The 72,089-nt window shown below is 35.6% G+C and overlaps 1 non-coding gene and 2 pseudogenes across 1 annotated transcript; 2 read left to right on the forward strand and 1 right to left on the reverse strand.

The window, feature by feature from the left end:
- Window positions 1–33,715: 33,715 nt before the first annotated feature.
- LOC132270296 (cytochrome P450 704C1-like) lies at window positions 33,716–36,495 on the forward strand (annotated as a pseudogene).
- Window positions 36,496–41,805: 5,310 nt separating this feature from the next.
- LOC132272286 (small nucleolar RNA snoR100) lies at window positions 41,806–41,912 on the forward strand (annotated as a pseudogene).
- A 10,431-nt stretch (window positions 41,913–52,343) lies between these two features.
- Window positions 52,344–52,449, reverse strand: LOC132272206 (small nucleolar RNA R71). Its single transcript, XR_009469988.1, has one exon. It is a non-coding gene; the product is annotated as a small nucleolar RNA R71 (small nucleolar RNA).
- Window positions 52,450–72,089: the final 19,640 nt, after the last annotated feature.

The raw sequence follows: 72,089 nt of genomic DNA on the forward strand, positions 1-72,089 counted from the left end.
ATTTATTATGGTTATGTTCAAAAAAACCCTTTTACATTTTTCAAATTGAGCAAATAAGGACAATTTTTCTTCATAAAATCATATCTTTCGCCAAAAAAAAAAAAAAAGAAAAAAAAAAAAACACATCTTTAAAATCAAAAGTTTCCTAAAATTCATTTTTCTTGAAACAAAGCTTTCCTAAAAGCTCAAACGATGTTCCTCTAATGTTAAACGTTTTCCTAAATGCTAATTTCCTTTAAAACAAAGCTTTCCTGAAAGGCAATTTTTCTTAAAATAAAATTCTCTTAATTAAAACATTTTTTTTCTTAAAAATAAAACTTTAATTATGAAATTTAAATTAGGACTTAATTATGATATTTAAATTATCATATTTTATAGGAATCATATTTGTTAAAGGAAAGTCATTCTTCCTAAGATGTTTAAAATTTCATTGGTATATTTTGATATAGAATTGTTGATATGTATTTATTGAAATAAATTATATATTTCTTTCCCTAATTAGATTTCGTTTTACTGAATTTAAATATTTCATGCTACTATATTATTATTATTAGTATTTATCATCTAATTAGATTTCCTTTTATTGAATTAAATAAATATATATTTTTTCAATATTATATATTTCCTTCTCTGATTAATATTTTTTTTATTGCATTTTAGTAATTCAGTTTTAAAATATTTTATATTTTCTTATGTAATTAGATTTCCTACTACTACTATTATTATTAGTATTTTCTATTACTATATTATTTGATAAATCAAAAAATACTTATATTTTCTTTTCTAACTACATTTTTATTATTGAATTTTAGTATTTCCTACTACTATATTATTATTAGTATTGTATTCTCTAGTTAATTATATTTTCCTGTATTGAATTAAATAAATCAATTTTTTAATATTTTAAATTTTCTTATTGAATTCGATTTTCTCTGATTGAATTTTAGTACATAGTTTAATTTTTTAAAATTATATGTTTCTTTCTCTAATGAGATTTATATATTAGAAACTTATTTATATATTATTTATTAAATTAGAAAAGATGTGGAAACTAAATAGATTAAGTTATTTATATATTTTCTTGTCTAATTAGAAAGACTAAATTATTTATTTTTTATAGAAACTTTTTGAAAGACTAAATTATTTATTTTCTTTATATATTTTCTTGTCTTAAATATTATATATTAAAATGTTTCATTTTCTAATTAGAATTTTGTTTTTTCTAATTCTAATTAGATATTTTGTGATAGAGTTTTATAGAATATATATATATTTTTAAAAAATTTCATTTGAACTCTTTTAAAAACTCTACTAAAACGTTTATATTTCTTTTACATATTTTCTTGTCTAATTAGAGAGACTAAATTATTTATTTTCCTTAATTGAACTTTACAATAGGAATTTAATTTTTGATAAGTGTATTTTCAAACTTCTTAAATAATATCAAAATCAAGACTATTTTTTTATTACAATTTACTAATATTTTAATTATTTATATATTAGAAACTTATTTATATATTATTTATTAAACTAAAAAAGATGTGGAGACTAAATAGATTAAATTATTTATATATTTTCTTATATAATTAGAAAGAATAAATTATTTATTTTCTTTATATATTTTCTTGTGTAATTAGAAATATTTAATTATTAGTTTTCTTTATATATTTTTTTATCTAATTAAATTTATTATTAAAAAAATAATGTATTGAAACACACTAATGTACTAAAACTCTTTCAACGATTAGGGTTTTGTTTTCAAATAATTTTTCACTTTATTATTAATTTTTAATTATTTTTAATTTCCACAGCATATTACTTATACTTTAAATAATATTAAAGTGTTTCCTTTTCTATTAGGATTGTACGAAATTTCCGTCTGATTCCTTGCTGGTTAGGAAAAGATTACATCTTTATATATATATAGATCACATTTATATTTGACGCCTGCTCCTAATTCATCCAATTGCAAAGCAAAACCCTAGTGTGGGTTGAAGATTGATGTGGAAAACAATGCTGGGACTCGTGCTAATGCAAAAATACCGGAAAAAGGCGTCGATGGGGAAGAAGGCGGCGGCGTCGTCGATGGTTGCTAAAGGAAAAGGTTTTAATCGCAAACACCGTGGTATTTCTGGATCTTCGTGGTCGGAAAAGGAGGAGGAGGTGGTCGAGAAAACCGTCTATCTTTGTTCGGATACCTATGCCAAAAGTACACGCGTGACGGATTGGTACGTAATTAGATTGTCAAGCAAAGATTGCAATCTGAGGAAAAGGAAGAGAGGATGTGGATATGGATGTGGATATGTATGTGTATGTGGAGGAGGAGGAGGAGGAGCGGAAAAAGAGATTTACATCGAACCGATTCTGAGCAAGTCATCCATTACGTGGTTTAGCTGCTGCGTAGCTCTGGGCTCCACTATATACTGCATTGCTTCTACCCCAATCGTCTCTAATCATGTCCTTGCCTGCGACACTGCTAAGATGTCCATGGAATGGCTACCTGTTGCTGCAATGAACCTTAAGAGGGAAGCCCGTTTTACTCGGGCAGTCACTGCTGATGGTAAGATTTTTGTCTTTGGTGGCATTGACACCAGGTTTAATGCTGAACCCATTGATAAAAAATTTCTGTGCGAGGTTTTCGACCCCGCCAAGAATATATGGGAGGCAATTGAACCACCACCTCTAGAATTTCCAGTTCTGGTTAGATATCCCCTTTTTGCAGTGTATGATGACACTTCAAGGAGGACAATTTTCGGTTAGCTTATAGGTGGTTTTTTACTTGCCTATGACCTGACAAGTGCTTATTGGGATACCCTAACCCCAATGTTTCCCTCTGAAAATATTCGTACTACCCTTACCTGCAGCCCTGTATTGATTGATAAAACTCTTTACTGGATTAAGATTGTGGAAGGCAAGATTTTTGCGAGCGGCTTATACGCTTACAATTTGAATCTCAAAACCCTCTTGTACGGGCCTATTGTGGGTCTAACAAATCATGTCTTTTGGGATATCTAAGGTTCATTGGAACTTCTTCATTTCCGTGGTGACGAGTTCTACTTGATTTGGCACGACTGTCCTTATAGGGTTCGGTGTGACAGATTGCAAATTTCCAAAAAAGAAGGTGACATGGAGAAACAAGAAGGTAGTCTGACATGTTATGTCCTTTCCACCAAACCTTATGTATTTGGCGACAGAAAACCATCTAGCACTTGGCGACAGAAAACCATCTAGCATCAGTGCTGTGATGCTGTAAGTAAGTAATTCTCTGACTTCTCCATAATTTCATTGTTAATAAATATACTATGCCATTTTGATCTCATACAATTAAAAGCCTTCTGATTCCTCACGTGGTTTATACATCCTTGATAACCATTGCCCTGTAACATATTATCATATGTTTGTGTGTATTATGAAATTGAATTCAATTCAGGTAATACTCATATTGTTTTGTTTAGTCAGTTTTGCTCTCTTGCTTCTCAAGAAGAAGAAGGGGGGTGAGTGACTCTGTCACTGGTCTAAAGAATCATTGTTACAATGACTTTTCTTCCCCTTTGTACTACCCCTGGGGAAAAACAAATGGATTCTTTCCCCGCTTTCTTTTGACTTAAAAATGGTGCCTTGACAATAAGGATCACCTTGGAACTCTAGGAGAATTGGTTCTTTTAGGAAAAGAACCCAAGCCTCTTGAAACAGTTCCCTGTCTTGTGGACGTAAATCTGGGCTTCCTTCCCTTACCCATATCAGAAAAGGCTTCTATTTTGGCCGATAAAAACTGGATCACTAGGTTTACAAAAATTAGCCCCATTTCCTGCAACTTTGAATTGGGATGCTTCCCTCGGCCCAACCAAGTATCTGAACAACCAGCAGTGTCACTAGCCTTCAATTTTGAAATTCTGAATTGATGCCAGATGCAATCCATGCACAACCCAAGTCATTTTCCCACCGCACATGCCACACGTGGGAAGCGAATTTTTTTTTTTTCAACCGTCCTTGCTTGCATCTGACCAGCCGCGATAGGCCTGTAATCTGGATAGAAAGATTGACAGTATAGTAGGCTGTAGGCCTTTTGTTTATTTATTCTTTGGGCCTGCTTCCCTTTTGAATGCTTCTTAATTGAGACAGTACTTCTTAAAAAAACCTGAGAGAACCTGAGAGAGAAGACACAATTTCGGATAATTGATATCATTAGACCGCTCAAAGCAACAAGCATTGAAATAAAAAGGTATGTTAAAGTCATTAGGTTTAAGTCATTAGGTTAATTGATAATTATTAAACTGGACAAATTTACAAGCAATGAAAGTAAAAGAAAAAGAAAAAAAAAAAAAAACAAGAAAAACCAAATATAAGACAATTGGGCAAGGAGTTTGTTTAACTATGTTAATATTAATGTTTGCCCGGGCTCGGTGATTCTGCTATGAAGTTCCTGGAACCTTAGGGTTATTAGAAAGCCACTGGATTGTGTAGGAGCTTCTTCTTGTCCATCTTGAGTTCTTGATGGCAATTACCAACATTGGTTTAATAAACCGAGGAGGAGCATAATTTTGTAGTTGTACTACATGTGAGTCATGAATATTGGATGGAAATAATTAATTAGATTGGATAATTTTTTAGTTGACTCAACCTTCCAATTCCTTTCTGTGAGTAATATTGAAATTTTTTCCATAATATGCAAGGACACAATTCATGATGCTACAATGTAAAAAGGGGCTGATATTTTCTGTTCTTGAATATTTACTTTCCTCTGGATTACCATATGTGTGAAATAGGAATTCAGGTCACGAGAACCTTGTGAATTGATATATATTATGGTATGCTTCTCTGAGGAGAGTGGCATGGCCAAACATCATCCCATAAAGGAAATCACAGTTTGCTATTGCCCAACCAAAGTCTAGCCTAAGTTTCTGAGAATATAGAAAGTCAGGTTTTAGTTTGAAATCTCCAAAAATAGGCGGGTGAATTGCAATGATATCCCATGAAATTGGCTAGGGAAGACGACACTCAAAGGGGGATTGTTTCTTACTATCAGCAATTGTACAGGGAATCTAGTAGTTGGAGACCCCTGCTTGGGGAGGAGGTAGTTGAGGCTTTAAGCAGTTGCGACGGGAATAATGCCCAGGGGCCGGATGGTTACACAGTGGCCATTGTCTAGTAGAATTGGGAGGTGATCAAGACAAAGGTGACGGAGGCTTTCAGGAACTTTCTTTCAGAGGAGCAGTTTGAGAATAGTCTCACTGCATCATTCATTGTTCTAATCCCGAAGAAAGGTGGAGTTATTGAGGCCAAGGACTTGAGAAGATAAGTTTAGTGGGTGCCATTTACAAGATTTTCAAATGTACTCACAACAGAAGAGCAATGACGCACGCACGTGCGCTTGCGCACACTCACTCTCACACTCACACTCACACACACACACACACACAGGGGGAGAGGAAATGATTTATTATATGTATTATTGTATTATGATTATATGGTTCTTATTTTTGCAACATAAGAGCAGTCGCACGCACATGCGCACACTCACAGAGAGGGAGGGAGAGGAAATGATTTATTATATGTATAATTGTATTATGACTATATGGATCTGATTTTTGTTACTATGATTCTATTATTTATTCTTTTAAATGAAAGTGAAAACTGATAAAGCACCTAAACTATAAGTTAGAAGTGCCTCTCTAGACCTAATCACCAGAAAAGTGGGTGTTGATTTGGTGACTCGAAAGGACTACTGGATAACACTGTTTCTATGATGTTGTTTGTCCCAAGTCACTTGGTGATTCTGCTACTAGGTTCCCGGGGCAAAGAACTTTGGAGATACAACAATGCTAGCAAGTGAAGAAAAGTAGTGGAGATCACATTAAGGAAATTCTTATATAGAAAATATAACGGACGTTAAATTCATATACATCTAATTATATAATAGATTAATTACCGAAAAAATATATATATATAATAGATTAGATTATGGGTTGTTCGTGTTAGACATCCAGATTAACTATTACCTATATATATTATAATATATAGTCGGTATCTCGTCAACTCCGATATATATATTTTTAATTGATTGTACTAATAATGTATATTTAGATGAGATGAATTGAGGTAATGTATGGTCATTTTTTTGGGTTATGATTTTGTTGGACTGCAAATTTAGGCCATGCTTGGATTAGAACTATGAAAACAGTTACAAAAAACTGTAAACTGCGAAATAGTTCTGCTTGGATTTGTATTTAGAGCACTCATTGTATCAATTTTTAGGAAACAACTTTTTGTTGTTTTGGAAAATTTTGAGAACAGGGAGATGATAAAAAGGAAAACACGGAGGACAAAAGCCCACTTAAAAAAAGACGCAACCCCAATCTCGTTTATAAGCTTTATGCGCAAGCCCTTTTTGCATTCTCTTTCTTTCTTCAACGCTCTCTCTCTCTCAGATTTCTTCACCTCTCCCTCTTCAAGTTCTCTTGCAGTTTTTGAATACGAAAGTCGATCCGTGTTCTTTTCTATGATTGTTTCTATCTGTTCAGGTAAAATTCTCCCTTAATTTCTCTTTGTTAGATTTATGAATTTTTTGTTGTTGTTCACACTTCTGATTTGGGTTGAGGGTTGATTATTTGCTTTGGTGGGGTTGGATTTGGTTGTGTTGGATGTGGTTGTTCAAACATCTAATTCTGTGCTTTGGTTGAGGGTTGATAATTTGCCCGGTTTAATTTGGTTGTTTTGGTTTGAAGGTTAATTTATTTGATTTGGTTGTTCGCACTTCCAATTTGGCTTGGTTGTGTTAGATTTTCATATGATTTCATGGACAATAGCAGCTAGGTTATCTTTTGGTTTTGTTAGAATGGAAGGTAAGGTCAAAGATATGTGCATTTTTGGTGGCAAAAGAAAGGAAGGTAACTGAATTCACTGCTATTATTTATTATTTTGGATATCAATTGGTATTTAATTTAGGCAAAGATAATGGAAAGGTCCATCTTACTTTAATCATTTTCACTGTATGTTGTTAGCATCATCTAATTATTTGTTCACAACAGAATGCTTAAATAATTTGACGGTGTTAATTGCCTTGGAATAATTTGACGGTTTTAATTGCCTTGGAATAATCTGATTGATTAAATTGGACTTTTCTAAGCACGTAAGCAGAATAAGGGATTGTCCCTGATATTTCTTTTTAGTTCATGGCAATTCTAAGCACATAGCCATGCATAGATGCTATAACTAGGGATATTGAAACTGGGGGATGACAACAAAGAAGTGGTTAGTGTCATCTTTGAATGCTTGTATTCAATTGAATAAGATTAAATTAAATTGATTAAATACAGTATTGCTCTTACTCTTATTGTCATTACTCAAATCATTCACAATCCACTCATTATACATTCACAATTTAGCATTTACATTATGTCTTGTGTTCTTTATATTTGGACAGATCCATTGGGTTTTATTCTTAAACTTTATTTGTCCATCTAATTTTTTTACATTTCTTTTTTCTGAATTTAAAAAGAAAAATTGAATCTTTTTTTATCTGTGTGTGATTGCACAGTTGTTAGGATAATTTGGAAGATGAGTTCTCTGAAGATATGATATTGGTTATAAACTAAGTCCCACAATCCTTCTTAACGGATTTCATTCTCACACTCCGAACATGTTCTCGTTCTCACGCTTCCCACACGCTCTCCCTCAAATTATCACTACTTGTGACTTAATTTTGTCGTTTTCATACTCCCGCTCTCGAATTTGCTCACTCTCCTACCGCTCTCGAATTTGCTCACTCTCACTTTATGCGACTTGGGTTATAAATCTATTCCTTAAAATCTTCTTTACAACCCAGTGCTGATGGCTGGTCTCCTATCTCCAACTACTGATGGCTGGTTTAAATTGAATATTGATGTTGTTCTTGTCACTGGTGCTAGAAGTGTCTCTGCTTTGTCTACAACATGGTATAAACTTGCAACTTAAATGGACTTCTAAAGCTCACAATACAGTGGAACATAAGTCAAGTCAATGGGCTCATGTGATTCTGATATTGATGTATGGCCTTCATGGCTTGTAATTGTAATCAACTCTGATGGTATGGCTTTTGTTTTTGAATAATAATATTATTAGTATTGATTTGTGGTGAAAAAATAATAATAAAAAAGAAATTTTGTGACGATTTTTCTGTCTTCTTTTCAACTAGTCTAATCTTATGTCCCATTAAAATTTTCTTGTAGTCAATGAAGGACTTTTGTGAATAATAATGAAATAATATTTACATAGTGCAATCCTCAAATTTTCTTCTTCTCTGAAAATTTTTCTTGTTGCCTGTAATGTCTTTTTTTTTCATTTTAGTGCAATTTTTGTTAATTTAAAAATATTTAAGAGTAATCCATGTCTAATATTTATAATAAATTTAAGAAATAAATAAATGAGTGATATGCATTATTCTTTATTTTCAAAAAACTATTTACAACTAAGCAGTTTTATGAGTTTTTATTTTTTCAAAATTATTTTGTAATTTTTCCAACCAAATAGGTTGAAAACCTGAAAAAATTGAAAACTGTTTTCTGGAAAAAATTTGAAAACTGTTTTCTGTTTCGATTATTTGAAAAAGAAGATGACTTCATATTATGAACATTATATAAAATATATTAAGTAATCATATCGATCATTGTTTTAATCAGCTAAATTGTGTATCATGAATCAAAATCAATATAAAATCCCATATATATTTAATACTAACATACTTTTAACTTTAATCTAAATTTACATTTAATCTCACCGAAAGTGAAAATGATATTATTGACTACTTTAATATCCTCCCTGATTTAAAACTAAGAAATATAAAATATGATGTGGTTATTTTAAAATTTCAACTTAAATAAGTATCATTATTACTCTTGTTTGTTTCCATAAAATACGTTTTTTTTTTTTTTGTTCTTATTTTTCAGTTTTTCATAACGCCTTCCTTATCTTTTTAGTTTTTCCATTTATGGTTGTATCTTTTTATTTATTTATTTATTTATTTGATATTATTGACCACTTTAATACTTTGACTTAAAACTAACAAATATAAAATATGATATGGTTATTCTAAAATTTTAACTTAAATAAGTATCATTATTTCTCTTGTTTGTTTTCCATAAAATACGGTTTTCTTTTTTTTTTTTTTTTTTTTTTCAAAAATTTAATGGTACTCAAAGATAAGTATTTGATTTGTACAAAATCTACAACAAAAATTACAATATTTTTTTTACAATTTTTCAATACTTTAATATATATAATAGATACACAATTTGATATACATGATGATTTAAGTTTTATCTACCAACAAAGATATTAGATTAAGATGAAAGCTAAAAAAGGGATTGAAACTTTAAAAAAGGGATTGAAACTTTCTAAATAGAATTATGTTATACTTTAAAAATGTCCATCATATTTTATACATGGATAATCACATAGACTTGATAAAATAGTAGATTTTTATTTGTCTGGCTAAATAGCAAGACTCCACCAAAAGTTGGGTTGATATATGAATATTTTATAAAGGAAAGTTGACATTGGTGGATTGAGAGAACAAACAATATAAAACTTTTGTATGTTAAAAAAATAAATAAATAAATAAAAATAAACACTAACCCATTATTTTCAAATTAATATAAAAGACCCATCCACGCCAGCTCCAGTAATCCATTCAGTAGACGGAATATTTTATAACTTAAAGGTAACTTAGCTTTTTGTCCCTACCCAGAATTACTGCAGGATTATATATATATATATATTCATAATATTAATTAATTTCATAATAATTTTATTAGATTAATTTAAAGAAGAAATTAGGAACTAAATTAAATTAAAAACACTAGATGTTGTTTTTTTGAATTTGTCATGAGATGCTCAATCACGAGTGTATTTCAGATTCTTGCACATATTTATATCTAAGTTAATTTAGACTGATATTTATGTCCAAATTAAAATGACTTAAATTGGAAAAGAGTAGTTTAGACATTATGTTTTTTAAATTAGTTGACTTTTGACTTTTGACTTTTCTAACAATCAACAAACGGAAGGAGATGCCAGGACAAAGTCAACCAAACCCGAAGAGAGCTTCTTTATTTATTTATTATTATTTTTTTTTCACTTGTATTTGTGAGCGGTTTTGTAATGATCTGTCATTTTCTGTAATGTCTTTCATTTTCCCGATTTTCCTAGTATATTTCGCATTCATGTATTTGTTTATTTTATTGCCAGGTTTCACGTTATTATTATTAGTTTTGTAATGTAATTGATTGTGTTGTATATCATTGTTTCATTTCTTGAGGGTGGTATGGTCTTTTGTTGTGGTCATGGTATAGAAGTGATTTATTAGTGTAAAGAGGGCATTTTAGTATTTGTGTATGGTCCACCCTTTGACAACAATTGGGCTTGACACATGTATAGACACATGACATACTCATTACATGCAGTAGCTGAGCACTTTCGTGTAACAACAATTCTTTTTTTCATATTCTTCTTCTTCCTTATTTTCTTTTCTTCCTTCTTCATCAAAACCCATTTCCTGCTTCCATTGTTGCCATTGTTGAAGCTTGATTTTGGGGGCTATAGAGAGGGATTTTGGGGCTACCATAGGAAAGAAGAAAAAAAAAAATGACCTTCAAAGAGAGACCTTTCTAGTGATGTAGAAATTGGACGCATTTCTTCAAATCTAAAAGTCAAAAATCCCCTTAGAAGTGGAATTTTGGTTGTGCTCTTTGAGAGGATTTTGTTCCTCTTGCCTTCCTCATTTCATCAGTGGTTTTAAACCTTCATTTGGTGAGCTTAGACCTACGAATTTGGGAGTAGTCCTTGTGTGGCTTTGCTTGTTAAGGTAGGGGTTGTTCTAACCCTCACACCCTTTGTTTCCTTGTGAATTAAATCCTTTAAATTGAACCATTATATGACTTGAATTAGGCTTTCTTTACAAACATGTTGCGTAATTAAAATTTGAAATTTTATAGCTTAGACAAAAATAATGTGTTATATGTTTTACATATGGAAGTTAAAATGTTGTTGGTGTTATGTGCCTAAAACTGAACTTTTAGTAATCACAATGGTTGTATTGTTATTGTTTGACAAGCTGGAAAGTATATATTTAGTTCACTTCAATTATGGGCTATTTTGTTATAAGTTTAGTGTTGTAATAGTGTTCAAAAATTGAATAATACATTGTCCTTGAAACATGCTACCATGATAAATTTGCTGCCAAAGTATGTCCATAGAATTTCTATATGTTTTCTATGTCTAATATAACTTTTATGTTGTATAGATTAGATAACAACATGCTTGTGTTGATTTCTTGCAATTGGATTTTGATGTGAGATGATGTGGTATTATAATATTGTGAAGCATGTATCAATCATGCATTACATTGGGAAGCAATGGGATAAAACTGATTTATTAAGGAGGAGTTTTAAATTGAAAGTAAACTGAATTTTTTTGGGAAATGATTTGAACTAAAGTTTGTGAAAACTGGGCGGCATGGAGTTACCTTGTGTCCGTGTCGTTAATGGGACCTAGAGAGGACATAAGGAATTGCTTTTTTGCGTGATTGAGTTACTAGGCCCCAAATGACTTTAAGGGGTTACCTTAGGTCAGGGATAGTAGCCTATCCTCCTCTCGTGGCGCCGGGGAGTTACCTCGGGCCGGGTTACATTAACGATTTGACAAATTGAGGCGTTAGATGGGAATTTTGCAAAACGGGGAGTGACATTGCATTGCCTTTCATTGCACTGTATTTAATTACATTTTTAATTATTTTTCTTGGGTAAGCATGACCCCTTTACTTATAGCTATTCTTTGTGTGGATTCACGGAAATATTAAGAAGTACGGCTTAGGTAACTTCTACAGAGTCGTTGTGCTCACTCCATTATTAGTATAATTTTTTTTAGGACATGGAAAAGAGGTTGTCGAGGACCTCCCTCCACAAGCCTAGATTGACTCGGATTAGCTTTCGTGACATTTTCTGTTTTGTATCAATGTATATGTTGTAGTCATGTAAAAGTTATGTGAATTATAAACTTGTATTTTTAGTACACTTTCCTCTACGGCATGTAATTAATGGACTAAGGACTTATGTTTTGGGATGTATATATTCGGGGAAAATTATGAATGGTTGTTTATAGCTTTTCAATTTCATTATTCATCCTATTGTATGTACAATGTGATTACATGAAGGTAGGCTGTGAAATGTATGTTGGGACAGGTATGGAAGACTTGGGATAGACTAGTAGCCAATGGGATATGTTAGCCTTTCCTGTTCATTGGTATGTTTACAGTCGGGACTCAGGTTTGGGGTTTTACAAATTTGGTATCAGAGTGACGGTTCGAAAACCCTTAAGACGACGGGTAGAGGCCCACATAGGGTTGTGTCGAAAGTTATTTGTATATCTATGTGGCTAGTTGCTAAAGTGTTTTGTTATTTGACAAGTATGCTTAACTATTTCCTTGCTTATGTGCTTATGTGTTTATGCCAATGTGCTTAATTGTTTAATGATGTGCAAACATGCCTACTTGTTTATGTGGCTACGTGTTTATTTGTTGAATGTAGCATTACTTATGCATGCTACGTGTTTAACGTCTTTTCTTTAGTCATTTTTAGACAGTAAATAGTGTCACTGTTTCTTGATCCGTGTTTTTATCTTATAGTGTGACGCCACCACGAAAGGAATTAAAAGAAGTTGGCTCTAGGCGGACAAGGGGTGACATTGGTGACAGCTTTAGCTCCAATCTGGCAGAGCAAAATGAAGAAGATACACTTCTTAGGGATTTGATTACCCTAAGAGGTGTTTTTACCAGAAGGGATGATATTGAAGCACCCGTTAAGGAGGGTGAAGGTTCGACGGGATTAGCATTGAACCATTTGTTGCAGAATGCCTTGAGGGCAACAGTTGTTACGCTTCCGCAACCGGTAGTTCAGGTGGAGGAGACACCAATGCAGAAACGTCTCAAGTTGATTTCTGTGTTTTCTAAGTTGATGCCAATGATGTTTGAATGTGGTGCACATCCTATTATAGCGGATGACTACATGGATCAAGTAGAAACTCAATTGACCTCTGTGGATGTGACGGATGATTATGTGAAAATCATCCTAGCCACTTACAAGTTTTCTAAGGACGCCAAGCTTTGGTGGAAATCACCAACCGGTATAAAGTGGAAGAGATGAGTTGGGAGAAATTTAAAGAGTTGTTTTATGAAAAGTATTTTCTGATTACCAAGAGGTGGGAGTTAAGGGAGCAGTTTAATGGCCTTATCCAAGGCAATATGTCGGTGACGGAGTACAAAAACAAGTTCACCCCTCTCTCTCTCTCTCGCTTTGCTCTTGAGTTAGTAAGCAATACGGTTAACATGACAAGGAAGTTTGTTTCTGGCCTTCCTTGCCAAATGACTTCAATTATGGGCTATTTTGTTATAAGTTTGGTGTTGTAATAGTGTTCAAAAACAGAATGATACATTGTCCTTGAAACATGCTGCCATGATAAATTTGCTGCCAAAGTGTGTCCATAGAATTTATATATGTTTTCTATGTCAAATATAACTTCTATGCTATATAGATTAGATGACAACATGCTTGTGTTGATTTCTTGCAATTGGATTTTGATGTAAGATGATGTGGTATTATAATATTGCGAAGCATGTGTCAATCATGCATTATATTAGGAAACAATGGGACAAAATTGGTTTGTTAACGAGGAGTTTTGAATTGAAAGCAAACTAAATTTTTTTGGGAAATGTTTTGAACTAAAGTTTGTGAAAACCGGGCGGTAAGGAGTTACCTTGTGTCCGTGTCGTTAATAGGACCTAGAGAGGACGTAGGGAATTGCTTTGCGCGTGGTTGAGTTACTAAGCCCCAAATGACTCTAAGGGGTTACATTAGGTCAGGGATAGTAGCCAATCCTCCTCTCGTGGCACTGGGGAGTTACCTCGGGCCGGGTTACATTAACGGTTTGACAAATTGAGGCATTGGATGGGAATTTTGCAAAATGGGGAGTGACATTGCATTGCCTTTCATTGCACTGTATTTAATTACATTTTTAATTATTTTTCCCGGGCAAGCATGACCCCTTTACTTATAGCTATTCTTTGTGTGGATTCATGGAAATATTAAGGAGTGCGGCTTAGGTAACTTCTACTGAGCCGTTGTGCTCACTCCATCATTATTATAATTTTTTTTCAGGACACGGAAAAGAGGCTGTCGAAGACCTCCCTCCATAAGCCTAGATTGACTCGGACTAGCTTTCATGACATCTTTTGCTTTGTAACAATGTATATGTTGTAATTATGTAAAAGTCATGTGAATTGTAAACTTGTATTTTGAGTACACTTTCCTCTATGGCATGTAATTAATGGACTAAAGACTTATGTTTTGGGATGTATATATTCGAGGAAAATTATAAATGGTCGTTTATAGCTGTTCAGTTTCATTATTCATCCTATTATATGTACAATGTGATTACATGAAGGTAGGCTGTGAAATGTATATAGGCGTGGAAGACTTAGGATAGACTAGTAGCTAATGGGATATGTTAGCCTTTCCTGTTCATTGGTATGTTCACAGCCGGGACTCAGGTTTGGGGTGTTACATTTTCCTTCCTTTCTTTTTTCACCATTTTTACGGATTACTTTTTTTCGTTGAAATTTCCTTTTGCATAACCTCACTCTTCGTGCTCGGAGTTAGTTTTTGACTTCACGTACTTTTATTCTAGTTGGTTTCTTTAAAATGCGTAGCTTTACATTTAGAGAATAGCTCGCTGGTTATTTCTTTTTCCCGTAGGGGCGTGGATGAAGAGATTCATCAAAAACATTTTTGTTTCTTTGGGTTTTTTTCATAAATATATTTTAAAGATATTTTGATTTGGGGGTTTTTTAAAAAATATCTTTTGGAAGATATTTTCATTTGGGCCACTTGCGCAATTATCCTTTTGTGTAGGGGCCTTTGTGCAATTAATAAAAGTTAATTGCTAAGTATCCCCTTGGGGCTTGAATCCTCTTACAGGATTCATTTTCACATTTTATTGAGTTTTGTACTCTTAGAATTGTCTTGCGGTCGAGCCCTGCAGTTTTTGGGTTTTCGGCCCTAGTTAGCGCCAAACTTGTTTGTAGCATATCTCTCTGCTCGGGGTTCAGTTTTTGACGTCATTCCTTCTGTTATTCATTTTTTCTCATTTCTGTTCTTTTTCATTCACGAAGTTTTGCCGTTTAAGCGCGTCTATTCAAATTTCACTTTTCTGGACTCGGCGGGGCCCGTTCGGGACACTTTTTTGAGTTTTTCTATAAATATGGGGTCTAAAATGAAAAAGTCAGATTTCTTCATCTCTCTCCCCTCTCTTGGTCGAATTCCATGGCAGCCCAAGGGGCTGCCACCTTATCTCTCCTCCTTTGAACCCCCTCCCATTAGTAAAACGCTATAGTGCCTTAATGTTTAATGTTCGCCTTTGCGAGGCCTTTGATTCCAATATATTGGAATCCTGTTTTGGCTATTTTTTGAGTTTAGGTTTGAAGCCAAGTTAGGATTTTGGTATGACTCCTTTGGGGTTTAATGATCACCTTGTTGTCCCAAATAAAACCCCGAAGTTTTGTCGGATTCGGAGCGGTTTCATTTTAGTGACTTTTTGAGATTTTCATCTCAAATTGAGGTAGAGGATGTCATAGGTTTATATTAGAGTTGTATTGACTATTTTGTAGGCTTGTACAACTTGTATGCATGCTTTGGTTTAAGTTCTAAAATTTAATTTAATTATTTTCTATGTCTAAGATTTAATTCTCATGATGGTATATAACTTAGAATTAAATTGTGTCATGCTAGTAAATTAGGTCTTGGTATGTTTATCAACATATATTAAATTGGGATTATTTGAATAAGAATTACAACTTTTATTTAATAATTATCTTTTGTGAAAGTTTAATTCACATAGTTATAACAAGCACGAAATCGTCTTGTAATGTGATATTAATATACGCCTTGGTATGTTCTTTAATCTATGTTAATTAGAAAGCATTTGGATAAGTTTAGAAATCTAAAGATTTTGAATTAAATGAGTTAATTAAAATCTAATTAATGGTTCCATTGACTTGAATGAGTTTTTAACTTGATAATGGTAATGACTAGGGCTTGTTCACTAGTATATATCAATTTGGGGCCATTTAGAGTGGCTTTAGAATCTAGAGATTTAATTGCCGTATTTTGATTAAACTCTATTTTGTTGTTTCAATGACCTAATTTAGTTTTTGAGTTGGTTTATATAATGACCATACTATGTTGCTTAACGTATATTAATTAGGGATTGTTTGGAAGAGATTGTGTTTTCAATATTGAAATGATACTGTCATAGCGTATAACGAATCGTACATTAAAGATTCGACATTGTGAAGGTCATTGTAGACTTAAACTCTAGGACATGGTTTGTGTGGATTCAACCTTACTTGTGCATGGAAGATAGTTTTTATGTTTTATTTTATTTTGTATAAGTTTGGTCTAACTTATTAATTTTTGTATAAGTTTTGAAATAATTGATTTTGGAAGGCTTATAAGAAAAATGTACATGTGATGGCTAGAGTTTGGCTCTAGTATGGCGACAAGAGTTTCCTTAGTTGCATAGAGTGCGCACTAGGTAGTACCTTATGGGTTGTAATTGCCCAGAATCACTTATACACTTGCGCACTAGGTAGCACATTGATGGTCGTAATTGCCTATAATAACTTGTACATTGTGGGTCGTAATTGCCCATAATAACTTGCTTGGTCAGAAACTAAGTATCCTAGTCCTTCCACTATTTGACTTGATTTCGCATTCTATTCCAAGTTGTTAATTATGGATTACTTGTAACTTGTGAACTGATACTTGCCTTATGCAGTTAGATCTCATTTAGTATACTTGAAATTGTATACTTGCCTCGTGTGTTTAGATCTTTTTTGGTGTATTTGAACTTGTAGACTCACTCTGTGTGTATAAATTTCATTTAGTATACTTGTATCGTGTATATTTGTCTTATGCGCAATTCATTTAGCTTAGTATACTTGTGCTTGTATACTTGATTTAGGAGTTTCAATTAAGGTTAGTAGGTCGAGTGATCAAATAAATGGTTGGTTGGTTGATTAAACTAGAGAGCAAATTAAACTAAATAATTAAATTCAATAAAGAATAAGTAAGAGAGAGAGAGTTTTTGGGGTTTAGAGGTCACCGCCAAACAATGCTTCTCTACACCCTTAATAAGTGACTAATGAGGGAAATGTGTGTTGCAATATTGATGTGTGTGTGTGTTTGGTTGATTCAATTAGCAAGGGTGACCAATTAAGCATACATTGTTTAATTAACATGTGAAAAGCATAATATATCTAACAATTAAGTATATATTGTCTAAATAGCATGTGAAAAGCACAATATATCTAGCAAGTCATTAATCATTTCATTAAGCTCACAAGCCAAATACACCACAAGGTTAGAGACATATGCTACTTGCATTCAAAAGTATGGAACATCAAACAACAAGCATGGATTGTCCTCCCATCTAACAACTATGCTACCACTACACTACAATTAAGCTAATGACATGAAATTAAACTAATTAAGCTAAGTGAGAGGCACAATCCATCAAGAAATGAGCATGAACCATCTAAAAAATTACAAGAGCATTCCTTTAAGCACTATGTTTTGACAATCTCTAGATTTATGACATTAATACACATAGACATGCATCAATAACACAAGAAATAGAGACAAATACATGAACATCTATTATAACATACATAGACATATGGATAGAATGAAATGATCAATTGGAAACATAAAACCACATAGATCATTGAATAAACAAGATCTATATATATAAAAATGCTAAAACATATATTACAATACTAATCCCTTAATAATACACAAAATCAAGATGTAGAAAGCATGCTTGGGGCTAACTCTAACCCCAAGAGGATGTCTAGCCCCTCATGGTAATACTTCTCCAACCCTCAAGGGCTAACTCGATGGTAGAGATTTGCTTCTTGGTTGATGAAGAGTCTCCAATAGTGTCTCTAGCCTCCTCCTCCTCTAGGCTTGCTCTCCAAGAGTTCTTACAAGGTATGAGATGATATGATATGATATTAGGTGATATATTGTGTTATGATGTAAAAAGTAATCCTTATCCTTATATAGGTAGGCTAAATGACAAACAAAATGAGCTGGGGTCGTGCACAAAATATTCCCCAATTTAGGATAAAGGACAACTTTTTGTGAGTTGGAGATTTAACTTTTTCGCACTGGAGGGAGTTCGATTGATTGAACCTTAGACTTGGATCAATCGAACATGGCTGAGATCTATCGGACTTAGGCTGGATCGATCTTCAATGGTTTTTGGATAAAGACAAATCTGAGATATTTTGAAGATATTTTTGGGAAAAGGACAAAAGTGGTTGGTAGGATGGTACAACTAGATAAGATCAATCATTTAGATAAGGACAAGATAGTTCGATCGATCGAAGAATGATGTTGGATCGGTCAAACTTTTGAGATCTCTAAAAATGTCATCATGGCTCTGATCCACCTTGAAGTGCTGAGATCGATCATGTTGGATCGATCGAACTTTAATCTAAGATCGATCGAAGATGTTGATTTCCAACTTTTTCTTCTTTTTGCTTCCACTTGGCTCATTTCTTTGATTTATCCCAGAATTGCTTCATTTCTGCTCTTATTTGGCTGAGTTAGCTTATTTTTGGGAAAAGTGCCTGAAAATGGAAATAATACGAAATCAATCCAAAACGGTAAAGTAAGATAGATAAAGGTACTAAAATGCTTAAGCTTAAGGGGTTTAAATTCGCACTTTTTAGCGCTCATCACACCCCCAAACTTAAATATTGCTAGTCCCTAGCAATGAACTAAAAAGTAAAGGAATGAAATGAACAACTATACAACTATGAACTAGAAAGCAATAAATGGATAACGCCACTTTCGTAGGGAACACGATTGCACTTAGCACATGCAACAAGCCTTTTAAACCCCTAGGTTACCCCTAGTGGATGAGTGAAGTCTCGTGAGGGTTTCCAGAAATGATACTCACAAACATTAACCTCATTCTTTCTAAAGAGGCACCAATATTGCAAACAAGTATTGGGAGAAAATTAACTCAAGTATGCAATTTTTCAAACATTTCCGAGCAATCTCCCAAAATCTCAACATCTAGCAAGCAAGTATGGTCATCCACACATCAAGAAAATGATCATGCAAATCAAAACAACTCTAGAATCCTTTTTGAGTGGACCGGTATCAAATATGTTGCTATCTTAGCCAACTAAAGAAATGATCACATCCTTACCCTCAAACTAGCACATAAATCTAGTATCTATCATCAAGACAAAAAGTGGACCTTTTATTAAAGCTTTATTATTCTAGGTACGCTTATTCTTTTCACTCATATATTTTATTTATTTATTTATTTATTTATTATTATTTTTTTTATAGGATCAAAGATGGAAGCATGGTGCAATGTGTTGATCTATTAAGCTTTCTAGCGATTCATGAGATCGAGCGTTAGGTCAATGACTCTCAAACTAGATGGCTTTAGGGCATTAGGCGTTCAAACACCCCTACAGATTTACAAGCTCAAATCAACTAGGTTACAAATCAAGATAATCTCCATCTAATCATTCCCACTTCTCACCTTTTGGGAGAAGTCCTCACTTTTTATTGCTTTTACAACTTCTTTTTTTTTTTTTTTTTTTTTTTTTTTTTTTTTTTTTTTTTTTGATCATATTCAATTATTAACCTAGAGTTTGGCCCTCCACCTTTCGGCGCAAGAAGTTTAGTGCTTGATGAGGCTAGAATCCCGGCTACTTAGTGAAAATGGGTTGTTATCCACCTTTATCAAGAATGAAAGCTTTCAATGCACTATTAGCTCAATTGGGATATAACCAATTCAATAGTCAACAAAGCATGTACCCCACAAATGAATGCTAGTGTGCACTGGTGCTAGTGTAGAATTCTAAAGTGAATCTCAAAACAATCACAAAATCAAGATGATGTGGACCACAAGTGCAAGCAAGATATCAATCTTTCAAAAAATTTACTCCTAAATGGCATCCAAAAGGCATACAAGGAGTATTGGATTCTCAAGTCAAGCAAATTTAAATTTTAAGCAATATAGTCCTCACAAGATCAAAATCATAGCTAGATATGGACTAATCATAGAAAATCTCTCAAATACATAAGTCATGCTCAAAATTTGAATTTAAAAGCAAACACTGTAACATACACTGTTACCCCCAAACTTAAACGGTACAATGTCCTCAATGTGCAAAGTGAACAAAATGAAAGAGTATACTGGTGTAATTAAGGCATAGAATGATCAGGACTGAAGTATCAGAAGTAGGTGGCATGGACCCCCAAACTTGGGATTAACTGTGGTCCTGAAATTTGGTTCTCGGATAAACTGATCAGATAACAAAAAGGGATAATCAGTGCACAGTGGACATGCAAGTGTAAATGAAATAAAACAGTGAGAGAGGTATAAGGGTGGTCCTGAAATCGGGTAGCACTCTCTCACTGAAGTCACTGTGATGCACCTGATGGAGTCAAACAGACAGATATAAGAATATAACACATGACATCCATAACAAAAGCATATATAAAGAAAATAAAGTACTGGATACATCAAAAGATCAAAGTCGACAGACCGGCTACAAATAATATACAGTGATAAAAATGAAGTATAGAGCGCAGAGGTATAATATGAAAAGATAGAAGAACTGGAAATCTTAGGTGGACGAGGCAGGTCGGGTAGGGCGAGCTCCGCGGATATCGCGAGATAAGTCTCGGAGTGCAGTCATGACATCCGTGCGGAATGCAGCAAAATTAGCTCAATGGGCTACAGCATCGGCTCGAATGACAGTAGTATCAGCTCTGATAGCAACCACTGCATCCTCAAGAGCCTGAAGATGCTCTCCAAAGCCAAGGGTCTGACTAGGAGCCTCAGGTATGGATGAATCTGAAGAAAGATCCTGAGTCTGCTCCTGCTCATGTACTAGCGACCCAGCTGGAAAGTGTTGCTCTACGTCATCTGCAGGTCGCTCTAAATCAATGTCTATATGCTCAGTAACTAGACCTATTGGTACATCGTCCGCAGCGGGATCTACTGCTGCTGCCTCAGCTACTGCCTCATATACTGCCTCTGCCTCCTCAGCCTCAAGCTCCTCTGCAGCCACTACTGCGTGGTCCTGCAGTCTAGTGATGATAACATTAAAGCTCTTGTCCCAGTCCTTCTTCAAGAAGTGACAGGAACCTCTTTCAGGGTGCTCCCGAGGATAGAAAGGGTAGTGCTGGTCAATCAATATCTGGGTGATGAGGTGGCCAAAAGGAAGAGACTTAGCCTTTCCGGGCTTCTCCTTACTGATATACTCATCGAAGAGCTTCCTCATCACGCTCCAGATGAGTGCAGGGATAGATACCCAGTGGCTTGTATAAAATGCGTAGAGGGCTGTCTAATAGTCTTATTGCCGCTGAATCTTGTGCCCGGCCATATATATGTTCCGAAAGAGAACGAAATCAAAGAACCATAGGTCATCTGGAAGAAAGGTGCGGGTGGCGAAAGTCTCGCCATCGGCATGGTGACCTGTAAGAAATACTGCCATGTCGGCATAAGAAGGCTTGTATAGCCTCGGATATAGCTCATGTAGCTCCGGAGGGCATCGGTGTGGACAATGGCATGAGCGGGCTAGCGTGTCCACAGTAATAGTAATCTAATGGCCATCTATAGTAGTGACCAGTTCTGCCGTGGTACGCAGGGACGGTCGGAGGTTCTGAAAGAACATCTGTACTAGTCGCGGGTAGACTGGCTCAGTAACTGGGGCAAGAATAGCTGCAAGACCCCTCTGGATAATATCATGGTAAGCTGATCGGGTCAGCACAGATTTGGAGAAGAAACCTGTGTCGAACACTGACTCATGGTCCACTGCCATATGCGCATATCTAGGTGCGGGCCTATCACGCTCTCGAGTTGGCTGAGCTGGCTGGTGTGGTGGAGATGGTAATGGTGAATACTTAGCTCTAGCATGTGATGGAGATGGGGACGGTGTAAACGCAGGCTGAGCTGCAGAAGTAGATGGAACATGATCATCCTTAGCCTCATGAACAGGTGACTGAGGTGGAGTAGGCTGTAATGGCTCCTCCTGTACATGAGAGGGCTTTGCTGGCTCCTCTATCCTCGATCGGATATGTCTCTGAGGCCCATGTTGCCTCTTGGCAATAGTTTTGCGTTTAGTCATGGCCTAAAAAATAATTTAAAAACTTGCAAGGGGAGTCAGTGCCAGAATTAGGAATTGAAAGCGCAAAATAGAAATATACATGTCAAATAAGATAGATAAAACATATAGATGACATGAATCTATGCAAGTGACAGGATATAAAGCATGCTAAACAACGTAAGTATGAAATGCATCCAATGTGGAATATCACAGGCATTGGGCATATATGGGATAGCATGAATATAATACATGATGAATGAAGTGTGTGTATAAGATCTGTGAAGTTCGATCTATCACAAAAAGGTTTGAGATCAATCTTAAAACTTCGATCGATCTGAGAAATTTGAAAAACTGAGTTTGATCAACCTCTCAAGATCGATCTGAGATAGAAGTTCGATCGATCGAACTGTGCGAAGGTGAAAACTGAAAAGTCACAGATCTGTGACTTTGGAAGCACAGGGACCACACAAACAAGGTCATAGGCCCATCAACATAACAATTCAATCAATCCTAGTCACTTAGCATGGCCCATACTCCTATAATCAATTCAAAACTCAAAAATATATAACCATATATACATATCTAGATACATATATACACAACATGCTTCAAGCTCATCAATGGTGGATTTCATCAACAATATATCATGGATTCAACATTTAAAACATGTATTGAACAAGTTTAGGCTTGAAATCACAAGGTGTAGCTCGGATCTTACCTCAAGTCGCGAGAGAAAATGAGAGGAAGATAGAGATAAAAATCCGAGAGGAGAGAGAGAGAATCAAAGTATGGATCTCGCTGGAGGTTCGCCGGAGAAGATGATGATGATGGGTGAGTACAACGGCGATGAAGGATGAGGTACGAGGGTTTGGATGGTTGGATCGATCTAACAAATCGATCTTGAGACCCTCCAGGTCTATTTTTAAAAACTTTTCCCGATTAGTTCGATCGATTGAACTAAGATTTCAGATCAATCGAATTTTGATGGTCTCTCTTCAAAGTGTTTTTGGAATTTTTGAAATTTTTGAAAAATTAAAAACTAAAATCACAAATTAAAAATTAAAATAAAAATATTTTTGGATTTTTGAAAAATAAAAATATTTTTGGATTTTTGAAAAATAAAAATATTTTTTGGATTTTTGAAATAAATAAAGTAAAATCCCCTTTTTTTTTTGAAAAATTAAATAAATAAAAGAAAATAAAAGAAAATCTTTTTTTTTTTTAGGTGAAATAAAATAAATATTTTTGGATTTTTTTTTTTTGGAAATTAAAGAAAATCAAATAAAGTCAAATAAAAGTCAAAATAGAGAATTGAAGAACTGAGATCGATCTAAACAAATTGTTCGATCGATCAAACAGAGAGCAAAAATATGCAGGTTTTTGGTTCAAAAATTTGGCTAAGTGTTGGAACTTGCAGATCGATCGAACTTTGAAGTTGGATCGATCGAAGAACTTCAGATCGATCTTGAAATATTTTCGATCGATGAGACAGAGAGCTGAAATATGCAGGTTGATGCAGGCTCAAAATTTTCTAAGTGTTGAATCATAAGATCGATCGAACTTTGAAGTTGGATCGATCTAAGGTCTTCTGATCAATCTGAGATAAGTTCGAACGATGGGACAGAGATGTGATTTGGATGTAGGTGGATGCAAGTAGAAAATTTTTCTAAGTGTTGGATGCAAATGGAAGTTCGATCAATCGAACTCTCATTTGAGATCGATCAAACTTATGCAGAATGCTCAATCACAATATAAAAATTCATGCAATCCTAATCACAGTTCCTAGCAATGCATATGAACCCAAAGCCAATATCTAGACTTCGCAAGAAATGAAATTTAAGATAGAATTGAGGGAGGAATAAGGTTTGGACACCCTACGAAATGATTTTCTAGTCTTTAACGTCTCTAGCAAGACATTGGGCTCTTTTAGCCCGGATCAAAGATCTTGTAATGCATCCCCTCCTTGTTGGGGTGATAGATGTTTTGAACTCCACCCAACAAATGGTTCTTTGAAGAACTTGTTGGATTAAGCTCAAAAGAAATTTTTGATCCCTTGTCAATGCAATCACAACCTTTGGACTTCCATGCCCTTTCAAGGCAAGAATTTGAAACAACACTTTGAGAATACAAGGTTAAAGATGATCTCTTTGAAGTTTTGGTCTTACACAAAAGCTCACTTCCTTGATATTGAAGATCATGACATTTATCTACAACATTAACCTCTCCTTCATATTTTTCAAATGAATTGGGTGTGGGATTGAAGATATTCAACTTCACTTTCATGTGGCCAAATGAGATCTTTATTATCCTCGTCCTACAATTGATGTTGGAATTAGCGGTTGCTAAAAAAGGATGGCCAAGGATAACGGGAATTTGGCTTTTAGGATTGGGGACCGGTTCTGTGTCAATGACAATGAAATCAACGGGGAAGAAGAATTTATCAATCTTAATCAATACATCCTCAATTATACCCCTAGGCTTCTTAATGGATCGGTTGGCAAGTTGTAAAACTACCGACGTCGGTTTCAATTCACCTAGGCCCAATTTGACATAAACCGAGTATGGAAGAAGGTTAACACTTACTCCTAAGTCAAGAAGTGCTCGATTAATGATATGATCACCAATGATGCATGAAGTAGTAGGTGAACCAGGGTCCTTAAACTTTGGTAAAGTGTTATGTTGCAAAATTGAGCTTACTTGCTCGGTCAAAACCACTTTTCTTGGTACTTGGCTCTTGTTCTTCCGCTTTTGGGTGCACAAGTCTTTCAAGAATTTGGCATAAGCCGGAATTTGCTTGATTGCATCCAAAAGTGGAAGATTGACTTTCACTTGCCTAAACATTTCCATGATTTCATTAGTTTTTGCCTTTTGCTTATCTTTTGAAATTGATCCTTTTAAGGCATCTGGAAATAGGGCTTTTGGTTCAAAACTCTTTTCAAAAATTTTCTTTGAAGTCTCTTCAACACAAAAAGTTTTTGAATCACTTTGTTTCAAATCATTTTTCAACAAAACCTTTTCAAATTCATTTTTCGGCAAATCTTTCTTCAAATCATTTTCAAAATCATTTTTCAAATCACATTTTGAAGTTTTCTCATTCACAAGATCATGTATATGCAATGAAGGAGGAATGGGATGTAAAACGGGACGGGTGACAACTTGAGGTTGTACCGGTTCACTCTCTTCATTGGACATTTCAACTTGATTGTCCACAATCCTACCACTCCGCAAGGTAGTCATCGCATTAACATGCTCAATGGTGTGGCCTTTCGATGAGGAATGGGTTTCCACAACACATTGTTTCTTAGGTGGGGCATTCATAGGCGTCTTTCCCTTCTCTCTTGCATTAAGAGTGCTTGCTATTTGCCCTACTTGGGTTTCTAGCTTTGCAATAGATTAGAATGAGAATGAAGCAATTGTGTATTTGCCTCAAGAGTGCCCAAAGCATTCAAAACTTTTTTCTTTAAAGGTGAGACTTTTAGTATTTCCTTGGGAATAAGATTAGTTAGGAAAATGAGAGTTAGAAAATTGATTCCCTTGTGATTGATAAGGTCTATAATTTTGGGATCCTTGGTTTTGAAGTGGAGGTGGAATGTACTTCTCTTGAAAACCGCTTTGGGAAGGGTTTGAGCCATCTCCTTGGTTTTTCCAAAAGAAATTAGGATGATTTCTCCAACTTGGATTATAATGAGTACCATAAGGATTGTTCCCTTGGTTCACGAAAGCTGTATTGACTTGTTCATTAGGTTCATTTTGCACTTGTCCGTGAGGACAATGAGAAGTAGAATGAAGAACACTAGAACAAGTTATACATGTTTCATTTGATGCACGATGAGAATGGTTAGGGAAGGAAGATACTTGGTTCGCCGAGTTTTGGTTAATAAAAAATTAATCAAACCTTCGAGATAAAGACTTCATTTCGGCGGCTATTTCATTTGAGTGGTCGACTTGATGTAAGCCAACATTCTTCCTACGTTGTGAATTTCTACCATTCTTGGATGATAATGTTCTATGCAAAGAATTTTCGCTTATGCTTTCATAAAGACGCCACACGTCATCCTCATGCCTATCAATGTATGAGCCACCCATGGAAGCATCAACCATACCTTTGTAATTGTCCGATAAGCTCTCAAAGAAATATTGAACTAATTGTCATTTGGGCATGTCATGATATGGACACTTCCTAAGCAATTCATTAAAGCGTTCCCATGCCTCATGAAACGTTTCTCCATCCCCATTTGAAAATTTTCGAATTGAGGTTCTCATGGCATTGGTCTTAGAAACCGGATAGTACTTTTTCAAGAACTCTTGTTGCATTTCTGCCCAAGAAGTGATTGAAAAAGGCCTAAGATTGTTAAACCAATACTTAGCCTTCTCTTTCAAGGTAAATGGAAAAAGTTTGAGTCTTAAGACCGTTTCCGGCATGTCCGTATATTTTACGGTGGAACATACTTCTAGAAACTCATCCAAATGCTTGTAAGGTTCTTCACTTGGAAGTCCATGATAGTTAAAAAGCATTTGAATTGTTTGTGGCTTAATTTCATAGTGATGTGCTCTAAATGGTTGCAACTAAATGCAGGTGGGTGCATTGTATTCATTAGGCACATAGTGATCTCTTAAAGCAAGTGGAGGATTAGCAATTTGAGGTGTAATGTGGGCACCTTGATTTCCTTGAATGATGGGAGGTTGTGGAGCACACATTGGCCTCGGCATTCCAAATGGAACTTGGCCTTGTTGTTGTTGTGGTTGGTGAATGAATGGCCCAGGCATGTCTAATGGTGCTTGCATGTTTTCATGTGCACATTTGGATGAAGGATACCTTATTGGTCTATGTGACCAAGGTCCTCTACATGCTGTTCATTATGGCCTTCCATTGATGTAATGGATCGGGTAGAACTAGAACTTCCTCTTCCCCTAGGATTTTTAATTACGGATTCAATATGCAAATCAAGAGGGACAAGAGTTGGTCTTAGTGATCTATAACCATGCATGCACAATATAAAAACACATAAACACAATGAATGAACAAGCACTTCGACTTCACAACAATTCAATGAAACTTCCTCCACAAACACTTAACCCATACTCTTATACTTTAACAACAATGATGCAAAGAACGATTAAGATTGCCTCCACGCGGGCTCACGATTTGTCTAAGAAATTAAAAACAAGCCTCCACGAGGGCCGACAACTTAACTAAGGGATTGAGTAAATAAAGTCTCACAAAGGTCCTATAGTACTTCAACTCCAAATTTATAGCTTAGCTTAGCAATTTTTTTTTATAAAATTTTTAGCATTTTTCCATGCTTGCTTAGCTCCTTTGCTTGAATGCTCCTTTGCTTTCCTCCTAGCTCAATGCTCCTTGTCAAAGATGAACAAACACAATAAGTAATCAAAAGAAAAATAAAAACAAAGTAAAGACACGATCAAAAGAGTACTAATTCCTAATGAATTCCACAAATACGACGTTGCCTAATCCCCGGCAACGGTGCCAAAAACTGATGGTCGTCGTCTCACCATAAGCTTGAGAGTATGCATTAAGGCGAGGGCCAAGTTTTACATTTATAAAAGCCACTACTACCTTCACTAAAAATATAATTAGGGTGAGTAGGGATCGTCCCAAGAGATTGGAGTCGTACTAGCTTGTGGAATCACAATTAGGGTTAGTAGGTCGAGTGATCTAACAAATGGTTGGTTGGTTGATTAAACTAGAGAGCAAATTAAACTAAATAATTAAATGCAATAAATAGTAAGTAAGAGAGAGAGAGTTCTTGGGGTTTAGAGGTCACCACCAAATAATGTTTTTCTACACCCTTAACAAGTGACTAACGAGGGAAATGTGTGTTGCAATATTGATGTGTGTGTGTGTGTGTGTGTTTGGTTGATTCAACTAGCAAGGGTGACCAATTAAGCATACATTGTCTAATCAACATTTGAAAAGCACAATACATCTAACAATTAAGTATATATTGTTTAAATAGCATGTGAAAATCATAATATATCTAGCAAGTCATTAATCCTTTTACTAAGCTCACAAGCTAAATACACCACAAGGTTAGAGACATATGCTACTTGCATTCAAAAGTATGGAACATCAAACAACAAGCATGGATTGTCCTCCCATCTAACAACTATGCTACCATTACACTACAATTAAGCTAATGACATGAAATTAAACTAATTAAGCTAAGGGAGAGGCACAATCCATTAAGAAATAAGCATGAACCATGTAGAAAATTACAAGAGCATTCCTTTAAGCACTATGTTTTGACAATCTCTAGATCTATGGCATTAATACATATAGACATGCATCAATAACACAAGAAACAGAGACAAACACATCAACATCTATTCTAGCATACATAGACATATGGATAGAATGAAATGATCAATTGGAAGCATTAAACCACATAGATCATTGAATAAACAAGATTTATATATATAAAAGTGCCAAAACATATATTACAACACTAATCCCTCAATAATACACAAAATTAAGATGTAGTAAACATGCTTGGGGCTAACTCTAGCCCCATGAGGATGTCTAGCCACTCATGGTAGTGCTTCTCCAACCCTCATGGGCTAACTCCATGGTAGAGATTTGCTCATTGGTTGATGAAGAGTCTCCAATGGTATCTCTAGCCTCCTCCTTCTCTAAGCTTGCTCTCCAAGAGTTCTTACAAGGTATAAGATGATATGATATGATATGAGGTGATATATTGTGTTATAATGTAAAAGGTAATCCTTATCTTTATATAGGTAGGTCAAATGACACACAAAATGAGCTGGGGTCGTGCATAAAATATTCCCCATTGATTGGATAAAGGATAACTTTTTGTGAGCTGGAGATTTAACTTTTTAGTACTGGAGGAAGTTCGATCGATCGAATCTTGGACTTAGATCGATCGAATATGGCTAAGATCTATCGAACTTAGGCTGGATTGATCTTCAATAGTGGCGCTTTTTGGATAAAGACAAATCTAAGATATTTTGAAGATATTTTTGGGAAAAGGACAAAAGTGGTTGGTAGGGTGGTACAACTAGATAAGATCAATCATTTGGATAATGACAAGGCAGTTCGATCAATCGAAGAATGATGTTGGATCGATTGAACTTTTGAGATCTCTAAAAATGTCATTATGGCTCTGATCCATCTTGAAGTGCTGAGATCGATCATATTGGATTGACCGAACTTTAATCTGAGATCGATCGAAGATGTTGATTTCCACCTTTTTCTTCCTTTTGCTTCCACTTGGCTCATTTATTTGATTTGTCCCAGAATTGCTTCATTTCTACTCTTATTTGGCTGAGTTAACTTATTTTTGGGATAAGTGCCTGAAAATGAAAATAATACGAAATCAATCTAAAACGGTAAAGTAAGATAGATAAATGTACTTGAATGCCTAAGCTTAAGGGGTTTAAATACGCACTTTTCAGCGCTCATCAGACATGCATCAATTTCATTAAAGCTAGAGAAAAATACATGAACATTCTTTCTAGCACACATAGACATATGGATAGAACTAAATGACCAATTGAAAGCATTAATCCATACAAATCAAGTAAAAATTACAAGATCTATATTTATTCATGGTCAAGACATCATTACAACTAAAATTCATTAAAATACACAAAAGCTAGGTTTAGGAAGCAAGCTTAGGGGCTATCTCTAGCCCCAAGAAAAGGATTTAGCCACTCATTGTAGTGGTCATGGAACCCTCAAGGGCTAGCTTGGAGGTTGGCATCATCATCTTCATCCTTACTTTCTTCCCAAAACTCTAGTTCTAGAGAGAGAAACTATTTCTATAATTAGTAAAATATTTATTCTATCAATGATACAAGAATTGGTTCAATTAATCTATTACAAGCCTCTTTGAGTAGGCACCAAGTCAGAAATACAGCCTATGATTGGAGGAAATTCGCAGCTACACAAGTTAGGTAGAGTCTGGTGCACTCGGGAATTAAACAGCTCACTGCCAGCAGCCAGTTCGATCGATCGAACACTTAGCTTTGATCGATCGAAACTGACGTGTCATCAAAAATATCTTCTAGGCATTATCCATAATGCTGAGCTGGCACTGTCTTATTTCAATCGATTGTAGACATCTTCGATCGATCGGGATTCTCTTCGAGATCGAAGCTCCTCTGGTGCAGTTTTCTTGACTTCTTTCCAACTTTGCTCCTTAGCTCCAAAATTGAGCTAAATGACTGTTATTTGGCTGTTTGAACTTTGTTGACCAGAAATAGGCAAAAATACAAATAAGTACTAAAACATAAAAGTAAGATAGATAAATGGACTAAAATACCCTAACTTAGGTACTAAAATGCGTCACATTTGAGCACTTATCAATGGGTATAAATGGGTAGGTATGGAACACTACCCAATAACTAGCTTAAGCTTTTAGGGTACATTCTTTGGACGTATTTCGGCAAAGTGAAGATCAAGGGCTCAAGGACGGACATGAGTTGTATCTTAAAGTCATACTGGACTGCTACGCCTTATTCAGACCAATTCTTTCGTACTTATTTTATTTTTGTTGTTTCTCCTTTTTTTTTTTTTTTGAGAAAATATAAATGGTTGTTTTCCATTTCTAATTTCTATTATTATTATTATTATTATTATTATTATTATTATTATTGAGTTACTCTATGTTGTTAAAATTCTTTGACTCCCGGTTATCTCTTTGTCTTGTTTAAATCCGCATGAATTATTTTATTTCTAATTACAACTATTGATAATCTCAATCTTTATATTCTCCATTCATTGTAATTTCATATTTGTTGTTATCAGGGGCGACTCAATCTAATTTGGGACCTTAGGCGAAAAATAAAAAGTGACTTTTTCAACAATACAATTAAAATTAGTAACAACTCAAAAACAAAATATACAAATATATATACATAAAATTTATAATAATAAAAGTTAATAAAATTAAAGAAAAAGAAACATTGAACCTAATTTAGAAAACCCAAATCCAATACTAATTTTTCAATAGAATAAAAATGCATTCATAGCAATTGTAAACTTGTAATGAGATTGGGAGGAGAAGACTTGTTGAAGAGAAGAAGATAAAACATAAAAATAAAAAATAAATAAAAAGTATATAGAATGTTTTTGCCATTTTTTCAAACAACAACGTTACCCAAAAATGGGTAGATATTTAATATTTTAGTGTTGGTGTAACTTACCCAAAAATATTTTTAGTGCTAGTGTAAATTTCTATATTGGTTAGGATTTATTATGAAACGTGAATGAAAATAGAAAAAGTGAGGGAAAAAAAAGTATAAATTTTTGGGGCCCAATATTAAATTTATGTGTCAATTAGAGTTCAACGGAACAAAGGAGAAGAGAGAAAGGAAAAAAGAAGAAGAAGTTATCTTAATACATAAATATTTGAGGTTTAATATAAAATCGGAATGAATGAGGGAGAGAAAAGAGAAAAAAGAAATTATTTTAGAATATAAATATTCGTGACCCTAATATAGAATCGAAACGAGTGGGATAAAAAATAAAATAATAATAAAAAACTATTTTAGGATATAAATGGCCTAATATTAAATTTTTACATTTATTAAAGTTTAACAATATTAGGAAATAATTATAGTTTTAACTTAATATAAAGAAATTTTAAAATTTTGGGACCTTTTTATTGACTGGGACCTTAGATGACCGTCTAAATCGTTTAAGGCTTGAGCCGGCCTTTGTTGTTATTATTGTGAGTTAGGTCAACCTCAAACTCATCATGTCCTCATCTTTAAATCACTGGTCAAGGTCCATGTCAGAGTCATCGATGGCAATTGTTTCTACGATCCTCAGTTACATTAAGCCCAGTTTCGTCCGACATGCTGAACATGCATACTTTTTTCATGGAAATATCATTCAAATGGAAATGATTCTTATTTCGATTTGGACCATTATGGACAATAATAAGTCTTTAAAATCGATTTTTTATTTTTTTCTTGTCCTGGCAAATTAGGGTGTGGAAAGATTTAAACACAGGTATATTCGTTTGGGAAATTGGACATTCTATCAACTAGGTAATACTCGATGGAATATAAGTCTTGAATTGGAATTGATGAACCATAAGGTTTTTTTTTTTTTTTTTTAATTAATTTTTTTCTTTATTGTCCTCGCAAACTAGGGATGGGAAGGCTCAAACATGGGCGTACCCGTTCGAGGAGTTGGGCATTCTACTAACTTGGCCATTGGGTAATACTCGATGGAATATAAGTCTAGAAATAAAATTGATGGACTAAGTTGTAAGTATTTATTTCAATTTTTTTTTTGTCCCGGCAAACTAGGGAGTGTGAGGAATAGAACACAGGCATAGCCGCATAACCATTTGAGGGGGTGGACATTCTGCCAATTAAGTCACTAAGTAATGCTCGATGGAATATAAATCTTGAATTAGAATTGATGGACTGTTTTATTTTTTATTTTTTATTTTTTTGGTCCCAGCAAACTTGGGAATGGGAAGACAAATTTTAATTCTTAGTCTTGAATTAGAATTTTTTATTTTTTTTGGATAAGGTGTTAGGATAATACTAATACAATTTTTAATTAAAACTCGAGAATAATAATAAATTACAAGATTATGACCAAGTCCAACGAACAAAGAGGCCATATAGTAGTAATAAAAGAATAGTCATATGGGTATTGCAGCAAAGTCCACCTAGAAGGTGATATTTTCTTTCATGAGCACCACTGGGCTCCAAATATAAAGCAATTTTAATCTTCGTTTTTATTCAAACTTATCATTCCTAGTAATAAACCTATGAAAAGTTTAAACTGAATTTTTCATTTACATTTCAATTCTTGTCTTTTTGTTTAAAATTCTTGAAAGTACAAGTCTTATGAAAAGTTTAAACTGAATTTTTCATTTACATTTCAATTCTTGTCATTTTGTTTAAAATTCTTGAAAGTACAAGTCTTGTGAAAGTTTAAACTGAATTTTCCATTTACATTTCAATTCTTGTCTTTTTGTTTAAAATTCATGAAAGTACAAGTCTAAAAAACTTAAAGACTCTACAATGACAATGAAAGAATAGTCTCGGTTGCGGCAAAGTCACACATCAAAAGACCATGTTTCCTTTCATGAGCATCACTGGACTACAAAAATTGGACTACAAAAATAAGGCGATTTTTTCCAAAATCATTAATATTCTTCATTCTTAGTCAAACATTTGATCCTTAATATCAAATTTATGAAAAGTATGCATCGAAATTTCAATTTCCTTTTCAATTATTGTCCTCTAGTTTAAAATTTTGATTTTTCTCAATATCATTATTTTTCATTCTTAGCCAAACTTGTGAGGCATTGAATTTTCATTTTCAAGAAGTTGAGTCCCTAAGTTTGTTAAAGAGGTACATCATACACAACATTTCCTCTATATATTACACATTTGTTCCCCACTCCACTATCTTCATCTCTCAAGCCCATTGGGAAGAAAATATCACACTACACATTCACAAAAGGGCTTCCATATATGGATTTCCTTTCTAATCCCAACTCATTCACAGTAACAGCTTTAGCTGTAATCCTTGTAATATGTCTCACCAAATTTGTTGTCCAACTCTCAACTTCAGGCAAGAAAAAGAGATACTACCCTGTTGTTGCCACAGTCTTCCATCAACTGCTACACTTTGAGAGGCTGCATGACTACATGACTGAGCTTTCAAGCAGAAACAAGACTTACAGATTGCTCGATCTTTCTCGGAGCCAAATTTGCACTGCAGACCCTGCAATTGTTGAGTATGTCCTCAAAACCAACTTTGCAAATTATGGCAAGGTAGTACCTCATCTAATAGTACATATATGTGTGTGTGTCTTTGTTCATAGTTAATTTTCACTATTGCTTGAAAAAAGTTAGCTCTAGAAAAGATTGCAGTGTGATGAAATCTTGTATTTCAGTTCATGATGAAGTCGAATCTAATAGTTCTGTGTTTGGCTGTCAAGAAATAGTGAGAAAAGAAAGGAAGACTTCGAATATTTGGACACCCAGTCCAACCCAAGCTTTTTTTCAAGTTTGAGTGCTTGATTTTACCTTTTATTTTCAATTTTTTGTTCTGAAATTCAAGATTGCATATGGGTTTTGAGTAATTCAACAAAAAATCACAACTTGAACCAATTTCCACCTCTTGTGCAATTTTTTTTCTACCTCAGCAGTATAGAATCTGATTTGAACTTTAAAATTTGGTTTTAGAAGTGTATGAACCTGAACAATGGAATTTATATATTGTTGGGATATTTTCCACCCACGTGTGTATGAGTGGGTGTATTACATATATATTTGTTATATATGTGTGTGTGAAGTGCGTGTTAATGACAGCTGAAACAAATTTGTTGTAGGGATGGTTCCATCATAGCATCATGATGGATCTTCTAGGCGATGGGATTCACACGGTGGACGGAGAAAAGTGGCAACACCAGTGGAAAATATCAAGCTATGAGTTCTCCACCAAGATGCTGAGGGACTTTAGCAGTGTAGTATTCAGAAACAATACAGTAAAACTTGCCGGGATAGTGTCTAAAGCTGCAACTTCCAATCAAACAATTGAAGTCCAAGTAAGATATTCATATAATGGAAGTGTAGCTATTCCTTCTCATTCATACATCAAAAATAAATAAACCATGCACCACACAACACACGTGGTTCCGGCTTACAATCAGGCAAGAGATTTCACTATGTGAAGAAAAACGGACTCAATCTTCCAATCCTTTCTCTCTCTCACTTTCTATATCGGCTTTAATTAAGTACTGCTCTCTTATACTCACATATATATACTAATCATTGTGTTCAATTGGCAGGATATATTTATGAAATCGACATTGGATGCAGTATTCAAGGTTGTACTCGGGGCAGAACTACAGTATGTGTGGAACAAATGAAGAAGGTGCCCTGTTCTCCAAAGCTTTTGATGAAGCAAGTGCCATAACCGTGTACAGATATGTCGACGTATTTTGGAGAATCAAGCGATTCTTGAACATCGGATCAGAAGCGAAAATGAGAGAGAGTATCAAAGTGATTGACAGATTTGTATATAAATTTATCAGAAGCAAGACCGAACAAGGTCAAGGGTTTAGACACGATTCATCGGTGAGTCCTAAAAACTTGACCTCTTTCATATTAGGATGGTAACGGAACCGATTTGGAACAGGGCCCTCCTTTCCCATCTTTGTCCTTAACTAAATGCTTGTCAAAATATCCCAGTCCTTGGCCCCTTCGAAAATCCCCCACCCTGCCCCATTTAACAAAATTTTTTTATTTTTAAAAATATTAGAAAAGATATGAGTTTATGAAACGTTAAAAGCCACAAGATATTATGATTCTGGTGTTATAGTTTATGAAAGGGTACTTTAATATTATATGTCAGTATTTAAGTAGTTATGCAATATAAATGGGGGGAGATAACTTTAAGGGGTTTGCTCAAATGAGTAGGTTATTTGGTCGTGGTGCTTCACGAAGTATCACGTCTGACTTTTGAGATTCAACTCCTATTGAGTGCAAACAATTTGATAGGATAGCCACAAGCGTGCCGGGTTTTAACCCTTCATCATATTCCTAATTAAACCATCCCAAAACCGTCCAAATATGTCCGGGCGGGGCAAATCTGTGTGGCTGAATTTTTATTTAATTATCATTTTTACTTGTCATCCAACAAAATTAACATATGTATTGGATAAACATGAATGGCAGATGAAAAAGGTGGACCATGTGTCAAGGCTTCTGGAGGCAAATGAGACTGATCCAAAGTATTTAAAGGACTTCATCCTCAGTTTCATAATTGCTGGAAAGGACACAACAGCTGTTGCTCTTTCCTGATTCTTTTACATGATATGCAAGTATCCACTCATTCAAGAAAAAATTGCTCAAGAAGTTAAAGAGGCAATACAAATGGACATTCAAAATTCAAGTTTTGAAGAGTTTGCAAATGGTATCACTGAAGATGCTGTCAAGAAGATGCACTATCTCCATGCAACATTGACTGAGACACTCAGACTCTATCCTGCAGTTCCTGTGGTAACCAATCATAAAACCTAAATGCATGAGTAATGATACAGAGTCGGAGAGTCAGACACATCTGACTAAAATTATGTGAGTAAGAGATGACGTTATGATGATGTCATCCACCACTCACATAGAACTAGGATACATCCCAACTTTCCGACTACTTATCATTATTCAAAATGCTTGCATGAATTTCAACATACCTGGCACACACACGCTGCATAATAACACATTCATCACAATTATGTACTATTGTATTTGCAATGCTGTCACAGGATGCTAAGGTTTGTTTTTCGGACGATACATTTCCGGATGGATTCAGTGTGAGGAAAGGGGATATGATAACATACCAACCTTATTGCATGGGCAGGATGAAATATTTATGGGGTGATGATGCAGAGGAATTCCGGCCAGAGAGATGGCTCAATAAAGACGGTGTTTTCCAGCAAGAAAGCCCTTTTAAGCTCACTGCCTTTCAGGTAATGTAGGGTATATTTTTAATCACCGAGTATCACCCAAACCGAGCAAAATTCAAGTTGAACTCTTAAAAAACAATCAGGAAAAACATATTAAAACATGTTGCACATTTATTTTTTTGACAATTTGAAGCCAAAATCTTGGGCATCTAATCAAGAATACAACAAATAAAAACACTTTTCAAACATGGCAAAATTTAATCAGAAACTCCATAAGAGAATGCTAAGTGGTAGAGCCACGTGGGGTCTAGTGAGGACAACTGCCATCGTGGAACTTCTTTTATTAATTTGATTTTATATATAAAAGTCTTAGGAATTACTCCCTCCATCCCATAACAAGTATCCTTTTTTAAAATATAACTTTTTAAGAGAATACTTTTTATTTATTTATATTGTATTAATAGTGAATGAATTATCAAATTTATCCCTAGTGAGTTTAGATGGTTCACTTTTTATAGGTTCAATGCCATAAGGTTAAATTTTATAATATTACAAAAAATAGTTTATTGATTTTTCAACTGTAACACTTATTTTGGCGCGAAAAAAAATATAAATGTGGACATTTTGAAACCGAGGGAGTATAAAATTGCCTAAAGTGACTCCACTATAAACCTACAAAATTCTCAAAAGAGACCCAATAATAATCTTTTTTTTTTTTTTTTTTTATTAACTCCAAATTCGAAAGAAAGCCTCACCTCTTACCTTTTCTCCAATCATGATCAATTTATACTTTCATTATTGCATTTATTTTTTTGGTTCAATTTATTTATCAAATTATTTTTAAGCCCTGCATGCATGTATTTGGCTTCGTTGATTGGATTTAAAATATACTCCCTCTGTCCCAAAAATTTATATCCTTTTTTAAGAATTGTGATGTGAGTCACACTTCAAAAGGGAACAATTTTTTTTTTTAGACAAATGGAGTATTACTCTATTCTTAAAGTTATTCCCATTGAAGTATAAATTCTCGACTTGGCCATGAGAATGCTAATTGAATAATTGTTGTTATGCAGGCGGGCCCGAGAATTTGTCTTGGAAAAGAGTTTGCTTACAGGGAGATGAAGATTTTCTCGGCCATGTTAATAGGTGACTTCATCTTCAAGCTAAGTGATGAACAGGGACCTGTTAATTACAAGACTATGCTTACTCTGAACATTGATGGGGGTCTCCATCTCTGTGCCTCCCACAGATGGGGCAAACAAGTCCTCTAGATGCCTATAGTTTTTGTCTAGAAAATAAAACAACATGCTGTTGGATTATCCTTTCAATTGTGTGCAAGTAAAGTTCTATTGTTTCATGGTAAAATCATGTTGAGATTTGTATGCCCAACATAGCAATTATATGGATTGTAATAGACATTTTATCTTAATAGAATACGTGGTTTAATGTTTTTACATACATGTGGTGCATTTTAATGTTCATTGATCAATTCACGTGTGTGTTTGGAAGGAAATTTTCTCACCAATCATAGCACATCACATGTCACAAGATAAGAAAGACCCATCATTGAAATGTCTTGTTATGAAAAAAAAAAAGATCGAATAAGAGTTTTTAGAACAAGAGAGAAAATTAATGACAAGAAAATAAATAAAGCGCACACACACAAACGAGACAAGAATTTATATGGTTCGGCTATGCCTACATCCACGGGGAGAAGACAAAATAATATTTCACTATGGAAATAAAGAGATACAAGGCAAAGTGGCTCACACCCAAAACCCAATTACACCCAAACTCTCTCACCCACTAACTGATATTACAAACTCACTCAATTGATTTGGGATGCTTCAACACCATGGAGGGCAAGGCTATTTATAGCCAAAATGAGACACCAGAATGAGACTACTTGGTGACCACTCAAAAGACTTGCTAGGCACACATTCTTGGAGGCCAAGAAAAAAGCTTGATGAACACATATACTTGGAGGCCAAGAAGATGATGTCATAGGTGATGCAAGCCTCAAATTGAGCCACATGTTCAACAAATCTCCACCTTGGCGAAAATTCAAATGAACCATTGTATCTCTGCAAAACAAATTGTCTTCTCCACAAGACAAATTAATTAAGAATTTTAGTTAAATTTGAGTCATCCTCAAACTTAACCCTCGGGCTCTCATTCTTCAACCCATGCATGCCTTGCGCAGCCACAAGTATACCTCCAGTATTCTTGTCAAACTCTAAATGCTTACCTTCAGTAACCTCAGAAATTCCAAGTTGGACATCTCCTTCAGCAACCTTCTCCAACCGCCCACAAACTATCGGCTAGTAACGAAAAGTCATATTCTCACCTTTGTAGAGAATAGGACGTCCTTGACTTTTCCTCGCATCTCTGTTGTGACCAACTACTTGCCTCCCACACATCTTTGTTGTGACCAACTACTTGCCTCCCACACATCTTTGTTGTGACCAACTACTTACCTCCCACGCATCTTAATGGCACTTAAATAGACTATCTCATTGCCACCAAGATTATTGCAAGTCAATATCACACCTGTCCTCATGGGTCTGCCTCCCTGTAAGGACTGCTGTAATTTCGGTTGCCATCGGAAAACGGATTTCGTTCTCCCACCATGTTGTGTAGTCCCCTCACAACCCTTTTGAGAACTAGGATCATAACTCCTCTTTCAAACTCTTCTTTTGCCAAGAGCTAGCTGTAAAAGACCCTATAGAAGCTCCACCTGTTACTGTATTCCCTTGGAGAAGATACAAATTTTTTACCTTGGTGCCCTATAACACTACAAGAGAATCCATCACGACCATCATTGCTCCACCCTCTGTTACAACCTTATAACCTTTGGAGTCTAACACACCCACTGAAATAAGATTCATCTTCAGATCCGGTACATGTCGCACATCTAGCAATGTTCTCACCAACCCATTATGCGTCTTGATCTTGATTGTTCCAATTCCTAAAATTTTGAAAGCTTTCCTGTCCGTCGTCAAAATCAAACCACCTTTCACCTCTTTATAGGAAGAGAAAGAATCCCTACTGGGACACATATGAACAGAGCAACCAGAATCAAGAATCCAACTGTCATTAAATAACATACCTAAACATGAGGTTGTCATGAGAACATATTGATCACTTTCCGAATCACTTGTTGTAGCAGTTACCACAGAAGCTGTTTCTTGAACCTTTTCTTTGCCATTCCCATTCTTTGCCTTTAGTTTGGGACAATGCTTAATAATGTGCCCTATCTCGTGACAGTAGTAACATTCCACATTTTTATGAGATCTAGATTTGCCCCTACCAGCAGAACCCTTTGTCTCACCTTTGCCTCTTACAAATAGAACCTCGGCTTGTTCATCTCCAATATTCTCAGACACCTTTTTCCTCAACTCCTGAGAGTTTAATGAGGATTTAACATCCTCCATACTAATGGTGTCTTTTCCATAGAGTAATGTGGTAACAAAATGCTCATAGGAAGGAGGCAAAGAACACAACAAAATAAGAGCTTGATCCTCATCATCAATTTTAATATCAGTATTTTTCAAATCCATAATAATAGAATTGAAATTATCAATATACTCCTTAAGAGGCATACCTTCCTTCATACGAAGGGTGTAAAGTCTCTGTTTCAGGTAAAGTTTGTTGGTGAGAGATTTCGTCATATACAAACTTTCCAATTTCAGCCACAACTTTGCCGCCGTGTCTTCATCAATAACTTCACGCAGCACCTCATCAGCTAGATTCAGAATAATCGCACTACACGCCTTTTCATCGACCTCATCCTTGTCTTCATCGGACATAGTTGTTGGCAACTTGTCCTTCCCGAACAACACCTTCTTTAGACCTTGCTAAGTCAGTAGTGCCTGCATCTTAATGCGCCAAAAACTGAAGCTAATTTTGCCATCAAATTTCTCAATCTCGTATCTGGTCGACATCTCAAAAAACTCCCCAAAAAATTCCTCGGTGAATAGTATCGTATTTGTGAACAGTACCCAAAAAATATCTGTGAACAGCCGTATGTGTGAATAGTATCTGTACACAATACACGAACCCGAGCTCTGATACTAGTTTGTTATGAAAAAAAAAAAGATCGAATAGGAGTTTTGAGAGCAAGAGAGAAAATTAATGACAAGAAAATAAATAAAGCGCACACAAACAAACGAGACAAGAATTTACGTAATTTGGCTATGCCTACATCCACGGGGAGAAGACAAAACAATATTTCACTATGGAAATAAAGAGATACAAGGCAAAGTGGCTCACACCCAAAACCAAATTACACCCAAACTCTCTCACCCACTAACTGATATTACAAACTCACTCAATTGATTTGGGATGCTTCAACACCATGGAGGGCAAGGCTATTTATAGCCAAAATGAGACACCAAAATGAGACTACTTGGTGAACACTCAAAAGACTTGCTAGGTACACATTCTTGGAGGCCAAGAATAAAGCTTGATGAACACATATACTTGGAGGCCAAGAAGATGATGTCATGGGTGATGCAAGCCTCAAATTGAGCCACCTATTCAACATGTCTAGCCCAAAAGCCCAATGCGGTCAATAACCCATCAAAGAAGACAACAAAATTCAAGCTGGCCCAAATAGAGGAATGTGGCCAGTAGGGGTGAGCAAATAATCCGTCAATCCGGTCCGAACCAATTCGATCTGTGTGGTTCGGTTAGGTTTTTAGTTCTCAACGATTCGGTAATGGTTTGAAAAATTTGCAATCCAATATTCGCGATTCGGTTAACGGATTGAATCCTGAAAAAATCGATTCGAACCGAACGATTGCCTAAATAATATATTAATATATTATATATATATACAATATTGAATATACTTATTTATTACGTTTTTTTTTTATTATTCATTATTCTTTTAAGTTAACCATGGCTTACTCTCATCTCATTTCATTACACTTCAGCCGCACCTCCTTGCCTCCCTCAGCCTCTTCTCTTCAGTCTTCTCTCTTCACCCTCTTCTCTTCGCCTCTGTGACTCTATCTTCAATCTTCACTCTTCGCCTATGTGACTCTGTCTTCAATCTTCATTTTTCGCCTCTGTCTTCCTCCTCTTGTATATATATATCATCGTTGAGATTTGTACCTGTGTACAATAAGCCATTGCTCTGGAATATAAGAATGAAAGAAGCATTGTAATGTGCATAGAAAATGAGGAGTCATCATGTCTGCCCCCTTTGATGCTTCTAGCCTTTTGATTTGGGGGCCTGGATCAGACCTACATCTATATTTATTTTTTTATTTTGCTGTAAATCTCTTTTACTTTCAGAAAAAAATAAAAAAATATGTTGGTAAAGTCTTATTATATCATTCTTTGTATTTTCTTGTATCCTCTTCCTTGGTTAATTAATTTTGTTTTATTCGTTTGATATAGATTTTCTGTTAACAAGCTATGTTGGGTGTTCTAAATCTTTATCATCTTGGTGACTCTTGTTATTCCTTGTATTGATTTTTCCAGATCTGAATTCCTTTCTTTGGTATATTTAGTTTTTACTTTGGGTTCAGATATAATATTGTTTTGGAGATCTAATATCGTAATGGTAAGTTAAATGATAAGATTTAAGCTTGTTTTATGTGCAATTTTATTGTTGTTACACTGTTATTGCTGTTAATGGGCCATAATTTATTGGGTTGTTTGAAAAACCCAATCCATATAAACCGATCCAATTTGATTCAATCCATTACTTCACGGATCAGTTTGGTTCGGATTGAAGGCCCCCACGGATCGGTTCGGTTTCAATTTTTACCAATCCGTGGGAACCGGTTCGGCTTAAACTTTATCCCCAAATCGAACCGATCCGAACCGTGATCAAGCCTATGCCCAGCCCAAGTTCATTCAAGCATCCCATAATGCCTGTCATGAATAGGAGATCGCAGAAAATTAGGGGTCATGATTGCCCACATTCAAAACTACTAAAATTTACCTTCAACAAAAACACTTCTTCTTGGCATGCATATTATGCTGTACAAAACACACACACACTGGCACACCACATGGACACACTGTAGGTATAAAAATCTCTCAGACTGGACTTCGGATCCAATTTGAGTAATTTAAACACCGGGACATCTAAAAACAAATACAAAAGAAAATAATAGTAAAATAAATATGACAAGATTGAGACAAGTTTCACAGATTATGGGTGGTAATTATGGGGTTTTTCCATTTGATCCGAAGCCCCGTCAACAATGGTGCAAGAAACAACTGTTGGAGGAAGGGATCATGGTGTCGTACGGGATATTGAGGAAAATATAATTCAAAATATAAGAAAATAAAATCTAAATTGATATGAGAAAGAAAAAATATAGAGAAAGGAAAACAATAATTACATATAAAAAGAGAATTGGTAAAGAAAAAATATTGTTAAAAAATTAATCTTTCTCTAGCAATTGTTACAATTTTTGATAAAAAATAAGTACTTTAATTCTACTTTGGGAAAAGGTTTAACATTATCATGTTGATGAAAAATTAATAAAAAACATTGTATCATTTTAATTAATAAAAATATTGCAAGTTTTAATAAAACGCCATTATTAGGAACAAAACAAATAAGCACTTCAATAACTTATACAAAGATTTGCTATAGAATTTGTCTTTTAACAAATAATAATTAAATGATTAGCATATATGACATTATTGTAGTTATTGGAATTTTTCTTATTTTGGTATAAAAACACTTTAGTTGTTCCTTCTTTTCGGAGGGTTCTAAAAAAATCGGTCGATATAGATGAGCATATAATTTTATATATTTTTCTTGTTAGTATATATAATCTTAAACATCAGATAATCAATATATTCATGTAAATGTAAATGTTGTAATTATATGTTACAGTAAAGACTGCTAAAATAATGAACTTATATTTTTATTTTAGAAGATTTGACCCCACACAATCAATTTCAGTTAGAAAAAATTAAAACTCTCATGTGATAATTTTGTCAGAAATAAGACAATCAAATCTGGCAAATAAATAAATCACAAAATGAAATTGACCATGACTGCAAAAGGGAGAATTGGAGAATTGTCGAATGATTGGACAGAATCCTGTTTGCCCTTCTCGTCACTTCTTGTTTAATAATTTGTTGCTTTCTTATGAGATATTTAAGGATTTAATTGGTTATGTATTTTTCATTGATATGTTTGTGTATATATACAACTCAATACAAACTGAATTCCTTGATTTTAGGAATCAAATATATATATCATCTCCTACATATCTTATTCAAAAGAGTAAATTACACTCACATCCCTTAATGTTAGGTTATTCTTCAGTTAGATTAATATTTTGATTTTAAATTTTACTTACATTTCAATAAGTGGTTTAACATTTCACTTACATCACAAATGTCAATTTTTGATGAAATCATAATATTTTTGAAATATTAAATGACTATGTTACCCTTTGACCTACTGTTGCCTTTTCTTCCTCCTCCTCATACCATCATCCAATTTACCCCTCAACCTCACCCATCAATCTCATCTATATATATATATATATATACACACACATATATAAATATCTATCTATCTATATATATATAGAAACATATCAATCTCATCCATGTATACACACACACATATCTCTCTCTCTATATACACACACGTACAAAATAATGGTCAGCCGGATCAATTTTGGGTTGTGGATTGGAGGTGGCGGCGGTCGGGCTAGTTGAGAACAGCGGTTGCGAATCAGAGGCAGGCCGGATCATTTTGGGTTGTGGATTGGAGGTGGTGGTGGCCGGGCGAGCTCGGAATGACGGCTACGAATCACTAGCGATGATGACCTCGGAGAAGAGGAAAGAACCCATGCCAACAAATTGTTCAAGCTTATTCATGGCGTTCCGATCTTGCTATCCTCCACAACCACTTCATCGTCATCGTCACCACTTGAATCGCCGGCTCCACAAACTAGTAGCCATAGCCGAGCATAAAGCTTGATGTACTCTCCGGGATAACGCCTCTGACAGCCGCTCTTCTTCAAGCTTTCGTTCTTCGTAGTGACACCTCTTGTGTTCGCCCAACGCCGAACACAGCCACGCTCTTTAGCACCAGCTGCCGCTTTATCACCGATCATCACAACAGCGCCCACAAAGTCACATGCCGATCACCCCATTTGTCGGAGGCGGGCTTGATGAGTAGAATCTTTTATTGAATTTTACCAAAATCATAATTGGTGATTTGTTTGTTATTTGCTGGCAATGATTTGAATTGGTGATTGGGTGGTTGAATTGGTTGTGTTGATAGTGGGGGTAGTGATTGTGTGTGGGGATTTGAATTGTTAATTACATTGATTTGATTTGGGGGGTGATACAGGGAGATGAGAGAGAAAATGAAGAGGAGAGAGAAACGAATATCCAGAACTATATATATATGAGCGGCCTTTTCATCATTTAAGATTATATATATTTTGTATTAAAAATTTAAAAGTAAAAAGGTCCATTGGCATGTGTCAAAGGCCAAAAAGTAAATTGGGATATAAATGTAACGATCCAAAATGAAACCAGTTATAAAAAAAAGTTAAAAAATTAAAAAATTAAAAAAAATCGGCATGATCTTTGTTAAAAAGAGTCATACCACAACCTGTCGAAATACATAAAAATAAAAAATAAAAATATAATAACCTCACTTGGCCATAAACTAATTTATCATATCCCAACACACAATGCAAATAATATAAAACATTCCCAAAACAACAATATACATATAAAAAGAGTCTCGTTCCTTTAATTCCTTCAAAAAAACATGGAAGCACCAGTCCACTACCTAGTCCTACAAGAAACATACTTTAATTACATCAATTTACAGTCCATGAAATACAGCTGAAATCAAAAGTCTTTAATTTACAACATTATACAAATTATACTAAAGTTTTACTGAATAGTTAAGATTTATATTTATAAATTATTAAAGTTCTAAAACAAAAATAGCAAAATATAAATCTCCAATCCCGTCTAATCTTATGGTGGATGGTCGTCTACCACCTCCTTTCCATGTCCTGAAAAATGTTAATTGATAGGGAAAAATATAAACCTACCCTACCCTCGATAAGATTGATTAGATTTCATTATCAAAGATAATGAAATCTGACGTGATTCAACAAGTAAGAATAATCCTATTATAACTAGAGGAGGTCAAAAGGATTAAATCATATCCCCGACAAATCTGGCAACAAATCTCCTATGATTTCGCACAAGCGGAAGATAAAATCAACCATCGACATCGGCGGAACGATTTTGATTCCAATCGACAGCCATAAATAGGGCACCAAACCATTAAAGAAGGTACGACGTAAAAACTATTATTAATCCCTGCCTTCTTTTTAGACCTCCGTGACTAATTTGATCGTAGGAAAGCTCTTGGCAGGCACCACATCGGTGCCGTCAAGGTTCATCGATCTTCTCCTCTCTTCCTTGCAGGAAAACAGTATCGTATCGGACTGCGCGAATTTTAGCCTCAACAGTTGGCGCTGTCTGTGGGAACGATGATTCCCTTAAATCAATTAATTACTCGTTGGGTATATACGTTTGCAGTCCGGTATGGTTACCGAAGGAACATCGTCGCAAGGATCTGGTCAAAGGGTAGAGTCGGGTGAAAACCTGGATGTCCCAAACGACCAAGCACGGCTTGCAGCGTTGGAACTGCAGGTTCAAACTCTGAGTCAAGGTATGAACCAGTTGATCCAGCAAAATGCAATGCTCTTGTAACACCTTGTTCCATCGGCTTAACAAAATTTTCCAGGACAAGATCTTTCAAGTCCAAACAAAGGTAATGGGAATCTTGAAGAGAAGGATAATCATCCCCCCCAAAATAAGACTGAAGTGGAACAAAGCCAAGTGGGAACCCGACATAAAGAGGTGGTTCACCCATCTCTCCCACGGAGTTCCCGACCTCCTGAAAGCATAGCCTTCTGTCTTAAGGAAAAGACAAAAAAAGTTACCCATCTCGACTTGCAGATCAAGGATCTAAAGGGGAAAATGGAAGATGTAATGCAGGCTATGAAAGGGAAAGGTTATGCCGCCGTAGATGACCTGGTACAAATGACCAACCTGCCTTTCAGCCCCGCCGTTATGAAATGTCCACTACCTAGCCAGTTCAGAATGCCGTCGTTTGAAAGCTTCGATGGGACCAAAGATCCCCTTGATCACCTAGAAACTTTTTAAGCTCTTATGCATTTACACGCTGTGATTTCGCACAAGCAGAAGATAAGATCAACCATCGACATCGACAGAACGATTTTGATTCCAATCGACAGCCTAGGGCACCAAACTATTAAAGAAGGTACGACGTAAAAACTATTATTAATCCCTGCCTTCTTTTTAGACCTCCGTGACTAATTTGATCGTCGAAGAGCTCTTGACAGGCACCACACCGGTGCCGTTAAGGTTCATCGATCTTCTCCTCTCTTCCTTGCAGGAAAATGGTATTATATCGGACTTTGCGAATTTTAGCCTCAACATTAATAATAAGGGGTGAGCAAAATTGCTCAGTAGGTGGTGTCTAAGACACACCTCTTGTGACCCCGTGAATCCAAACAAGGAAAGGGAATAAAGAGAAGGGATCATGTTATGTCGGGAGAAAAGACAACCATTTCAAAACCAAAATAAATAATATGATGCAATGGAGTGCAATACCATGCTATGTCGCTCCCCATTTTCAAAATCTCTTCCATTTCCTCACTTTTCAAACCGTTAATGTAACCCGTCCCTCGGTAGCCCCTCAGTAACACGAGAGAAGGATTGGCTACTGTCCCTGACCCTTGGTAGCCCCGCGGCGTCATTTGGGCCCAGATAGCTCAACCACACTAGGACGATCTCCTTAGTTCCCTCTAGGCTACATTAACGCCATGGACCCTCAGTACCCCCTTAGCGTCCGGGTTTTTCACAAAATCATTTAATCAAAACTTTATCCCAAGAATTCTCCATTTTTCGTTCTTTTTCAAAACCAATTTCCCAATACTTATACATGAATGTATCATACTATTTCATGCCATGTCAATACTCATAATCATACATTTAATTCAAATCTAAACCACTTAGCATGCTTTACAAATTTTTTTTTTAAAAAATACAACATGCTCACATTCAACAAAAATTAAGCATAGTAAGCATTTAGAACATAAAATTAATTCATACAAGCATGCTATTTCATGTAATTTCAGCTAAACACATAGTCACATTCTTTGTTTACAACAATTTAATCATTTTAAAAGATAAATTAACACAATTAACATGCTAGACAACAATTCAAGAAGGAAAATTCACAAAGGAGCAAGAAATTGCGCATTAGAAACCCCTACCTCTTAGGATGCAAAAACCCCCAAAATGGGTCTTAGAATCTGAAATTGCAAGGTTGGCCAAACAAGAAATTGATTACATCAATGTGTAGATCTGAACGAGCTCTCCGATTCGCCGCAAACGACACCAAAAAATTCCAAACGGTTAAGAAGTAATCAAAGATTGAAGTTTATGGGACAAAGAAAAGAAAAAAGAAAATAAGAGAGGAAAAGATAGGCTCATCCGGGAAGAGAGAAATAAATGAGGCCAAAGTCCTTTTGGCCACTAAAGTCAAATGAAAAAGTGGTGGTGGGTTCCACCACTTTAAAAAAAAAAAAAAAAAAAAAAAAAAAAAAAACTTTTAATTTTTATTTTCCACCACACAACTTATATATACACACAAACTATATTATAACCACATAAAACACATTTAATAAAAATGAATGAGATGCAAATGGATCCAAACAAAACTCACTTACACAACAATTCTGGTGGTGGGTCCCACATGGGACCATCCGGCCCCAAAAAAAGAAAAAAAGCCAAAATGGTAACCGGTGCATTTTCGAGAGTCCTGAACTCAATAGAATGCCCTAACCAACTCTCAGACACACCTGGCACACACCACGGTGTTCGACACGTAAAACGAGAAAAGACAAAATTTCCCTAAAAAAAAAAAAATTCCAAAAGAAATGGAAAATGGTAAAATTTGGAAAAATTACATTCTACCCTCCTTAAATGATTTCGTTCTCGAAATCTACCCTTCTTAAAGAAGGAGGCCCACAGTCACAAACCTTCCCGAGAAACACCTCACCAAACCTCCGGACTAAGTACTCAACAATTTTATTGCCTTTGATACCAGATGTCAATAGGCAATCACACACTGCGCTAGAAAAACCTAATACTTACCACCCTATGAGGGTACTCATCACTCATAACCTCCTAACACCAGACCGGCTGGTATGCCCTACGTTATACCCGACTCAAAAACGGACATCGGTCCACTCTACACTGCTACGTAAGGCTTCGGAGCCCAAAAGAAGAATGGTCAAAAGACCCCTGAACATGACAACATCCTATCTTAACTCATCCTTTAAAGGACACACAAGACCCCAAACGAGGAACCCCGTCCATCTCACAATCAAGCTCAAACTCAAATCTACACGTACCTGTCACACCAAGCACTCGCTATCCACCGTAAAGCTATACCATCGCATAACCGCTCCAGCGACTACTAACTGCACTATACGACAATCATCATACTAAGTAACTTCAAGATGACTAATCAACAAATTTCTCAACAACTACATATTCATGAACCACCAGAACAATGAAACGCACTATACTATACCCAAGACACAAATCCTCAAAACAAGATCTTTAACGATCAAATAATCAAACCACAACCTTTATCAGACACTTGGTCTTACCTAGTACACCTCGTCACCTGAGATAAACCATTTTTATCCACCCTGTCATGCCGACACATCGAGCAATACCATACTCTCACTGTTCCTGATAAATCGAAACAATCAGTGACTTTTTACCCAACATTGTGCTAAAAAGGGACTGATTCAGGAGAAATGGTTAGCGAGGCCATTCTTATCATCGATCCAGTCTCAACACAAACGTCGTTCCTATCCTCAGTTTAAACCTCAAACACACCCCCATACAGTCCATAAAATAACCACGAAATCCACTCTCTAATCAATCCATCGCTCTGATGAGCGCTGAATATACGCATATTCGAGCCTTTAAATACGTATATGTTAAGTCCTAAAGTGATACTTCTATCCATAATTAGCCTAATATATGTTTAATGTGTATTTGTAGGTACCTTCCCAGAAAAATGGTTAAAACTAGGACTTTATGATGATATCGAAGCTTATAGAGTCATTGCCGGTCATTCAGAGCAAGCCGAGAGCGTAAATGGTGAAGTTTGAAGAAATTCAAGCCTTAGAGCTCGAGCCCAAGTGTTGAGGCTCGAGCATCACAACAAAAAGAAGAAGAAAAGTCAAGAAGGCCCAAAAGCTCGAGCATTATACCTTGATGCTCGAGCCTTATCAAGGGGTGCTCGAGCCTTAACCAAGGGTGTTCAAGCTTTGACCCTCAAGCTCAAGCATGAGGCGTTGAAAATTAATGAGTTGATTTTAATTGAAGGCTATGCTTCCAGGTCCCGTGCCTCACCTCCATGATCGAGCACCATCTATTAGGGATCGAGCATCATCCACTGATGCTCGAGCCTTGAGCCCCAGATGCTCGAGCCTGGTACCTAGTGCTCGAGCCTATGAAGCTTGGATCGAGCAATGTTAAAAGAGTTCAACCCAAAAAATATTCTAAGTGTTGAAGAAAAAGACGCTTCGAAAAATAATTGAAGAAAATTGATTAAGTGTCAAAGTGAAGATCGAGCACCTTTTATTAAAGCTCGAGCATCCATCCAGAGAAGCTCGAGCATTGTTCCTTATGCTCGAGCATGAACCCTAAAGCTCTAGCATCTGTTCCTGAAGCTCGAGCCTTCCCTGACATGTCAGATTAAAAGTTATGGGATTGTTGTCTTTAACCGTATCTCATCCCAGTTGGGCCAGAAGACCTAAAAGCCCACCAAATACTTATTTTCTTCTATAAAAGAAGACGTAAGCCTTAATAGAAGAGGTCCAAAATTTCAATCTCTTTTAGGGTGTTACTCAGAAGGCTGAAGGTGTGGTGGCTTTTAGGGTTCCTACAACATCCGGAAAAGATAAGTGTCGTCCGTGACAATTGAGATTAATTTAATACAGATGATATCCAACCGTGTCATGAGTAGCTAATTCCTCTCTTAGGGCACTGATATAACCCAACCTAATACTATGGTTTGATTGTTTTAACTTTGACACTATTTTTAATATATGTTTTTTTTCTTGATTATATGACTATGAGCACTTGAGACAACTCAAGTGGTTTTCATGCTTTAATATCTTATAAACTATTACTACCTTATCTTAGATGTAGTAGTCTGTTTGCTATTCTTAACCTACCTTATTGGACAGTACCTGGCGGAGCCCTGTAGGCCATAAAACTAGAGGTCATATAATGGTGTTCCAATGTATTTTGCAAAAGAATGTTTCCATAGTCTATACTTTGGAAAGGTGGATTGTTTGCAACGTAGTTAAAGTAGCCAAAGTAGGTAGGCAGACAACCCACACTAATCGCAGATAGGTTATAGTTAGCTAAATTTGTAAAATATCTTTCTTTAAAACCCAAATTGAAAGAATGTTGTTGAGTTCAATTCATTTGGAAAATATCATTGTTAAATTCCCAGATTTAGTATAATTAACTGTAGTATGATGGTTGTGGTGAAGTCAAAGCCTTAAGATTCCTGTGTCTCTGATCACTCAATTTATTTACTTTGCTTTTATTTAATATTTTGTTTAATTCTAGTTTGTTAAACCGTGACAACCAACAAACTCTCCAACCAAGTTATCTATACACCATGAAATTAATTTAAAGACTAATACAAAATTCCATCTCCCTGTGGGTTCGACATCCTCTTTATATAGAGTTATCCTATACGATATCGTGCTATTGCGAGAGAACATCAACAATTTTTGGCGCCGCCGCCGGGGAGATTAGATTTTGTTTAGTTTTTAATTAGTTGTTTTGGTTTACCGGTCTTCGGACTTTCTGATATCTCACCTTACTTCTTTTTCTTTTCAGGTACAAATTAGCAGTGAGGACAAAGACGCTTAAGGGAGAAAAAGCTTCGGTTTATTAAACCTTTTGTGAGTTCTTTCTGTTTTTCTGTTACTTGGAATACTTCATTTTTGCTACTGTTAGGATTAGTGGAACCAGTGCATGTTAACTCACCAAAATAGGTCAGAACCTTTAGTGCATGATCCTAAAATAGAGAGAACTTTGAGTCAATTAAGAAAACTTAAAAAAACACTTGAATAATATAGATAGTTTCTCTGATAACATGGCTAAGCAACGTAATGCACCGGGTAATAATGGTAATGGTAATGGAGAATGGGATCCACCTGTTCTTCTACCACAACCACAATTGAGGAACTATTTCATTCCTACCACATATATTTCCCCTTTGTGCTTTGTTTTTCCGGATGCTGATGCAACCCATTTTGAGATTAAGCCTGCTATAATCCAAATGCTTCCTACCTTCCATGGGTATGCAATAGAGGATCCTTATAAGCACTTGGATGTGTTTCTGGAATTGTGTTCAACTACCAAGTTGATCACTCTAACCAATGATTCATTCAGAATGCGTCTTTTCTAGTTCTCTCTCAAAGACAAAGCAAAAACTTAGTTGCAGTCCCTTCCAACAAATTCCATATCTACATGGGACATGTTACAACACGAGTTCTTGAAGAAATATTACACTATGGGTAAAACCACACAAATGAGAAGAGAAATCATGGCATTTTCCCAAATCCTGGGAGAACAGCTCCATGATGCATGTGAGAGATATAATGATCTTCTAAAAAAGTGTCCACACCATGATATTGGTCAATGGCACTTAATACAGATATTCTATGACAGTCTTATAGATTTTTATAGAAAAATGGTTGATGCTTCCAGTAATGGAGCTTTTCTGCGTAAGAGTTTGGCTAATGCTTGGGAACTGTTTGAGGCCCTAAGTGAAAACTCAGTGCAACATGCTTCTTCCTTTAGGTCTAGGTCTTCACTTGGAATGCATATGTTTGAAAAACTTTATGAGGTAGATAAATCTATTGATTTAGCCGCTTAAATAGAAGCCTTGAACTGTAGGTTCGATTAAATTTTATCATCTGGCTTTGCTCTTGTCGCTAATCCACAAACTGCCTTGCTAAAGGAAGTTTGTTCCATCTGTGTTAATCCTAACCATTTTGCTGACGCTTGCCCTATGCTGGGATAATCATTTGAGATCCCACAGGAGTAAGTGAATGTTGCATTCTCTAGGCCAGCTTATAATCCATATTCTTCTACATATAACCCTGGCTGGAGAGATCATCCCAATTTGTCATGGCGTAATCAAAATTAAGGAAACACTGTTTCCCAATCTCAAGGGCAGTATCAAAATTCATCCAATCCTATGCCACAAAATAATTCTTTCAACCAATCTAGTATTTACCATCCACCTCAGTTTATGAATCAACCCACTCAAGCTCCAAATCTTCCACTTCCTCCTAGAAATTCTGCTTTTGAGGAACAAGTACTGAATGCTCTTATTAACCTTAAAGCCAATACCCAACTTCTTAATTCTCATTCTCAAGCCATAGCAAAGCTAGAGGCACAAGTTGGGCAAATAGCAAGTACTCTATCTCGAAGAGAGGATGGAAAACTGCCTAGTCAGCCAATAGCCAACCCGAAAGGGCAGACTTACATGATTGATGAAACCAATTCCTCATGTATTCATCATAAGCAAGTTCAGGCTATCACTATATTAAGGAGTGGTAGAGTAGTTGATAAACAAGTTGAAAAATGACAGGAGGAAAAAGAAAGGCTTAGGATTCCCATTGTTCCTATCATTCATCATCCACATCCCAATGATATTTCCTTAAGTGCTATTCCACAATCCATAAAAGGAGTTGAAGGTGGAGTCACTTCTTCATTTATTCCTAACCCTAAGACAGCTTATGAGCCAGAAGTGCCTTATCCCGAACGTCTCAAGGAACCCTCCCTCTTTGGTAAACAAGGAGAGAAAATTTAAGATAGGATGGAGGTCTTTAAACAGGTCAAAATCAATCTTCCTCTGCTCGATGCTATAAAACAAATTCTAGCCTATTCCAAATTTCTAAAGGACTTGTGCACTCTTAAGAGAAAATCAAAAAGTTAAGTTCCTAAGAAAGTTTGTCTCACCGAGCAAGTCAGTACTATTCTTAAGTACAACACTCCTCTAAAGGTTAAAGATCCTAGTGCCCCTATAATTTCTTGCATCATTGCAAACAATGTGATCGAGTGAGCACTTCTTGACCTTGGAGCAAGTGTTAATCTTATTCCTTACTCTGTGTATGAAAAGTTAGGTTTGGGAGAGTTAAAACCTATGTCGGTTGTTTTGCAGCTTGCTAACCGTTTTGTCAGATAACCACAAGGTATTGTTGAAGATGTACTCATAAAAGTAGACAAGTTCTATTTTTCAGTTGAATTTTTAGTTCTTGATATAGAACCGGTCCATGATTCCAAAAAGTATATTCCAGTCATTCTTGGGCGACCTTTTCTAGCCATAATGAATGCTTGCATTAACTGTAGGACTGAAGCCATGGATTTATCTTTTGGAAATATGAAAGTCAAGTTAAACATCTTCAATGCTGTTCATCATCCCTACGATGATAGTGAATGTTTCTTCCTTAATGTTATTGATGAGTTGGTTGAGGAATCACTCCCAACTATTTTATGCAAGGATCTTTTAGAAGCTTATCTGAATCACTTCAATTATGAAGATTTAGATATCGATGCTTCGATAGCTGAAATGAATTTTGTGCTTAATTCCACTCTTATCACAGATTTTCCTCCATGGAAATCTAGGTTAGAGCCTCATCCACCACTTTCTAGTACTTCACCTATTCCTTCATTAGAGTCTCCACCTAAGCTTGAGCTTAAACCACTACCGGAAAAGCTCAAGTATGCTTTCTTGGGTTTAAATGACAACCTCCCGGTGATTATTGCTTTCAATCTTACAAGTTCCAAAGAAGGTAGTATCTTAAAAGTTCTTGAATAAAATAAAGAGGCTATTGGGTGGAGTGTGGCTGATTTGAAAGGAATTAGCCCAACAATTTGCATGCATCAGATTCATTTGGAGTAGGATTCTTAAACATCTTGGGAACTCCAACGAAGATTGAATCCTAATATGAAGGAGGTAGTGTTGAAGGAAGTTGTGAAGTTGTTAGATGCAGGAATAATCTACCCCATCTCAGATAGCAAGTGGGTGAGTCCCACTCAAGTAGTACCTAAAAAGACAGGTATTATGGTAGTTGAGAATTCCGAGGGAGAATTAGTTCCATAACGCACCACCACTGGATGGCGTGTGTGTATTGATTACCAGAAACTCAACTCTGCTAACTAGAAAATATCATTTTTCACTTCTATTCATTGATCAGATTCTAGAGTGATTGGTTGGCCAGAGTTATTATTGCTTTTTAGACGGATATTCTGGCTATAATCAGGTGCCCATTGATCATAAGGATCAAGAGAAAACTACTTTCACTTGTCCATTCGGTACGTTTGCGTATAGACGAATGCCTTTCAGATTATGTAATGCACCAACAACACTCCAGAGGTGTATGATGTCTATCTTTTCAGACATGGTTGAGAAGTTTCTCGAAGTCTTTATGGATGATTTCTCTATTTTCAGGTCCACATTCGAAAACTGCCTCCGAAATCTTTCCCTAGTGCTTCAGCATTGTAGGGAAACAAATCTTATTCTTAGTTGGGAGAAGAGCCATTTTATGGTTCAAGAGGGTATTGTTTTAGGACATATCATTTCAGAAAGAGGGATTGAAGTTGATAAAGCTAAAGTAGATTTGATCTCTAAATTGCCTCCTCCTACTTCCGTAAGGGGAGTGCGATCATTTCTTAGGTATGCCGGGTTCTATGGACGCTTCATTAAAGATTTTAGCAAAATTTCTCATCCTTTGTGTAATCTACTTGCAAAGGATGCTCCTTTTATCCTTGATAGATCATGCCTTAAAACTTTCCAAAAGTTTCACTCTCTTCTTTCTTCAGCTCCTATCATGAATCCTCCGGATTAGACTTTTCCATTTGAAATTATGTATGATGCATCTGATTATGCTATGGGTGCTGTCTTGGAACCATGAGTGGATAAGCTTCCTCATGTTATCTACTATGCTAGTAAAACTCTTTCAGATGTACAGTTAAATTATACCACTACTGAAAAAGAGTTGCTTGCAGTTGTCTTTGCTTTGGACAAATTATAGATCATATCTATTAGGTTCGAAAGTCGTAGTCTATTCTGATCATTCTACTTTAAAACATCTTCTTTTTAAAAAGGAAACCAAACCCCGTTTGATTCGATAGATCCTCTTGCTTCAAGAGTTTGATTATGAAATCCGGGATAAAAAAGGGTCGGAGAATGTAGTAGCTGACCATCTTTCTAGAATTTTGATTGAGGATACTTCAACTTCACTTTCCAGTTTGTGATTCCTTCTTGGATGAACAATTTTTTGAGGTTTCTTATAAGGATTTGCCTTGGTTTGCTAATATTGTGAATTACCTTACAATAGGCAAAATTCCTTTGTCTTGGTTAAAGCAGGAAAATGATCGATTCTTCTCCCAAATTAGGAGGCACTATTAGGAAGATCCTCAGTTATTTAAATACTGTGCTGATCAAATCATTCGTAGATGCATTCATGAGAGTGAGTTTCATCGTATTCTGACCTTTTGTCATAGTTTGGCATGTCGAGATCATTTCAGTGCAAAGAAAACTGCAACTAAAATTCTTCAGTGTAGTTTCTTTTAGCCTTCACTATTTCGGGATGCATATTTATTCTGTAGGTCATGCCTTAGATGTCAGCAGCTAGGATCAATCTCTAGAAGGAACATAATGCCCTTAACTCCAATCTTAATTATTGAGGTTTTTGATGTTTGGGGTATTGATTTCATGGGTCCTTTTATTCTGTCTAATCATAATGAATACATTCTTGTGACTGTTGATTATGTGTCTAAATGGGTTGAAGCAGTAGTTACTAAAACCGCCGATCACGCAGTCATGTTTAAGTTCATTCAAACGAACATTTTTAGTCGGTTTAGTATGCCACAAGCTATTATTAGTGATGGGGGTGCTTACTTCTGTAATAGGTACTTTCGTACGTTGGTCCAAAGATACTCTGTCACTCATAAAGTTGCTTCTGCCTATCATCCCCAAACAAGTGGCCAAGTAGAAATATCTAATCGTGAAATTAAGAGAATTCTTGAGAAAACGGTTAAGCCAGATCGTAAAGATTGGTCTTTTAAACTGAGCGATGCTTTGTGGGCTTACCGCACAACATATAAGACTTCGATTGGTATGTCACCTTACCGACTTGTCTATGGTAAAGGGTGCCATCTTCCTATAGATTTAGAACACAGAGCTTTCTGGCCATAAAAAAGCTCAACTTCGATATGACAGCTGCTGGTTCTAACAGGAAGATTCAATTAACTGAGCTTGAAGAATTACATAATGATGTGTATGAGAGTGCTAAGGTTTACAAAGCAAAGATTAAGGCATTTTATGACAAGCATAGCTTGCGTAAGACTTTTGAGCCTGGGAAGAAGGTTTGGTTGTTTAATACACGATTGAAACTTTTTATTGGAAAGTTAAAGTCACGTTGGGAAGGTCCATACATGGTTATTTCTGTTACACCTTATAGTGCAATAGAGATCCAAGATTACAAGACTGGATAACTGTCTAAGGTCAATGGACAGAGACTTAAACCATACATAGAGGGTAGTGTGCAGAGAGGCACAGTCGAGGCAGTGTAACTTCATGATCCTATTTACTTGGACTAGAGAGGTCAAGTTTTCGTCGAGCTATTGACGTTAAATTTAGTATGCTATCGACGTTAAACTTAGCATGATATCGAGCTGTCGATGTTAAACTTAGCATTTGTATGTTATACTGTAGTTTACTTTGGTTTTTATTTCATTAGTTTAGTTTTGATTTAATTAGTTTCTTTTCTAGATTTTAGGTTTAATTTAGTCTTCAATTAGGTTTAGGTTAGTTAGGTTTGGATAAAATATAAAAATAAAATAAAAATTGAAAAAAAATAAAATCCAAAAATTTGTCTCCATGCTCAAGTATCATAACCTATAAGCTCAAGCATCAGAAGTTACAGGATCGAGCATCAGTACCTAAAGCTCGAGCCTTTCATCATCATTAGATCTAGGGTTTTCAGCGACCATGCTCGAGCATCACACTTGAGGCTCTAGCCTCTGTACTTTAAAATAAAAGAAACCCTCGAGCCACAGATGCAAACCCTCTTGCCTTTGCCTTCTTTAGTCGCCAATTGTTCCCAATTCTCTCAAATCTCTTCATTCTCATCATCTACATCGTCTCAAGAATTGATTCACAACAAGAGGTAAGGATTTTACTCATTCTTTAGGTGATTTATGAATATATATATATATATATATATGTATATATATATATGTGTATATGTACGTATATATTGGATGTCTCTAGTCAATTTTCTACTCCAATCTCATATCCAAATGCATAGGGAATGTGGTTCGGATAGGAAAGATGAAAGATTGTCCTATGTTAGTTTTTTCATAATCATGGAAGGGATGGATTCCTCAACAACTTCATCTAATACATCTATGAGACAACACTTGTCTTCATCGATAGGATGTCAACTTGCATTGAATACATTGAGCTTAACCATTATGTTACCAAAAGAAAAGTCCATGACACTGGATCTACAATTAATGGTTGCATTTGCAGTGGCAAGGAATGGCCTTCCTAAGATGATTGGGATGTGATTGGTAGGGTTGGCAACTGGTTTGGTATTAAGAATTACAAAATCAACCGGAAAATAGAACTTGTCAACCTTAATGAGTATGTCCTCAACCATGCCTCTAGGTGTTTTGATGGATTTATCGGCCAATTGAAGCACTACCAAAGTTGGCTTCAAATCATTCAAACCTAGTTGGACATACACGGAGTAAGGAATCAAATTAACACTCACTCCTAAGTCAAGAAGAGCTATACGAACTTCATTGTTTCCAATCACACATGAGATGGTCGGAGCACCGGGATCTTTGAACTTAGGTGGAGTGTTATGTTGGATATTATTAGGGGTCTATAGTATGGATTCCCGTGTTGTAGTTTAAATAATTACTGGTATCAGATGATTGGAGGATTTTATTATGGGATTTTTAATTATTATTTATTTAAGGATTTTTAAATAAGGATTTATTATTTAGTTTCCTTCAGCTTATTATTCATTTATTTCTTTATGATTCTTTTTGTATTTAAATGCTTATTTAAATATTAATTATTTGATATCCCTTATATTCTGTGCTCGGGCTTGATCACCCGTGGCTCTAAAATCGAGGGGTATCACAGTATTCCTCCATCTTGGGCCAGTAGTATGATCTGGAGATCAAGGCCAGCATTCAATCCACCCCTGGATGTCCAACCCACTCATGTATCTCCTGTATTAGTTCTCGTCTCAATCTTCTGCTATGAACATATAATCTACCACCTTTCGCATATAGCAGATCATCTTCTATCCAGTATTTTCTAACTTCACCATCAGTTGTTTAATTTTTTTGATAACCATGGTTTGACTTGGATTGCTCTCTGATTCTGTCAAGAAAACCAGTATACACGGTTATAAGAGAAGCCACGCATTCCTATACTTTTTTCTTACTCAAGGAATCAGCAACCTGATTCTGCTTCCCTGGTATATGAACCCATACAAAATCGAACCCTCCTAAAAACTCTTACGAGCAAGCCTGCTGTGACGGCTGAAGTTATCAAAACCCGGTGCGTCAGAATGACCTGAAACTGACCCGTTATTGGATCCCAAATACGGAAGCGAAAGGAAATGTAGTGGTCTCTAGTGGTGAACCTTATCTCTAAGACCTAAAAGTGCCTTCTCGAGAAGCTACAAGGCACAAGGAAAAACAAAAGCGGAAGTTAGGTCTCAAAACGGTTAAGAACCAAATCTAGGGGTAAAATGGTCATTTTACACCAAGAGGAAAGAATTTGACTCCCAACAAGTCAAATGAGATAAAAAAAAATATCCCAAAACATCCTTTGGTAACCTTATATGAGGTCCCAAGGTCAAAAGAAGAGAAATCCAAAAAGAACCCTATCCTGGTTCGAACCAAAAACTGACATCCTCTCACTAAAATGAGTATATCTCAAGTCAAGAAAGAATTTAAAACTAAAATTGGTACCACTGGAAATCTTATTTCAACGTGGTCCATTAAGACTCAAGAACAGACTAAATTGGAGTTAAAATGAAAAAGTTATGATAGTTTAAAGTTTGAAGACCAAAGCTGGACTTAAAAAAAAAAATACTCTGGAGATATTGAATCGGTTCAGCAACCCTGAACCAGTTCAACATGGGTAGAGAGCCTATGTTGGACCCAAGAATGATCCTTGAACCAGTTCAGCCCATCTGAACTGGTTCGACCCAACCAGATTTTACAGAAACAGTAAAAAAACAAAAAAATGGGATTAAAATGGTATTTTCGAGACCAAGACGACATTTTCTTGAAAAAATCCATGAAAAAACCCCCCCTAAAATCACATTTTCTAGGTGACCATTCCAAACTGGAATTCATTTGTCAAGGTTAAATTTCCAAAATGCCCTTACATCAGATTTGTAAATAAAATGTCAAAAAAGTGTCCAAGGGAAGTTCATTTCATGAAATGGTGAGTTTTGTGCCCAAATGAGCATGCACGCAAATGTATTATATCTATTTAGACATGCAACAATGGCTCATGGCCTCCGAAAACACTCAATACAAAAAGTGACCTACCAAACCTCCATTTCACAAGAATTTGTCTGAAAACATAAAATATGGATACTAAGAGCATATGCAAATTTGGAAAGGTATTTGGCCCTTGGCCACACCTCGAATAAAATAAATAGACCTCAAAAGAAAGCCCATATTAAGAACATAATCTCACCATTGTGACACAAGTCTAAAATCATGGTTTAACTAGGTAATCCACAAAATACATACTCAAATCACTAATACAACAAGGATGGAAATTAATTAAATAAAAAACTTAATTCCTCTAGATTTCATTTCTCATCCAAACATACTCAATTTAACATATGTTTAAGAACCTATCATGATCATTACAAATATAACCTCAAAGCTTGATTTAAGTCATGGGAATATAGAAATGAAAATTAATTAATTTATCTTGATTTTAAAACAACCTTTAATGACTTCAAGTTAATATTTGTTATGGATCAAGTCATGGCCTTTCCAAAAATCATGTCCTAGCTTAATTTCATGCAAGATACTATTAACTACTCACTTAAAATTTAGATTAGAGACATGTATTCCATCTATATCAAGATATAAAGTATATAAAACATAAAAGAAAACATAACTTAGAACACCCCCTATCTCAATAGAGAATTGAATCTCGATAAACCAAAGTAACCAAGCTTTAAATGGAAAACCAAACTAGGGTTTTGTAGAGGAGAGTGAGAGGAAGCAAAAGTATTCCAAGCTTAAGGGTCTTAGGTGAGTGGAAGGAGGCTAAAAATGAAGTCAAAGCTTGAGTCTTTTTCTTCAATGGAGGCTAGGTTAGGGTTTGAGAACAAGGTGGTGAAGAAGATACACTAAAGTGAGGTGAGTGGAGGATTTAGCATTCCTCCACTCACTAGGTGATCCTACACCATGGTCTTCACACACACATAGTGCAAGACGTAAAATAAACCTTACACTTGCCATTAATCGAGGCTCCTTCCTAGGCTTAATCCTAAGCCTACACTTGTCAACCATCCAAGCCAACAAGTGCACCTATCCTAGGCCAACAAATAGGTAAATCTCCACCCTCCATGTGACAAGAAATTAAGCTCCCAAATGGTTCCACCAAAATTTCAACAAGTGGTTCCATAGGAGTGTAACACTTGTCACACTTTCTAAAAATTGCAAAAAGGTCCTTTTCCAAAATATCTTCCAAACTAAATTGCAAAATGGTCCCTAAGACGAAAAATAATTACTTTATTTAACTACACAAAAATCCCAAAAGTCAAGAATATTACAAAAAGTTATGCATCCATACTCTTTACAAGAAAAGTAAACACTTAGCATACTTTTCTACAAAAGTAAAAATGTAGATACCATGGAAATTAAATATCATGTATGTATTCAAAGCCAGAATCAAATCCAAGCACAAAAAGTAAGGTTATGCAAGGAAAAATGACAAATGAGAAAAAAGGCAAAATAGGGAAAAAGACGAAAAAAGAAATTACCGAAAAAAAAAGGAAGTAAGCTTCTTCTGTGTCTTGAAGTAGGTATGGACACATTGTCAATCACCATTGTAAACTTGGCACCTAATAAGAAGTGCTTCCATATATGTGTCCAGACAGTGTATTATTGCAGTCATTTTTTTCTCATGGGTTGAATACCTTTTGTTCAGAATCCTTAAGCTTCCTGCATTCAAAGGTATAGGGATGTCCTTTATGAACCAAAACCCAGCCGATTGCTCTATCAGAGGCATCAATGTGCACCGCAAATGGTAAACAGAAGTCAAGCAGTCTCAAAACCACATTGCCTGTTTGAGCGTCTCGAAAGCTTTTTGGAACTCTTTAGACCAAATCCACTATTTGTCCTTCTTCAGTAAGTCCGTCAAAGGACTGACCTTCTTCGAATACCCCTTTTATAAAATTTCTGTAGTAGTTTACCAACCCAAAAATACCTTAATTCTGTAACTTTAATAGGTACAAACCAATTAAGAATGGCTTTCACCTTTGTCTCATCCATCCTGACATGACCTTTACTGACCCAATATCCCAAAAACATTACTTCTTGGCAACAAAACTCATATTTTCCCTTCTTGACATACAATTGAAACTCCTTCAGTTTTGAGAGAAACAATCTCAAGTATTTTAAGTGATCTTAGCTTCTGCATTACGGACTCAGTATCGGGTTGGGTTTGGGGGTTTTTTCCATTAATGCACCGAATCACGGGATTTGGGGCGTTACACGAAGCCATGACTATATTATTTCATGGTAGTAGTTTTTACATTTATTTTTGTTATTACTATCCTTTTTTATTTTAGGGGTAAAGTGCGGCACATCCCTAAAGGATATTCACACATAACACTTTCAATCCCTATTTTAAAAAGTGTGTTATTAACCCTTTATTCTTTATAAATAGAGCAGAAACACCATTCAAACTGCTTTTTGCAGAGATTTGACATAAAGTAACGTTTTAATGCTCGTTTAACTTTTTACTCTTTTAAAAAATGTCCAAGAGGTGTGTATACTAATAATCTTATAATATTGGGGTGCTATGTGCGCATTAACTATATTTAACTCACTTTTAAGGATTTTCTCTCACATTTAACAATAATAATCTCTATATATTTTTCCTAACTGTGTATTATCTTTCTATGTTATCTCTCTTTGAATTAGTTGCTTTAGATTTCCTAGGACTTAACGTCACTCATAAGTTAGAAAGTTCTAATATATGTATTACTTTTACTGTCAAAAGGAGATTAAAAGAAAATATATCTAAAAAAAAAAAAACTGTTCTTACGGTTGTTAGATTAAAGTACACTATATCATATGGAATGAAAATCAAAGTTCGTTCTTTAATTATTAAAAAATATATATATTCTTGATTAAAATTTAATATAATTATCAATTTTCCTTAAATACATAATTGAAAATTAATTGAAGACACTTATTCACTATATATATATTATACATATATATATAATACATTACTTAGTTGAATATGGATTTTAAAATAAGGATTTATTATTTAGTTTCCTTCAGCTTATTATTCATTTATTTCTTTATTATTCTTTTTATATTCAAATAATTGTTTAAATATAAATTGTTTGATATCTCTTATATTCTGTTATCGGACTTGATCACCCGTGGCTCTAGAATCGAGGTGTATCATAGTTCGTATCAGAGCACTCCAGGTTCAAGTGTCTCTAGGGATCTATTGTTTTAAGACTTCTACGTAGTGTATTCTTTTATTTAGAGCCTAAGTTTAGGATTCATTGTATTCCTTTATGATCCGCTTAAATAGTACTAATGTTTGTTTTTCTATGTTAACAGAATGGTTAATGCTAGAAGAAGACGGGACAATCAGAGAAATAAGCAGCAAAGGGGAGCGGCACGTAGGCAGCAGGATTTCCTACGGCGTCAGTAAATGGAGGAAGAACAACAATTGCCTGGGTTTCAGAAAGAGGAGCAGGAGGAAGACGGTCAGTTGTACATAGAGAATGAGGAAATCCAGCAGACTTAGGAGTCTCAAGATCGGGGTTACAATCAGGGTAGGGATTCAGAGTTTCCTCCCCATATAAATGACCTTATTGCTCGGGCTATAGAAGCAGGTATAACAGCTGTACTTCGCAATCAGCCACAGATTCAGTAGGCACCTATACCAGTACCAGTGGTTCAGACTGATCCTTAGGAGAAGGTTAGGAGTTCTTTCACAAAGGGGAGTCCCCCTGAATTTTCAGGCTCCACCGATGTGAAAACAGCTCACCAGTAGAAGAAAGACATCAAGCGACATCTTCGTATGGTTAAGTGCACAGAGGTTCAAAAGCAGACGCTTGCTACCTTCGAGCTTGTCGGAGATGTACTCCAGTGGTGGGATTCAGTTACCACTGCGGAGGAGAGGACTTTATTGACCTATGAAGAATTCAGTGTTCGCTTCGATGAGAAACATTTTCCATATGCAGTCAGGACAACTATGAAGATAGAGTTCCTTAATCTAGAGTAGGGGAACATGACAGTGGTAGAGTATGAGCAGCAGTTCACGCGTTTATCTCTATTTGCTCCAGAGAAGGTGGATACTGAGGAGAAGAAATGTAATAGCTTCATTAAAGGTCTTATGTGGTCTATTAAGTGATTTATTACAGGTAGTCCAGCCTACACTACTTATGCACAGGTGGTAGACGCCGCTCTACAGACAGGCTAGGAGTGAGAAGTGGGGTGACCGAGGCTTTGCTAAACAGCTAGCTAAGAAAGGGAATAGCAATGGACACCGACATAATGATAAGGGCAGATTCCAGGGACAACAGTCTTGGAAGAAACATAAGGGTGGTTTAGATGCTCACAGAGATGGGGTACCTATTCAAAGGTAACAAAATAGGGGACCACAGGCAAGACATGGTCAACCATAGGCTAACTAATAGAGGAGGAAATTTGGCACTTTCCAGGGTAGTTGCTATACTTGTGGAAAGTTTGGTCACACTTCCAGGCAGTGTCCTAAAGCAGGATAGGGATAGAGTCAGCAGATGCAGCAGGGACAGAGGGCACCATTATCTTTACCCGCTCCACAGATTTCACAGATTCAGGGATAGATTTTTCCAGCTTTACCAGCACCACTACAACCTCATGGACAGGCACCGCAACAGTTGCATTATGGCAGGGTGTAAAACCCCATAGCACAGGATGTTCAGGCTCCTCAAGCTATTGAGGGTATGTTTCCTATTCATGGTAGATTTGGTCATATTTTATTTGATATGGGTGCTACACATTCATTCGTGTCTAATATTTTTGTTGCATTATCTGGGATGACAACGCAAGTGTGCGATAGACCTCATGGTATCTCTACACCTTTAGGCGATACTGCCATTTTACATGAGAGTGATGGGCTTGTGACATTAGATATTAGTAGACTTCAATTTCTAGCCAATCTATTGGTCTTGGACATGTACAGTACTTATGATGTGATACTCGGGATAGATTGGTTAGCTCATTACCATGCCCAAGTTAACTGTTATGATAGGTCTGTTATTTTTACCATTCCTGGTCAGTACATGTACGTCGTTGCTAATCCACGTTCTAACTGGGCTTTTAGCACCTATTTGTTCTATATGGAGGAGACAACTGAGAAAGAGAGTATGGCATCACTAGATAGCATACCAATTATACAGGAATTTTCGGATGTTTTTCAAGAAATTCCAGGGTTGCCACCTAGTCGAGAGATAGACTTTGTGATTAACTTAGCTCCAGGCACTACGTCTATTATTAGGACACCATATAGGATGGCACCAGTGGAGATGCATGAGTTGAGAGATCAGATTCAATAATTACTCAGTCAGGGTTTCATTCGTAGGAGTACTTCACCTTGGGGAGCACCAGTACTGTTTGTGAAGAAAAAGGATGGTTCACTTTGCCTGTGTATAGACTATAGGGAGCTGAATAAGGTTAATATTCATAACAAGTACCCTTTGCCTAGGATTGATGATCTTTTCGATCAATTGAAGTGAGCTACATATTTCTCTAAGATTGATCTGTGTTCTGGATATCATCAACTTTGGGTTAGGGAGCAAGATGTTCCTAGGACAATGTTTCTCACTAGACATGGTTCTTATGAGTTTCGTGTCATGCCTTTCGGATTGACTAACGCACCAGCAGTCTTCATGGATTTAATGAACAGAGTCTTCAAGGTTTATTTAGATCAATTTTTCATCGTATTCATTGATGATATTTTGATATATTCTAAGTTGGAGGACGATCATGTTAAACATCTTCGCACAGTGTTGCAGACGCTTCGTGAACACCACTTATATGCCAAATTCGAGAAGTGTGAATTTTAGTAGCGAAAAGTGAAGTTTTGGGGTTATGTAGTGTTAGAGAAGGGGATAGTGGTAGGTCCAGCCAAGGTCTCAGCAGTGGTAGAGTGGGGACAGCTTACTTCACCTACGGAGATTCGAACTTTCCTCGGATTGGCAGGATACTATCGTAGGTTTATTCAGGGGTTCTCGAAGATAGCGGAACCACTCACTTATTTGACTAAGAAGGGTGTACAGTTCGTATGGGATGAACACTGTTAAAAAACTTTTGATGAGCTAAAGCACAAGTTGGCTTCTGCACCGGTTCTGTCTACGCTATAGAGTGGGATAGAGTATCTTGTCTATACAGATACTTCTTTGCAAGGTATTGGGTGTGTTTTAATGCAGGAGAAATGACCAATTTCATATGGATCTCGTAAGCTTAAGCTTTATGAGCTTAATTATCCAACACATGATTTGGAGTTGGCAGTTGTGGTATTTGCCTTACATATTTGGAAGTATTATCTCCTTCAGATTATTTAGTGATCATAAGAGTTTGCAATAGTTGTTCACTCAGCAGGAACTGTATATGAGACAGCACCGGGTTAGAGTTTGTGAAAGACTATCATTTCTCTATACAGTACCATCCAGGGAAAGCGAATATGGTGGCAGATGCACTTAGTCGCTGACCCTATGCGAGTCTTTCTGTATTATTTACCATTAAGTGGGATGCTTTGAAGACAATTGATGAGTTATCCGATGCTTTTATGGCTTGTATGGTAGTTACACCTTTGATCATTCATAAGGTACTGAAGGCACAACTCACAGATCAGTAGTGCATTGATAAGGTTGTAGAGATAGTTTCTATGGAGGGTCCATTTTATCATGTGGGGACTGATGGAGGCTTGAGGTACAAATGGCTTTTAGTAGTACTACAAGAAATTTGGTTTTTAGGGACAGTCCATTCTGTCCTTAAAAGCCCTAAGACCGTCCCTAATGATCGAATTCGACCGTCCCTAATAGTTGTGTCCCAATAGATTTTTAGGGACGGAAAAAATTATCCGTCCCTAAAAAAGTTAACCTTTAGGGACGGACTAACTGTCCCAAAAGGGCCGTCCCCCTTTAACTTATTAGGGACGGACTTACTGTCCCAAATAAGACTGTCCCCCCTTTGATTTATTAAGGACAGACTTACTGTCTCAAATAGGACCGTCCCCTTTGATTTATTAGGGACGGTATTTACTGTCCCTAATAGTTAATATATTAAGGACGGACAAGTCTGTCCCTAATACAATTTTTATTGTCCCTAATAGGATTTTATTATTATTATTATTAAATTTGTGACATTTACAAACTGTCCATAATACTTTATTATTATTATTATTATTTCTCTGTTGGATTTGTGTTCTAGAGAAACTACTAAACTACATCCACCTTATATATCAAAATATCGGAACTAAAAAGTACATACATCCACAATATCATTCTAGAAAGAAAACAATAGATTATCACCACAATACAGTGCTAACAAATGAGCTCTTAATCTCATGAAGAAGCTACAAATTCTTCAGTTTTGTAAACAAGAACTAAAAGTATCTACTAGCTGCTTTAACATCAAATGGTTCCAAACATCCTCAAAAGTTAAAACATCATTTTAAACTGAATGCAATCATGAAATGTTGTTGCTGCTGCTCAAGGAGCTGTTGTTGCTACTCAAATAGCTTCTAAATTTTATCCAACTTCTCCTCCAAATCAAAGGTGCTTCCTATGCTTAGCGGATATATTCTGGACCGGAATCATATAACAAAGGATAAACTGAGCTGAGCTCCCTATCTCCAGTACATCAGAGGAACACATACATAAAACATTAACCATCAACAAACATCATTTTCCTTATGACATGTGATTAACGAGGTGATGCTGTTGCATAAATAATTTCATCATTTACTAGAAATGCTTTATTAACTATTAGCCTTAACATGATAATGAAGGACGGACTAGTTGTGAGGAAATAAACTTACCGAAACCGATGAGTAAACATTCTCAAACTGTTTAGTTATAGAAGTGCATGCATCAGATAAGTTGTGCCTTGTAGCAAACATCATATCAGGAAGTTTCCAACCCTAAAACAAGAAACAAGTGCACAAACCATTATATTAGCTAACTGCAAAGGAAAGAGTTATAAGAAGGAAAAACAATAAATATATATATATATATATATATATATATATATATTATGTACCTATAAAATACCAAGTGACAAATGAGAACACAATGTTACTAGCTGCACCTAGGCCTGTCAAACAACCCTTTAAACTCTAAGATTGGCCCAAACAAAGTCTTGAAGTCAGGAACTAGTTCAATGATCTCTTTTTCTTTTTCTTTTTTTTTTTTCCTTTTTCTTTTCGTTTTTTGTCTGGCAAATAATACAATTACCTTTTTGGCAGAGAGCTAACAACTGAAAGATAATTCAATACCACTAAAACCTGCACCAATTCTTGAGCCCTGAAGCAAAGCTTAGTTCCCTATTTAATAGCATTGTAGCATAGAAACTCTAGAGCAATCCCACTTCCCTGCTCACACCCAAAGGTCCTGAGCCTTAACAATCCTTTACTTCTCTGCTTTCCATTTTTATCCCGTCTCTTCCTCATATCTCTATAAACCTTCAGAAACCCTCACATTTCTCTTTCACGTTGACGTTTGCATAATGTAAGATAATATGATTTGGCTACAAGTTTTTCCTTTTACTAATGCTACCATATTTTTCCTATGCTGCTAGTGTAGTCGGCTTCACTATCAGTACACTCAAAAGTCCTAGTGGTGGTTTTAAATCAGCACATACAAGTCCTAGTACTACAGTAGCAGCATGATAATTAGTAACAAGACTCGTAATCTTACAAAGTACCGCTACCAAAACTAACGTGACAATGCAAATATCATTTCTACTACTACTGGTTCAGAAATCAGCAGTGACAAAGTTCTACTACTAGTACTACTCTTCATAAAAATAACAGTGGCAGAATCAACTATAAGATAGATAACTTACGCTTTTTGAAAATTTTGGGCTGGGAATCCCTGTAGCTAAAGATCTGAATAGCGGGGTTACTTGAAGAGGGGAACTAAATTCTGTATGTGAGAAGGCAGAAAAAACTTGGTCAATGGTTTTAGATCAACAAATAAAAAATTTCTGCAGGATCCTAGCAAGCACATGATGAAAAAATAAATCCTTATTATATAATAAGATATAATTACCTTGATTTGTGGTTTCACTAGAGAGAATTCTGCTTTCACATTCATCGATACCAACTCTCTCTCCTGTGGGAATAGATTGTAACTCGACTCCAATGTCTTGATATAGTGGATTCACCAAAATTAATTTGCTCTCCTATGTGAATGGATTGTTCAACTCCAATATCCTGATGCAGGGCACACAACTCATGTTGACTTTGTTCTGTTCTATCACCTGTCGTATTGGACAGGAGAGTTGATCCTGTACTGTACTCAGAACTGCATGGGGACTCATATACAGCAGGTTGCCTATGATAAACATTAATCAATTGAAATCTTATAAAGGCACAATAAGGAATACAAAAAAACAAATTGAAACACTTTTAAAATATAATTTGACACTTCATCAGGTGCTTCAGTTTTTGCAACTTCAACATGTGCTTTTCCGGTGCTGGCAAAATTTCAACCAAAAATCACGAAAAACCATAAATAAATAAATAAAAGTATAAATGAGCAAGTACTAATCAATTTTTAATTTTAATATAGATTCTGATTGTGCATGTAAGAAGCAAATTTTGTTTTCTTTTCCTTTCTGACATAATTTGCCAACTTACAAAAATATTTTAATATAAATGAGCAAGTACTAATCAAGTGCTTTCCGACATGCAGGATGGAGACAACAATGTGACAAACATATTAACAGGATTCACAAGAATACTACAAAAATCAGTAATAACTACCAATGAATTTAACATATTATCTTACACCAATATACTTTATCTAAAATCAAAAGCATGAAAGGCAAACCAAATCTTGCCTCCACCACTGTCAAAAGGCTATTATCCTATTTCCTAGTACTAGCCCTACTAGCGTCGGGTGCTACTAAGGAATACAAAGAAGACCTAACCTTTAACATTATTTTGTATTTTCATTTTTTTTTCAAAGCATTGTTTTGTATAGATTAATCATTGTAGACTCAAACTCAAGTCCTCTCACTTTGATTCCACCCCTCTAAAATACAAAGTTTATAACCACATATAAATTGCTCAGATATTGAAGCAACCCATATTTGATTTCTTTTAATTTCAAATCTCGATGACAAAAAAATGGCATCTAGCCAGCACCAATGACATTGTAATAAAAAATATAAAATGAACTGTGAAATTGACAAAAAAAATAAATAAAAAATAAAAATAAAAAGTAATTTCACCTCTTTTTATATAATTTTGTTGATAGTTCCGCATCGAGAGAGTATGATTTTATAATTTTTTTATTTTTTAGCCCTCAACAAATTGGAATATTTTTTTTTTTGTTTTTTTGTTTTTAAGAGTATCTACCCAAGGAACATAGGTTATTTCCAAAGAGACTATCTAGCACACAATTTTTTTTATTTTTTATTTTTTTATTTTTTCACTCTTTTTCTCTGTTTCCTAAACAAGCAAACAGAGAATAAAGATGGTATGAATTGATTTCCTTTATTCTCCCTAACTCAAGAAAATAACACCTAGAACAACCCACGCATCAAATCTCATACATCTACACCATATCAAAATAATTTATAAAAATAACACCTAGAACAACCCACACATCTGCACTTTCATACACACATATGCGCACACATGAAAAATAATATCTAAAATACCCAAACTCTGCCACACATCTACAACATAAGATCTCATACACCAACACCATACCAAAGTAGAATAAAAAAAAGAAAATTAAGGACCAAAATCAATAAACTAAAATACTCTCAGAGTGTGTGCTTGTGTGTGATATAAATATGTACATATTTATATATATATATATATATATATATATATATATATATAAATACCTGGTAAAGGATTACCTCTGAGTGAGAGATTGAAGCGAGTGAGAGTGAGATATTGTGGCTTCAATCGAAAGGGAAAAAAAAGAGAAGCGAAATTGGACTTCGATCTGCTATCCTTTTTGCAACATAATAATGAACTTTAAATTTCAACACTGAGACAAATTAAGAATTCCATTGTAAATTCCTAATACTCAAATGGAAACTCAGAAAATTTTCAAAACAATCCGTGCTAACATTCATCCAACACGTAAAATTATATAAAAAAATTCCAGTTTCCAACCAAAGAAACCAACATAAATCCCAAGAAACTCTACTTGAGATGTGAGATGACCATCGGAGAGACCGATCAATGAATCAGATCTCACTTCTGAATTGACCCGACGGGTGGGGCATTGAGTAGACTCTCTTGCTGCAACTAGAGCTCATAGAGCTGCTGTTCACGATCCATCTCGATGATGAGTAGCAAGAAGAGGATGAGGTACGTCGTGCCGACGATCCAAGCGGCCTTTCCAGTGCTCTTTATTAGGCGTTTGGTCACGTAGGCTGCGTCCGACATCGCTCGTTTGTTGTGGTGTACAATCAGCGACCGCGAGACGGCGATCGAAACCCTAGATACGATCCCTTCGCCATCGCTGGTGAGAGAGAATCGTTTGCCCCCTGAGGTGCCATGAGAGAGAGAGAGAGTGTGTGTGTGTGTGTGTGTGTGTGTGTTAGGGCTAGATATTCGACTTGAGAGAGAGCAGAGATGTATATACTTAATAGTCAAAAACTACGTCGTTTAAAGGTAGCATTTACTATTAGCGAATCATGGACGGTAAATTTACCATCCCCAAAAGCCTTTTCAAAGTTTTTTTTATTACAAAAAATTCACATTACCATGGCGCCAT

Source organism: Cornus florida, unplaced genomic scaffold (genome assembly GCF_030987335.1).
Source record: "Cornus florida cultivar Cherokee Brave unplaced genomic scaffold, ASM3098733v1 CherokeeBrave_3.0.0_Hap2_Chr08, whole genome shotgun sequence".
Classification (NCBI taxonomy): domain Eukaryota; kingdom Viridiplantae; phylum Streptophyta; class Magnoliopsida; order Cornales; family Cornaceae; genus Cornus; species Cornus florida.